General features: G+C 47.2%; 1 protein-coding gene across 1 annotated transcript; it reads right to left on the bottom strand.

Annotated features, from left to right (window-relative positions):
- Positions 1-10,924: 10,924 nt before the first annotated feature.
- Positions 10,925-31,991, bottom strand: LOC108640714 (rho GTPase-activating protein 32-like). The gene is made up of 5 exons (XM_029962041.1): positions 31,884-31,991; positions 13,936-14,027; positions 12,874-12,915; positions 12,422-12,506; positions 10,925-11,059 (listed from the first exon to the last, which is right to left on the bottom strand). The coding sequence occupies exons 1-5, from the start codon at positions 31,989-31,991 to the stop codon at positions 10,925-10,927; spliced, it is 462 nt and encodes a 153-aa protein (XP_029817901.1).
- Between the last annotated feature and the right edge of the window lie 28,923 nt (positions 31,992-60,914).

Genomic DNA, 60,914 nt, shown 5'->3' with positions numbered 1-60,914 from the left:
TAATTTTGACTAGAATTGAAGCTCTTAGTTCACTAAATAGGCTTAGAGCACATCAGGGGGGTACAACACACAGTCCTCTGGAGTAAGGAGAGCAGTGCCAGGACAACAACAGAGTCTCCTGCAGCAGCAGCACGGGCCATCCAACCTCCCCCACTCTGACAGTGCAGACACTTCACTAACACTGGGGTTTCTCCAGTGATTACATGTAAATGTACAGCAAACTCACACACAGAAGGGCCACGTGGAAAACATGACACTGTATTTTCCAGGACACAAGTACACACAGGAATTCCCTTGTTACTTGCCTACCACGGGTTATTTATTTCCCCTCCAAAAGAACTATATCATGTGTAGTCCCAAAATCCCTGGGAAGAAAGAAAAATGCCTTCACAGATACAAAAATGCAGCTTCTGTGTGGTGACCCTGTGAAGGGCAGCAGGAACAGCAAAGCAAAATGCCTTAAATTCAGTGTATTAAAGAAATTACCTTGTAAAAGCTTCATAAATAGGATGATTTTTACTTTCGTGGAGTAGTTTGTAAACCATGTGCTGGTTTTTTTGAGCCATGTGTCAGAATCTTAATTGATTGTGTTCACAGGATGGACTTCAAGAGTTAAAAACCTCCAGAGGATGGACTTCAAGAATTAAAGAGTTACCTGCACAAAGGGTCACAGGCACGCCTGAAATTCCGCTTTCATTTTTAATTTAGAAAATTCTGTCAAAATGCCAGAGGCAGGAGATAAAACAGTAAAGATTATTAAAGAAAAAGATTATCAAAGAAAAGAATATTTTAGCCTTTGAATTTCCCAGGTAACAGTTCAGGGAAGGTGGGTTATGAAAAACTCGGGTTACACTGGAAACGGGTTCACACCCTGGGAACTACCTGAGAGCTTCCCATGGGAATTGCAGAGCTGGGTTTTTAGTTTTAAACATTTAACTGCACCTTCCAAACTAAAAAAGGGTTTGGTGCAATCCTGCCATAAGCCTGCCCTGTGCAATGTTTGGGAGCTCCTAAAACACTTGTTCCTCTCACATCCTTGTTCTCCTCGGAGAGGCATCGACCTGCAGCCCCCCTTGTCCAAACTGGTGCAGATTTCAGGGAAATGGGTCTCCAGTTACTGCCAGTGTTGCCCCCCAACCTGGCCCAGCCCCCCCAGAGTCCCCAGGCCGGCCCAGCAGTGACTCAGTTCCTCCTGGGCACGTGAGGGATGCTCAGGAACCCCAACGAATGGCCAAGCCCTCGAGTCACTGGGCAGGTGACCAGTGGTCACAGTGACAAACTGGGGGTCAAGGACAAACTGGGAGAGCAGGTCTAGGAGCTGGACCTTGGTCCTTGTGGGTCCCTTCCAAGTTGGGCTATTCTGGGATTCTATAAAACACCAGAACACTTCCAGAACAGGCTACCAAACAGCTCCATACTGGGGGCAAATGAGACACTCAAATTCTTATTTTGCTTTCTAATATTGGTATTAAAATTAAGTTTTGTACTAATGACTTGGTAGTTTCCGAAAGAATAATGAATTACCAACAATTCTGTGTAAAATAAACATTCCTCTAGAGCAAGCACTGATGCAATAACTTGTCTAAATGAGCACACAAACAATATAAGATGTTTCTTATATTTTCCATAGCTCAGACCACCTTCAGCCACGGAACCAAGCACATTTAAATGGGAATAAACTCCTGCCTGTGGAGCACCAGAGCACACACACAAGCCTCTGAACCTCACAGCACAGGGTCTGTGTCAAACATGCTGTAATCCACATTCTTTATTCATTCCGGTATCAATTAAACTTATTATTATTGCTACTCTTGCAGATATAGTTTGATTTACAGCGGTTCTTTCATCCTTAATCTGATCATCACAACTTGCAAGGCACATACACACATAATCCTGACAGAAAACACGACACATCATCCACATCTTCATTGGTTTTATAACAGGAAAATAAATCATTCAGCCATATGATGCACATCTAAGAATTAGAAAAACATATTCTGTTGTTAAAAATCTCAGTATTCCCTCTCTCCTGGGTTATGTTAAAAGCATAAAAGACAAATTTGGAACATTCTTTTCCAGACTGTCTCTGAGAGAGTTGATGAACGGCCCAAACTCAGTGTCTTTGTGACATCAGAGAGGCCTGAAAAGGTGAAGGAGAGGAAAGCAGCCCCCAGGACCAACCTGTGACATCAGAGAGGTCTGAAAAGGTGAAGGAGAGGAAAGCAGCCCCAGGACCAACCTGTGACATTAGAGGGGCCTGAAAAGGTGAAGGAGAGGAAAGCAGCCCCAGGACCAACCCTCCCTGTGCCCCTGATCCAGCACAACACCAACAGCTCTGCAAAGATCCTCTGCTGACTTTAACTCCACTCAGCTGAACTCGGTCAAAACTCGAGGGACACAGGGAGGCTGAAAGGAGTCCAAAGGAATGAAGGGAACAGGGGAAATAAAGCCCAGTCCAGCCCAGCTGGCCCGGGGTGTGCTCAGGGTGCCCCTCAGAGCTCCATGTTCCTGCTAAAACACATCCATAATTCACAGGGCTCCAGACTGAGAGCTCCCTGCTCCTCACAGAGCTCCCAAACTCCAGCCAGCTTTGACTTCATTTCCAAGCAAATGGCAAAGCAGAGCCCAAACCAAACCCTGAGCCAGGGGACCCTGATGCCCCTCCAGTCTCACACCTTTCATTAAAGCCTCAATAACCCTGAATTTCCCTCAGCTCAGCAAAGCAGCACCTTTGTCCTGATATGACATTCCCTCCCTTCCCTGCAAATTCTTCCTGCCCCAAGGCTCCAGCTCCCAGTGGGTTCCCTGCCCATTCCAGCCTTGCTGCACCTGTAATTATTGCAGCACTGAGCAGATAAAACATGATTAAATAATTTAAAGTGAATTCCTGGGCTCATACTGTAAAAATAACAGAAGTTGTTTGGATTTTTGAACTATTTCAAGCTGGTAAATGGGAACTTGGTCCAAACTCAGGGCTTTTAAAGCCTGAGTGTTTTGACACGTCGTTCTCGCAATAAATAAGGTTCGCACTCGAGCATCAAACAGAGCAATGAATTCCACAGTGCAAGGCAGATCAGAAGAATGTCTGTGGGTATCTGAAGATAAACTGGCAAAACCAGGCAATGCCACCTACCCAAAAAATGCATTTTCCCAGTCAATTTGTTTTATAACCATATTTATAAGTTTCATCAGTGTTCCAATAGAACAGAACAAATTCTAGGGCAGGTTCATGGATTCTGGACATATATAAAGTATTTGGCACTAGGTATTTTTATTTCCAACTGATAAAATACTGGATTTGTGGGTGTCTATTGAGTACCATCTTCCCTCTGAATTATTTCTGATAATTCTGAGTGTGATGGTGCCAAAAGCCCTCTCTGCACTAAGAGGTGTCAGCTCTGACTGCAACTCCCAAACCAACCCCTGAGCCTCAAAAAAAAAAACGTTTGGGGGGGCTTTAAACAGCTCTGTACAGACCTAAACAAGCTTCTTATGAAAGCTCCTTCTGGGAAACGAAATATCTGAAAGGAAGACATTCACAGTGGTGGTAAGGGACATCATGCACCTTAAAAATATGTCCCAGATCAAGTAAATGAGTTTTTATTGATGTTTCTCTTACTCATCTGGTAGAGGGATGGAAAGACTAGAATAGAATCAAAGTTTGCTCAGTTAAGAGGTAGAAGTTACACTTCAGGAGAGGGGGTCTGAAAAAGGCAGTGAGAGCATCACATGCTCCTTCATGTAAGTATTTGACTTTAAAACCCTCAACCACACATCCAGTGGCACATAATGGAACCAGTCCATCACCATTTGCTGCTGCTTTACCAGGAAAACAGCAACTGGAATGTGCAGGTTCTGCTGCCAGAATGGCCAGGAATGAGGAGGCAGAGGCAGCAACTGCTGTGTTTGGAATCCTCAGTGGAGAAACAAGAGCTCTCTGCCCTGGGTGCCCAGGAGAGCTGAGGGTCACTGTCCTGCCTGCAGCACATGGAAGCAGAAGCTCCACCTTCTGCTCACACACCAGAGGCAAGGGATAAAATAACAAACGTCTTCCAATGCCTTCTAGACACACACCAGGAGCTAGGGGAGGGGGAGGATGTGCCTCTGTGGGTGTTTGTCCTTTGAAAACGAAAAGTCTGCCTGAATCCAGACCCTTGGGAATGTTTCTGTTCACAGGAGACCTGCACAGACCCCTCTGCTGCAGGGATAACAAACAGCCAAGGTGGGGGCTCAGCTCAGCAGATCTAAAACCCCCTCTGTGATCCCTGGGCAGCTGCACAAACTGCATCAAGAACCCATCGGAGCAAACACTTTCCCATGGAGTATCCAAACACCTCAGGGCTCCTCCCTGTGCTCCCTTCCCTGCAGGACAGCTGCTCACAGCACAGGGCAGGGCCAGGCCTTTCCTGAGCAGTCCAACACAACTCTTCCCTGATTTTATAACGAGAGAACAATGTTGAGCCAACACACCCCATCCCTGGTATTACTGGAGACAACAGTGCTGATTTTCCAAGATTGGAAACTACCAGGACACCAGCTCATGGAACCATCCCGAGTCCATGGAGAGTGCAGGGTTCCCAGCACACCCAGAGACACAGAGGGAGACGTCTGGAGTGCTCAGAGCAGCACAGCTGGAGCAGCAAGGGATGGCAGAGCCAGGACAGGCAGGAAAACAGATTTTGCAGGATCGGGATATATCCTAGAAACATGAAATCACAGAATCCCAGCATGGTTGGGAGGGACATTAAAGCCCATCCAACCCCACTCCCTGCCATGGGCAGGGACACCTTCCATTGTCCCAGGTTGCTCCAAGCCCTGTCCAGCCTGGCCTTGGACACTCCCAGGGATGGGGCAGCCACAGCTTCTCTGGGCAACCTGTGCCAGGGCCTCCCCACCCTCACAGCCAACAATTCCTTCCCAGTATCCCATCTCTCCCTGCCCTATGAGTTATCCCAGCCATGCTGCTGCCCCAGGGAATGAAGGAGCACATTCCCAGTGGCAGGACAGGGACAGCCCTGAGCTGAGCTGAACTTGGGAATGAACATTCACCAGCCCCAGACAGAGCTGCCCCTCCCGAGCTCCAGCTCTGCCCTCTAAGCCCCAGAGTCTGGCCCAGGAGCACAAACAAACTGCCCCTTCTGGGAGCAGCTCCAGCAAACACAAATGGAAATGTTCCCAGGGAAGTTGGGTTTAACAGCTTGTTCATCCCCGGCCTGACAAACCCCCTCAGGAGCACAAGCACAGCCCTGCCCCTACAGCCCCGGGATCACACAACATGCCAGCCATCAAATCACCCTGGCACAGAGTCCAACATCATCCTGAATTCCAACACCACTCCTGCCAACAGCATGGCTGACTACACACAGAACCAGAAGGGATTTAATCTTCCTTCAAACTCTGAAACACCAGTGAAACAGGGATTACTTTTTTGGATTCTCTCCAGACTTTTAATATATTTTAATTATACCTATAATATATCTTTCTGGTTTTTTCAGGTCATTAAACCTCAAGGAAGAAAAATTTTCCTAAACAACTCTGTTCCAGCTACTAATTAAACCAATTTTAATACTTTTCTGTGCCACATTGGTAAAGATGATTTATGAGGGTGGTAAACAGCAGGAGGTCAATGCCAAAGTTAAAGCTGGGCTTATTACACCACTTTAAGATTTACTCTTGCCATCAAACAGCACCAAAGACTGAAACTCCACAGTTTGCTGTATTTTCAGTGTTAAAGGTAGGGGAAGGGAAAATAAGGTGGATTCCTGCAGGAGCTCACTGTTTTCAAACTGTTGAAGAAATAATTGTACTGAATCAACAGGTAAAATCTCATTTGCTTCTTTATTTCTGGGTTCCAGCCCACCCTTCCACGTATCCAGCTCAGCATAAAATATAAACATTATATCAGATTAAAATAAAGAACGCTGATGGAACCAGACAAGGCTAATCCAGATAAATAAATCAAGATAAATCCTGACAGAAACTGTGAGAGGCCACTCCATAACCAGGCAGCAGAGCAATGCCACCAGAATTACCTTTACTTCATAAAAAAGGACAAAGTATTGATTTCAGAATTGTCAGTCACAGGGAGCAAAGTGTATAATTCACTTTAAAAATAACTTAGCAGTAACTCCACATGGGAACACACAGAGCTGGATACTCCTCTATGGATCAGGGTCACACCACTACACTCAAAGTTATCCTTCCACTAAAACCCCAGGGATTTCTTTCCATTTCACTGGGAAAAAACTCAAGCAAGCTGGAATTTCACAGGTGTGATCTTGTTCCAGGGAAGCATTTTTCTGAGGAGTTATTGGTGAGCTGGAAGCAGGACCAGGAAACAGCAGCATCCAAAAACTGAGGTGAACTGACTCGAATATTTTCCTGACATTTTTGGCACCAAAAAGCCCGGCCTAGAGACTCCACATTTTTCACGTTTGTTGGTCTTGGCAGGAGGCTGTGGCAGTTCTCACGGAGCTGTGGCTGGAATTACTAAGTTCGTAGAAGCACTTCCCACCTACACTTCTGAACAGTTGTTTTTATACACCCATGTCCTCAAAGCAGCCCTTGCAACATCCCCACCACCACTTCGGAAGTCAAGAGGGAAAAAACCACATGGAAAAGATGGGGAATGGGAGGGGAAGGTCTTGGTTTAAAGGGGAACATCTCAGAACACGGCCTGGTCATTGTGGGAGAAGATGAACAGCAGCCAAAATGAAGGACTAAAAGGAGCCTCTCTTCACATGCAATTCATAAAGACAAATAAACCTCAGCAAAACTGCCTTTTACTGCACCACCAAAACACCAAAATTCAGGTAGATTTTCGTGATTTTTACTAAGCACTTCCATGCTTTAGAGGGATTTGGGCAGGGAACTGCTGTTTCATGTTTTGCCTTTAAAAGTCAATATTTTTTCCTTTTTAAACACTTTGCAAATGAGTGGAATAAATGAAGACATCACAGTTTGTGGCTGCTCAGCAGTGCCAAGGCACTGACAGCATCGTGCCCACAGCAGGATGAAGGAGCCTTCCTGCACTGCAGGCTTGGGACCAAACCCTGCCGGGAGAACATTTGAGCCAAGCTGTCCAACCTCAGGCAGGGAGCATTCCCCATCCCTGTTTCTTCCAGCTGATCTAAACAACTGCTTTTAGCTGTGGCACAAACTTCATAAACCACCCCACTGAACTCCACTCAAGGGTATCTGCTCAGACTGCACCATTTCTGTTTCCTTTGCAATCCATCCCAGGCAAAAAAAACCTCCTGTCTAATGAACAGAGACACCTTCCCAAGCACAGTCACCCCTGCCCTGGAACATTAATATAGAAAAGGAAAAAGGCAAACCAAAGGATGACCCCGAAAAACATCTTCTGATCAGGCTTTGCTGACAACAGGCACAGAAGGGCTCAGCTGCTCTTTGGGATGTTTCTGACTGTTGAGGCACGACAGGAAAATCCAATTCCAGGGGCTGAGGGTTGGCTGGGAGGCTGTGCCAAAGGCATTCCCACAGCACACAATGCTCCTGGTCCTGACAGGAATTCCTGGCAGCTGATGCCTCCGAGGGAGGAAGTGATTGTGCTTCAAATACTTCCTCTAGCACTGATAACCTGCTCCTGCCACTGGGCCACAGCTGGGAGATAAGGAGAGGATCTTCCAGCGAGGAGCCAGCCCTGCCCCAACAGGGGGTTATTTTTAGAAAGCTGCAAACACAGAGAGACAGAGACTGTGCTGTTTGAAGGGACAAATCTGTGTCAAATGCAAGATGTTGGAGTGAAATAAATGTGCATTACAGCACTTCCTTCAGCAATGGGCTTTTCAGGGAGCAAAGGATATTATCTGGGAAGCACAGAGCTGATCAGCTCTCTGTATTCTATCACCAAAACCTCCCCAGCTAAACAGAACTTCCTAATTCTTTCAAGTGAAGAACAGAGTCTTTATTTCTGGCAGGAAGTAAAGATATTTATGGAATACCTGAGCACTGTTTATATTATTGGCACAGAGCACTAATAAAGTAAAACCACGTTTCAGGGAATCATGGAATGTCCTGAGTTGGAAGGGACCCACAAGGAGCATTGAGTCCAACTCCTGGCCCTGCACAGGACAGCCCAAAATCCCACCCTGTGCCTGAGTGTTGTCCAAACACTCCTTGAGCCCTGGCAGGTGCTGTGACCACCAATTTGCACCATGTTAAGGAGGGCAAATCATTCTACTTTGTCCAAGTTAATAATGACGTGGGGGGTTGCTGAAATAATTCAATTCCCGTGCATTAACAGGCCCTAACGCTCACGAAGGGCACTCAGACACTGGGACACAGCTGTCCTGAGACACTCAGTGACATGGGAAGGGGTTCACCTGAACAGCTCCCCAGCCCTGGGACACACCACCCCAGCCCCTGGGCTGAACCCCCTCCTGCACTGCCCCTCAGCCCCAGCAGGCTCGGGAGGAGCTGCCCTGGCTGGTGCAGGACCTGTGTGGGTCAGCAGCTCCCTGGGAACAGCTCACACCCCTCAGGAAGCTCTTCAACCAGCAGACACTGAAACCCTGCTTACATTTCATAAGCTGCCTTAGGTACAGCCTGGGAACTCATCTGGAGTTCCACTGGGATGATTCAGGCACTTCTGAACTTCAGTGCATGGGGAGCCCTCCTGGAGGAGACTGAGGACTCCCAGCAGAATCAGGGCAGGCTCAGGTTGGATCTCAGCAAAAGGTTCTTCCCCCAGAGGTTGGTTGGGCACTGCCCAGGCTCCCCAGGGCAGTGGGCACAGCCCCAAGGCTGCCAGAGCTCCAGGAGGGTTTGGCTGATCCTCTGGGGCACAGGGGGTGACTCTGGGGCAGGGCTGAGGTTGGACTGGATGATCCTTGTGGGTCCCTTCCAGCTCAGCGTGTTCTGGGATTCAGTGACCTCCACCCTTCAGTGTCACCTGCACACTCAGGTGCCCTGAACACCAATGTGAGTGCAACCAGGATTAGTTTGTACTTTAATAAACTGAGTTTGGATGTTCTGGAGAGGCATCACAGACAGGCACTGGCCAAGACTCACGGAAAGGCAGCAGAGATAAAGAGAGAAGGAGTCCAGCAGAACCAACCCAACCTAAGTTGGTAACACACAGTCTGGGTAACCACTGAGACTTTTTTTTAGCATACACTTGTTGAATTATATTAATGTCTCTTTAAATTATAAGGGAAATTTAACTCTGTCTCAGTCTAGAGTTGGTTCTTAATGCAAACAAAATGCTATGGGGCCCTATCTCACATTTTTTAAACTTGGTGAATTTGAAGCTGCCTCAATAGGTCCCACACCTGATCAGTTATTTTCAGTTATTTTTTCACAAATCTGAGAGAAGACCAAGAGATAAGAAACAAAGTTTGCACTACCTACATGCAAAGTGCTGATGGTGACCAGTGTGTACTTTTATCATTTTACAGGTCTAATCACAGAGAGTCTTCTGCACAAATGCAGTTTAACCACTTGGAAATGACCTTCTGTTTGTACAGAGATTTTCATGTGGACTTACCAGTGATGTATCCAATGAGTGACAATCAGAGCCAAAGAGTTAAAGAGGAGATGCTTTGTGTTTTAGCTAAATTGAGGAGAACCATGGTCTCATGGCATCCCCTTGGGCCACACAGAACACGGCAAGGCTGAGCCTCAGCTCTAAACATTTATCCCACATCAGACTAAAATACATCTATTGGACACAACCTGGGTTTACATTACAAATTAAAAATCAATCATGCAGCCTTACAAAATAATTGCAGTAATAAACATAAGGTATTTCAGCAACACCCCAGTGAGGTTTGGGCACTGATGCAACCTGTGGAGCCCAACCTGTAACTCCAGCTCTGACATCAGCTGGTGAACCAGCAACTTCCTGCCCGTGCAACACGTGCCTTGCTGACAACCACGGAGCAGGGGAAAACCTTGCTGCTAAAGTAGCCTGGCAGAACATTCCTGAAGAGCAAAAGCACCCCAAAATGCACTTTGTTCCATTAGTACAGTGCTGGGATAAGAGGAGAACAAATCCTTTCTTCTACATCTCAGCAAGTTATTTTAAAACATCCCATGAGGTGAAATGCCAGGATATTAATACCTCTTGCACCATATTATAAGTGACATAAACGTTACAAAACAACCTGAAATTTGGCCAGGCTGTTAATAGACAGCATTACACAATTCCTGACACAGTCACATAATACTGTACTTCTCCCATGCAAATTTTTAACAGTGAATAGATTTTGAAAGGAGTTTCCACCCACCAGCCCTCAGATGCAGCTCAGTAATTTGCTATTAGGTGCCAAGCTGTCACTTCCCATCACTCCAGCCCACTGCCATTCTCTGCTCCACCTTGGGAGCACAAAGGAGCCTCCAACCTGATTAAAATGTATGAGCCCTGTGTGAAGCTATTTTTATATCTGTAAACTAATACTGCTGTTGTATGAACAGCTTTCATTTCTTTCACCATTAATACTGGTCTTCCAAGGAAAATCTGCAATGCCTTACTCTTCTGGACTTCAGGAGCAAAGCTCTTGTTCTTGAAAGATTTTTAACCATTTAAAAAAGTCATTGTAGTGAGGGGGTCTACCAGGAATCTTGCTCAGGAAAACGAAGGAGTGAGAGGCACAGAGGGCCTGAGTCACCTATTTAAGCAGAAATTTTGCTTTAGGAGCACAAATAGTTAAACATGTAGGGTTTTGCAGAGGATGATGTGGTGGGAACACAGAACTGACCTCTCAACACACAGTCTCAGTTTTATGACAGTGCTTCCCATGCTGCCATCAGCCACTGTCCTCCTGGAATTACAGCACAGACACAGAGAGGAGACAGCTCAGGGGCTGAGATAACCAATAATCCAGCTCAATAATCAATGCCATTTTTCCTTCCTGGGCTATATCCTTCCCCAATTGCTGTTTTTCAGGCAGATCTCCTCTGCTTACAGCTGCTGGTCTGGCTGTGCCAGAGGATCACTGAGCAGGAGGATCAGCAGGGAAGCTGCAGGAGCAGCAATGACACCACAAAAACCAGGGTCAGACTCCTCCTGTTTGGGGGAACTTGCCACGAGAACATCCTGCAGGAAAGTAGGGAAAGGAAGTATTATCTGATTTTGCTTCTCCCTCTCACAAGCATAAAAATCTCAGCATATCAACCCAACAGGTATTCCCTGACATGCTGAAAACATCCCAGGAAATGCTTAAACCCATGAAAGAATTAAATTGTTTGTCAAAAATGCCAGTGCCATGCACAGGTTGTGCTCCCTCTCCAGCTCACACACTGTGCTGAACATCCCTGAGTGATGGAAAGGAGAACTCAGAGGAACACAGGGTGCAAAACACCCCTGGGGTGTTCATTCCTGCTCCCCGAAATGACTGAACAATTAGTGGTGTCAAATCAGCAAATTACCAGGAGACAAAAATCAGGGACATAAGTAGATCACACTGTTCCTACACACAGAAATGAAAATAAACAGAGTTTGCAGGGACTGCTCCTGTTTGCCCAGCAGCCCCTGTCCCACAGACCCATCAGAGCTGTGTCCTCTGTGTCCAGCGTTTGGTGGGACTGCTCTGCCCAATGTCTGCAGGGCCCACCCAGACTGGCCTGCTCAGGGCCACGAGGTGTGAGGAGCAGCACATCCCAGCCCTGAGCAGGACCAAGCTCCTCCTCAGTGGGAATTTTACAGAGTTAAAAAAAACAGCTGCAAATTCTGCCTGCAAAGCTGTCAAGTACTACAGCAGGAAAAGCTGTAAATAATTCACTCTGGATTACAGGAAATGTTTTACAAATGAAAAGGTTGTAACCTCTCTTTGCCTACAAGGCTGGCAGATGCTGGAGGCATTTCTGCTTCTCTAAGTGCAGAACAAAATGTGCCCTGTTTGTGAGAACCAGCAGTGGCTGCTGGGTCTGAGCCCTCCCTGGTGCTGCTCCTGGAAAATGCTCCTGCCTGTGTTCCTGAGGGGTGGATCACGCAGGAGTAGAGCTGCACACTTCCAGAATTGCACCACTGCCTTGGATTTTGATGACACAGCTGCTGCAATGCACAATGCAGAGCTCTGGGAGCAGAGAAATGTGATTTATTTGTATTTACATCAATCCATTCACACAACAGTTTAATGACACACGCACAAACTGAAAATGCACATGCAGTGATTGCAGATGACACCATAAGGAATGTCTAATGCAGCCTTAAAACAGTGACATCAGTCAAATCCAGTGGGAATAAAACCATCTCCAAGCTCAAAGGAGAGCTCCACGTGGCCGAGAGCAGATTCTGGCCCAGCACATGGAAGCAATTCCAAAGAAAGACTCTACTGCTCTGACTTCTTACTAGACATTTGGCACCAAACTCAGGGAAGGCACCTCTATTCCTCCACACCAGGTCAGCTGGCAGCCAAGCACAAGGATGTTTTGGGTATAAAGGAAATGTGGGACTCACCTGTATGTTGCCAAAATCCACGTTTTCGTAGTGGAAATGTGCACACTCAGCCATCTTCGGGAAGTGCCCCTTGGTGAAGGATAACCTGGAGCACACCAAGAGCACACCATGAGAGGGATGCAGAGCACTGCCACAAAACACAGTCACTGGGATAACACAACAGCTTCCTCATCCCAAAGCCAAGGGAACAGAGGGATGGGTTGATGTGATGCACCAGAACAGTGGGGAAAGGAACCGAGGGAGAGAGAAGTGCAGTGCCAAGTGGCTTTTCCATTGCATCCCTGGGGAACTGTGTGACATTCCAGCACCACCAGAGCCCACTGCATCCCTACAGAACCCTGTGGCATTCCAGCAACACCAGCAGCCTGGGGACACGGAGCAGGGACAAGCAGCTGCAGCTCCACAAATGCACATCCACAGCCTTACACGAGACACAAGGAAAGCAGAATTACCTGTGAAAGGCATCACAGCCCATCAGTCCCGGGGGGATGTATCTGAGGGTGCAGAACAAACTCTATTTATCCTTTGCCTCTTTCAAATCCAAAAGTCAGGCATCGTTATTCCCGAGTGTCTCCAGCTACCCTGGAGGCTGCCAGGGAGCTCCTGTGGCTCTGCACATGCTCCTGCTTCTGCTGAAGCTATTCTAGACTCCAATAGATATTTCGGGGGGGAGCCAATGAGATTGTCATTATCTTGCTCTCTCTTCCCACGGGAATACAAGTGGGAAGGGAGATGAGCATCTGGCTGCTCAGCACCAGAACAAAGAGCCACTTCCCTCACAGCAGAGCACTGGGAGAGGGGAGCTGAAGGCACAGATGGATCAATATTGGGGAGTTCTGGGCCTCGAGTCAGCACTTTTAGCAAAGTAATATTAATTATTTTTGATCCCCGTTGCAGGTTTAAAACCTTAGCTGAAGAATAACTTGGGTTACAGTCTCTGGGAGACAATCAGAGAGAGAAATATTGTATAAATCCACAGGGAAAAAACGTGGGGGATCAGAGAAGAAAAAATATCCCTTAAAAGGAAAAACTGGGTAAAATCCATACAAATGAAGATACAAAGAATGCAAAAAGAAAGGAAAAGAGGAAAAATATCAAACGAAAAATATATCTAGGCCACCCACTTGTCCTGGTTTAGCCTTCTAGAGCATAGGGAGACAGGGAAAATGATCTCATTTACACATTGCCTGGGCTTCTCTTCAAATTTCTTCTCTATGTTTTTTTTTCCAGTTTCAGGAATAAATCACAGAAAAATTAACAACACTGTAACAGTGAGGTTCACAACTCTACCAAGCTTTGCTTCTATGGCCAGAAACAGGTGAGAGAAGAGCAGAGCCTCTCCCATCCCCACTTTTGGGTTACATCAGTCAGAATTTCGTTTCACATGGATTTTGGTTGCCCTGATGAAGACACTGTGTAAAATCGCTGTTGAATTCCCTGTATTGCAGCACAAGAGCTGAACCCCAGGATAGTGAACCCGGAAGGGCAGGAAAATCAGAGAAATGTGCTCTTACTTTTTGACGTTCTTCACCTTCATGCTGGCGGTGCTGCCGCAGGAGCGCAGCGGCAGCTCCCCCGGGATCTCGGGGATGTCAGCTCCTCTGGCCTGCAGGAGACAGGGAAAAAGGGGGTTAAAGTGTGGTTGCAAGCTCTGGACATCTCCCTGCTGAGCAGGAGCCTGTCTGCTCTGAAGGACAAACCCCGCATGTGCTGAAAGTTGTGCTTCTGCCTTTTTAACACGGAAAACTGACCCTCGGGATTGGGATCTCGGATGGGATGATCCTGACTGTGAAGATCTCTCTCCCATGCTGCAGAGATTTGCTAATTCTTAGCAATAACTGTGAAATCCACTGTTTAATTCATTACTGCTTCTGGTTCTTAAAGGGCAGATTTTCAGAGGTGGGAGTCAAACAGACATTCCCTAACTCTACACTCTGACTCCTCATTAAGGACCTGGTTTTCCAGGCATCTGTGCAGAGGCACTGAAGCAGCTGGATAGCTCACACAGTGGAAAACCAAGTTAATGCCAGAGCTGCTTTCATGTGGGAGGTGACCTTTTAAAATAGAGGTTTGAAGCTATTGGTTTAAGTGTATGATGATATTATAACTCCTTAATCACTGGAATTGAATTACTTCAGTGAGGCCAGAACTCCAAACTCCCTCCTTTATGTTCTGTCACACTTTCCCATCCTCTCCTTCCTCCAGCTGCTCTTTCCTCAGCCATGAGCTCAGTTGGGCTTGGATTCTCCATCCCAGGGACTCTGAAACACTGCAGGGGCTCCTCCTGCTGTGCCAACCCTGAGTTCCAGAGGAATGAGGGGGTTCAAGAGAGGCTTTGATGGAGAGAGCAGTGACCAAACAGCAAGACCAGCACAGACTTCGCAGAGCAGGAGGAGAAAAACATGGTCCCTGACGCTGGGGGAGATGGATCATCAGTGATGTGGGTGAGACCAGTTGAATGAGCTTTTTTCTGCTTTACACAATGCACTACAAACCAGGAATCACATCCCAAAGAGCGAGTGCTCATGAAGAGGAAGAAAGACACGTCAGCATTCCTCCTCTTACAGGCCTGGAACAAAAAGGTATTCCATCCCATCCATTCTACTGGCAGGAGTAAAGGGATGACTGCTGTGATGGCAGACCCACACTGCTCCACCCAAAGGTCTCTGAGCAGTGATGATCAGCCCCAAGGCTGTCACATGTAACAATAAAGCTGGATGCCGCAGTGGGAAATGTGGTACAATTGGTCCTCACCCCCAAAACTTTCCAGCTGGCCCATCCCAATCCCAGCTGGCAGCCCTCTCATGGGATGAACAGCAGGGGAAGCTCCGATTTTCCCTTGCCATGGGTCCAATGTCCCTGTGCTTCCCCTCCTCACCAAGAGCTGCAGTGGGTCAGTCAGAACCATCCCCTGCCTGTAAATCCCACCCAACAGCAGCAGAGGGAGAGACTGATCCCCGAGCTCCAGGCAGGCTCAGGGCACAGCTACAGCCCCTCATCTCCTGAGGGTCCTGTCACAGTCCCCAGGCACACGAGGGCTTTGGGTCCAGTTCACCTGCTCTACACAACTGGAGTAGAATCATGGAATCCCAGGATGGTTTGGGTTGGAAGGGACCTTAAACCCATCCAGTGCCACCCCCTGCCATGGGCAGGGACACCTCCCACCAGTCCAGGTTGCTCCAAGCCCCGTCCAACCTGGCCTTGGACACTTCCAGGGATCCAGGGGCAGCCACAGCTTCTCTGGGCAACCTGTGCCAGGGCCTCCCCACCCTCCCAGCCAACAATTCCTTCCCAATATCCCATCTAATCCATTCCCCCTTGCCCTGGTACTCCAGACCCCTGTCAATGGTCTCTCTCCACCTTTCCTGTCCTTCAGGCACTGGGAGGCCACAATGAGGTCACCCCAGGGCCTTCTCTTCTCCAGTCTGAACAATCCCAATTTTCTCAGCCTTTCCTCACAGCAGAGCTGCTCCATCCTTTTAAATCATCCTGGTGGCCTCCTTTGCACAAAATCAACCAGGCTGCAGGAGCAACCATTTCTCCCTTGACACGGGGACTCCAGGACGACCCTCACCAAACAAAAACAGGGACAATATTTATTCCCTTAAATAAACCTGTCCTGGGCTGCCTGACTCCTACTGAGCACACATTTACTTCAGGATGTAATAGGACACTTGAGAGTCTCATTGTGAATTTTAGCATTAAGAGGATCACCAATTTAATAAACCTTAGAGGTCTTTTACATCAGAAAATAACTAATTACAGGAATAAATGTGCCATTCCCATAAGCTGCTTTAAGGCAAAGCTGGATGTGCTTGCTTAATTTTTCTAAAGGAACAGAATTTCTGTAGGAAGAAAAATAGTTTTTCTCCTCTATCAGCAGTAGGAGCTGGTGGGATATAAAAATAGATAAACAATCTGACAGAAAACGTGGGCTTTGAGCCAGTGTGCAGCAGTGGGCACAGACTACCCTGGATGTGACTCAAACAGCGTGGGCACAGCTCACACCCCCAGAGCCCCAAATGCCAGCAGCTCTCTTGGAAAAACTTGTATTATCCTCTTCTTCCCAGCTGAGCTCTGTCCAAAGCGTGCTGGAAGGAGATCTCTGCCTGTCCCCTTTCCAGCAGTCTGTGTCCATTTAACTGGACAATGAGATACAGTAATTAATACACTAATTAACTTTCCCAATTAGACCGGAACTCTCTGGACTCTGCTGCAGAACAAGGCTCTCTAAGGCTCACAGTTGAGGGGAAAGGGCAGAACTGATCCTGTGCAAGTTGAAATCTTTACAAGGAGGTACCACCAACACCAGAAAAAAACCTGGTGAGGAGACAGATACCAAAATAGAAACTTACTGCAATTTTATTAACCCCATTACTCCTAAATAACCACAGCTCCCTTCCATTCAAAGATACACAGCTACATAAAATGCATTTTATTTACCCCGAATTTGCACCTATTTTGATCCCAAACTTGGCATGCAACATGTCACCCTAAGTCACTCTCTTCTCCGAACACAAACAAAACCCTCCAAATGAGATTTGTCATCTTTTGTGCTTTGTGCCACAGTAATTGCATTTTAAAAATCATTTTGAAACAGCTGGATTATTTGCATCTGAAAATAAGCTACCTGGCATCATCAGTGGCTTCTCCCTTGCCTGCTCTCCATGCCTGGCTGTGCTGAGGAAACCTGGTAATTGCAGAGCAAATCTGTTCATGCAAATTGTTCAGTCCCATTGTCCCAGCTCAGTGTCACTGCTGCACCAACCTGGAACCTGGTAAACAAACCAGGACTGGCTCCAGAATGCAGGGAATTCATTTATCAGCACCCTCAGGCCTCTCCCCTCTCCAGGGAAGGGTTTTGAGTGACACCACTTTACCAGCCCCCCCCAAACTAAGACATTCTCCCACCAAAAGCCCCCCAAAGACTCTTCTTGCAGGACAATATTGGAGAACTTCAGTGTTTTGTCACAGATCCCTGCAGGGCCTGGGGGGCAGGTGGATCCCACTAAACCTTCTGCTCTAAAGCCATCCTGGGAGAGCAGTTCTCTCTCTCTGTCCCTGATGGACCCCAGAATCACAGAACTGCTCAGGTTGGGAAACACCTTTAGGATCAAGTCCAACCATCAACCAGCACCACCACCATGGTCATCACTAAACCATGGCCTCGAGTGCCATATCCAGATATTTTTTCAACACTTCCAGGGATGGCGACTCCACCACTGCCCTGGGTAGCCTGTTCCAATGCTTACCCACCCTTTCAGTGAGGAGATGTTCCCAATATCCAAACTAAACCTCCCCTGTTGCAACTTGAGGCCGTTCCCTCTCCTCCTATCCCTTGTTCCCTGGGAGCAGAGCCCGCCTTCCCCCTCAGCTCCCTCCTCCTGTCAGGGGGTTGCAGAGCCAGACGGTCCCCCCTGAGCCTCCTTTTCTCCAGGCTGAGCCCCCCCAGCTCCCTCAGCTGCTCCTGCTGCTCCAGCCCCTCCCCAGCTCTGTTCCCTTCCCTGGGGATGTCCAAGTGTCACTGCCAAACTCCCAGGGAACCCAGAAGTAGAATCAGGAGCTCTCCCAGATCAGCATGTTCAGCTTTAAGCACTTGAAATTTCTGGTCCTTTTATTCATAACCACGATTTGGGAAACTTCAGCTTTGTGCTCTCCAGCACACAAAACCCGAGTCATAAATAATTTATATCCACCAATTCCGCTGCATAATATGAAAGGATTTTCTCCTAAAAAGTCTCCTTGCATTTATCAGAAAACATGTCAACCCGTCTCCCTCACATCCAGAGACGTAACACAACCTGAAAATACGTGGAACACCGAAGACAACAGCCCAGTGAACACGAGGGGATGGAATTTCCACCTTGGGATCCTCGACAGGGGAGAATATCAAAGCAATGCAGAGTCCACAGCCAAGAGCTTACACTGGGATGCACAAGAAACCTGGAATCCTACATGTAATGCCATGGAATCCGTGGAATCCCACCAGTAATCCCATAACTGGCTTTCCCCAACACTATAGAAAGAGCCCTGAGGAGGTACCACGGGTAGGACACAAGACTCAGCAGGTCAGGATGGACCCAGGACACTGAATTCAGGTGGGATTTCTGCAGGTGGGAATTTAATCCAAGAGTAGCTATTAGACAGGCACTAACTCTTCCTACTGTCAGTCTCTCACCAGCACCAGTTTGGAGGGACCAGATTGCTCTGGGTTCTTTCAGCACATGGCCTTGTTTCTAAAAACAGAGAGCTGCTTCCAAATGCTGCTCCGTTTCCATGACAGTCTTTCCTTTACATCATCTTTATTTCCCCTTCATTTTCTTGGAGGGAAAAAATAAAAAGAGAGGAAAAAACCAAACCACCCATAACTCCTCAGGAGTTCACCTGGAGCACAATGAAGGAAGAACTTTGGTCCAGGTCCATCTCAGGTTCATGCTCCCCAGTCTCCAAAACACTCCAGGCAGAGAAAGCTCTCTCTGCTCTTTAGATGTTGCTACAACTATCCTGGTCCTTCACAATAAATAAGTCAAGGAAGGAAAGGAAAAATGCTTTACTAAACCAAAAGTCACCATGTCCAGGCTGCTCCAAATAACTCCAGAGGAAATGTCCCAGTTCTGCAGCATTTATCCCTAAAAGGATTAAGATGTGCCAAGCACAGCAAGGCTCCACCTGGGTCAGTGTCCTGAACAGCAGAAATGCATGGGAATGGATGTACAGGGGCAGCATGATGGAAATGCAAGTATTTCCAAGTTCTTCATGCTACCACTTTCCATGGATTCATTTAATGGAAGTCAATGAATTCCCTAAGTATTTTCAAGCACCATGTCTGTGTGACATTAACACATTGCAGCTGCATTTTTCAGAGATATTTGGACACATTTAAAATGAAGAATTGCACCTGGTTTAGGTACCCAGGTCTGAGAATGTCATTTAAACAAAAATATGTGCTCATTAGACCACAGCAGCTTTACCAAAGACATAAAAAAATCAAATTAAATATCCCCCTCCAATTCTGAATTTCTTAATTGCCCAGAGAAACTGTGGCTGTCCTACCCCTGGAAGGGTTCAAGGCCAGGTTGGAGCAACCTGGTCTGGTGGAAGGGTGGAGTTAGATGAGCTTTAAGGTCCCTTCCAACCCAAATCCTTCTGGGACTGTGTGATGTTCAGAACCCTCTCAGTGCTGTTCATGTTCTCATCAGCAGAGAGCAGCACGGGCACATTCCATAACCACCCAGAGAAGGAACAGCTCTGAGATCCAACAGAAAGGCTCAAACACGTTTTTCAGGATGAGAAACCTTTCAAATTGTACATTTTTTTCAAACTGAAGTCCCCGCTTGGTGCCAATGTCTCGATCCCTGATGTGAGGACACAATTCCCATCCCCTCTGGCGCAGGGGCGGCTCCAGAGCAGAGCTCCAGAGCAGAGCTCCAGGGCTCCAGGAATCACAGCCAGGACTGACTGCTTAATGCAGCTCTCAGTCTGGGGACTGTGCAATGTGGGGAAACAGCCAGGGATGCCTCTAAAACCTCATGGCAGCTGAGAAATGGGACAGAGGAAAGCCACTGCAAACACGACAAGTGCTCCCAGGAAGGAAATCTGAGCACTGGCAATGCCCAGCCAAAACCCCACGGCTCAGAAACCTGCACTCAACAAAGAACACACTTAAATGTGCATCATTTGTTGAGTTTAGAAGTTTTAATTGCATTTTCCACATTCTCTGTCAATGCTGAGTTGTTCTAGGCAGTACTTATTGATGGTTAACAGGGAATTCTTCCCTATCAAAGGACCACACAGGATGTTCATCTTCTACTCCTGCTTCTCCCCTCCAAAAGGGAGGGGAAATAAGAAAAACAAAAAACCCCACTTTTAATCAATGCCATGAGCTGGCAAATTAAGGCAACCTCTCATTCCTGAGACTTAAAGGAGCTGGTCCAGGGCATCCATTTACCACAGTTTAAAGGATCAGTCTGGAATGAATAAATTCTTAACTATTCATCTACTGTGTTTTCAAATAAAGTTCTCCAGCTCATGGATATGTGGATAAAACCACCTCCAGCTCCCGTGTAAAACAACTGAAGTGGAATCCCAGACATGGAATAAGCAGCTTGGCAGCTCTGAGGACCCACTTTGGCACTGTTACTGTCCCTGTGACCAAGATTCACCTCTGCACAGCAGGTTCACTTTACGTCAGGACAAGATTTCCCACATGAGGCTGTAAGAGACACACGGCCTTTCACTGATTCTCTGCACATAAATCCAATGGGCCCCAAATTATTTCCAACAAAACACTCCCACATTTGGATTTTCTTTCACAGAATCAATAGTTTTAGAGATGCACCAAGCCCAGCTGAATGGTTGGTTCTGAGGTCAGCATAAGCAGGGTAACTCCTGACAGCTTTAAGTTGGGATCTGCCATTCCTACAGTGAAGCCTGATTACCATTCCCAAAGCTCTGAGCCCAGGAGCTGCAGGGTACAGTACAAGCCTCACACAAAGGCACACTGGCTCAGGAATGTACTTTATTTAAGAACAAAAATCCCACATACAATATGCGTGGGAAAGGCAGCCAGGGTTAAAGCCCTTCTGCACAGCCTACAAAATAAATTGGAGAGAAAAGTCCCAGAAAATACAACAGCCAATGAGCACAATACTTTGATTCCAGTTTCTTGTTAGTAAAAAAAAAAAAAAAGCCCCCCAAAATCCCAGCCCCTGTTTCATTCTACAGTCTGCTGCTGCCCAGAGGGAGGAGGGATGCTAAAAAAGCTTGGGTATAAAAGGACAAGTGGAGCTTTAGGTTGTTATGGTAGAAAGCAATTTCTCATCACATAAAAACTGACAGGGATGGATTCAGCCTCAAAGGAGCAAATCCCACTCCTGTAAGTCCCTGGCCACAGCAGTGATTATGCAAATAACAATGTGGGGTTATGTTATAGGGGTAAATCCTCTTAGCAACTCCAGAGTTCTCCCAGTGCAGCAGAAGAAAGATGGGGAATGTGGAAAAACCAGCAGCCTGGCATTTAACCCCAGAGTCTGAGTCAGGACAACTAACAGGAATTTATATTTCTGTGGGCTCAGGTTTGGTTTCTAGAAAAGAGCTGTTTCCAATGGCATGAGCAAAAATCTGGGATCTGACAAACTCACTGAAAAACCCTTAAACAACACAGTCACAGGAGGAATGTGCCAGAAACTTCTGAGCAACACAAGAGTACTTCAGTAACTCTGTCCAAGGGTTCTGGGGAAAGCCTGGCCTGGGATCTTACACCTGGCTGGGCAGGATTCCCACAGCCACCTTCCCATGGGAAAGGTGCCATGTGCTGGCACATGTGAGGGGACAGCACTCCCCAGAAATGACCTGGTGTCACTCAGGTGGGTCAGAGCAGGACACTGAGGAATGATGATCACAGAGATGCTCCCAGGGCTGGAGCCCCTCTGCTCTGGAGCCAGGCTGGGAGAGCTGGGGGGGTTCACCTGGAGAAGAGAAGGCTCCAGGGAGACCTGAGAGCCCCCTGCAGGGCTAAAGGGCATCCCAGGAGAGCTGGAGAGGGACTGGGAAATAAGGGATCGGAGGGAGCAGGACACAGGGAATGGCTTCCCAGCTGCAGAAAAAGGGCAAGATAGATGGGATATTGGGAAGGACCTTCTCTCCCCTGGGAGGGTGGGGAGGCCCTTCGGAACAGGTTGCCCAGAGAAGTTGTGGCTGGCCCTGGATCCCTGGAAGTTGTCCAATGGCCAGGCTGGACCGGGCTTGGAGCAACCTGGGCTGGTGGGAGGTGTCCCTGTACATGGCAGGGGTGGCACTGGATGGGTTTAAGGTCCTTTCAACCCAAACCATCCTGGGATTCCATGATGACCTGTTCTCCAGATCCCCAGGAACATGAACTCTGTAGAAACTGAGGGTGAGAACCTCCATTCTCCAAGGATGTTTTCTTACATTTATAAAATTAGTAGCTAAAAATTAGGGATCATTTTTTCCCCTAAAGGTCAATATTTATGGAAAAACACAGAGACTGGGATATAAACACAAAAACACATGCACAGGGGAAAAACCCCTCAAATTAAGAAGCCTCTCCTACACAGGGATGCACCTGGAACAGCCCGGACTGTCTGTCCATACCAGCCCCAGGCAGCCAGGGAGGCACAAACCAACACAGGGCAAATGTTGTGCCACACAGCAAGAGGCAACAGTTACAACCTTCATTTCTGCATCCACACCAAAGAGCAGCTTTGGGTGTTTTCAGGCAGAGAATATTTGTTTGCAGTACAAGTCACAGAGCAAATCAAGAACATACAGACACTAAAACTTCTTTTACACCCTCTGAAGCAGAGGCTCTTCAGGAGCACTGTTGGCCTGAGGGCACAGTTTGGTGATAGCCTGGTTTGCAGAGGTAAAGCCAATGTTTTAAACTCCCACCCCATTCCTTCAGCCCCAGGGTACTGTCCCCTGCATCCTCTCATTGCAGCTGCAGCTGTGGGTACAGCACAAGTCCCTGAAACAATCCAGACTCACAAAAAAGAGGGAAGCTGAGCTTCCTTTGGGACAGTTTAGAGTAGCCCTAAATGAGATTAGTTCAGTGATTCCCTTCCCAACTCCTCATCCCAGAAACTCCCCCGCCTGTCCTGAGGTCTCTGAGCGTGGGCAGTGGGGGGGAAGGACCAGGCACAGCCTGGCAGCAGATTTCTGCCCCAGGGAAGCCTGGAGTGCCCCGAGCACAGAGGAGCCCACACCCAGCCCCCGGGGGGGACAGGGGGGGTGAAGGTGCTGATGTTACAGCAAACTGGGATTTTCAGCTCTAACTGAGCACAGCAAGTCTGGTGTCTCCTCAGAAGGTCCCCCAACCCCACACCAGCAGGTTGCAGACAGAATCCTATGGATCCTGAGCTGGCTGAGGCCAATTACCCACATGGGCACACACCTTCCAGGGAGAGAAACCAGTTACAGCCCCACTCCACGGGAAAAGCCCCCAGCATCCCACAAATCTGCATGGACCAACCCTAAAGCAAAGATGAAGTGCTGAGAATATCAGTGCAAGAACACTGGGATTTGCTGTTGGAATTGGTGAGGCTGGGGAGGCCCTGGCACAGGTTGCCCAGAGAAGCTGTGGCTGCCCCAGAGCATCGTGGGCTGGTGGAAGGTGTCCCTGCCCGTGGCAGGGGTGGGACTGGATGAGCTTTAAGGTCCCTTCCAACTCAAACTATTTTGGGATTCTGTGATTCATCTGTGCCCTGGCAACCAGGAGATTTGATCAAACGCTGGAGACCATCACGCAGACCCACCTGGCACAGCAGTGACCAATTCTGGGGCAGCAAAGCAGAACTGTAAGGAATGATTTAAATAAAAAAGTCAGGCTAAAGATTACCAATGTCTTCAGGGAATAATTCATCACCTTATAATTAAGAAGGCTGAATCATGGCAAAAAAATTAATGCCTACAACCTTCAGCAAGACAAAGTCTGACATGTTTTGTTTGTCTCTTGGGATTAACTTGGGGGTGAGGAATGGAAGGGGATAGATGAGCAAACTATTGATGAGCAAACTATTGATAACCTTTCAAAACCTGCTCCATCTTTTTCCTGCATTAGGGTAACTAAGAAGCCATGAACACTGATTTTAAAACAAACAACCCAAATAAAAACAACCACTTATAAACCACATTCCTTTCCTGGATGTTCCACCTTACTTTTAAGGAGCTGGGACCAGAGAAAAGTGATTGACAAAGAAATTACAAGTTTTATTTCCCAAATAAGTACATTTGGAACAAATGTAGCACTTCTTGTATTATGATAACAAAACACACATAGAAAGAGATCAGCTTTGGAATGGGGTGGGAGGAGAGAGGAGGAGGGTCGTGACAGTGGAATCCTGATCCAGGGTTCAGGAGAGTCAATAACCTGGAGGGTGCATTAAAATTGGTGATGATGGGGAGGAACAAACCTTACTGCTCCAGCCTTAGCAAATTCTAAATCATCCCCTCTTTCCTAAATGTTGCATGTAAACAGATTTTCAAACAAATATTTAGCAAATATAATGTTTGCCTCCTGTCTCAACACTGCAAGAGTTCACCCACTTCGAGGCCAGTAAATGTACCCAGAAACTACTGCTGCCATAGCACTGCCTATGGAAATGAAATGATTGCTATGAATTAACACTTCCTGCCAAAAATACGGTATCCATTCTGCTTTAATTGAACTTATTTAATTGGCAGACCCAAATGGAAGCCAACGTGCCAATTAAGTGATTGTCCCAGTTTCCAAAGATTCTCGGGGACAAGCTCTGTGCTGGGAGCGAGGCTGGGGAATAAAAAGGGCTCTCTAACCAAGAGGGAGAGACAGAGCCACACACAGCAACACAAACCTTTGCCAAAAGCTTAACAAGGGGAAAAAATACTGGACTCATGCAGCAAGAGCAAGGAAAACAAGTTCTGTGGCTTGCAAAGGAAATATAGGTTACTGGTGCAGTGCCAGACACAACTGCTCTGACCAAAATATTATTGCAGCCCCATGCCTGGTGCCCTGCACTGTCCCATAACGTTTGTGTCACTTCAACACACCACCTGCAATCCCATTTCTGTTCCATCCTTATCTCTGGTACCTTCCTGCCACGCAGCCAAAGCTGAAAAAACCCACATTAAAATGCTGCCAAGTGCTGGTCAGAGAAAACACACTGCAGGTTCTGCAACATTAACACAACCCTGACCCACCAATCCAGGCAAGTGAAAACCCTGAGAACCTTCATCAGCACAAAACCCACCTCCAAACTGCCAGGGAACATTTTCCACAGCATTTAACAAAGGCAGTGACCCCCAGCACTCAGAGCCAGAGGCCAAATGCTGGAGTATTTAAGGGGAATATCTAAAGGCAGTATCCAACCCTGACAGAGCTCCAGGAGCGTTTGGACAACGCTCTCCAGGGCAGGGTGGCATTGCTGGGGTGTCTGGGCAGGGTCAGGAGTTGGACTTTGATGATCTCTGTGGGTCTCTTCTAACTCAGGATATTCCACGATTCTGAAGTCCATTCCTACTGAATTGTCCAAGTCCTTCAAAAACCAGAATTCCAGCTTTCTATCTCCTAAAACTTTCCCTCGTACTTGAGAGCTTAAAACTTGGGACTCTTAAAAAGAACTTGCCAGGTGGGCATTCAGAGCTCAAAAGCATCTTTTTCCCAAAGGAGTCTGGGGTGTAGAACCCACCCAAATTTAGGATCAGTCTGACAAAACTATCACAGTGGCTTAAGAGCTCCCAAGCACAAAGGCAGCTGTAAAATTCCAGCTGTGGTTCCTACACGTACAAAGCACGAAGAGTTGTAAAGCCATGGGAATAAAAAAATCAAAATATCAATTTTAACATATTTAAGGGTATTAGAACTACATCTCTCACCTGCTGAAATCAGAAATTAGATCATTTCATTAAACCACTACAGCTGACAGGGCCAAGCAAGTGGGTTCACCACGCTCCCTTTTTGTTCAGATTCCGCCACAGCTCCTGGAAGCATTCATATCAGTCTGCATCAGAAACATGCCTGTTGTTCTGTGAACTAAAACCCAACCAATCAACCAACAGTAATTATAACATAAACCCCACATACTCTACTTTTTGCATCAGGACCTGGGGCAGCATTGGCTGAGTGCTGCACAAAGAATGAGAAACAAGCCCTGCACTAGGGACACAAAATCTTCCTTTAAACTCTTACAAGGCACTAATCTCTGCACACTTTCATAAATTGCATTTAAAAATAGTTTTCTTCTCACTCACGTCCCAGATTTAACAGAGTGATTTATTGAGGTCTCATTAAAAGCCTTTATTACCTCCACCAGATGTGGTACCTTACCCTACCAAATGCTGAAAATACTGCAGAGCTCAGAACCCCCCTGACCTGATATAAGAACTCAGATTATTCCAGGGACTTCAGAGGACAGGCTTTAACCCTTCTGCCTGCCTAAAATATTTACAGGCTTCTATTTTTCCTATGAAAATTCCACCAGCATAAGCCCCAAAGGATGTTGTGTACAAACTGCCTCCTTGAACGCTTAGGCATTTGTCAAATTCAAGGATTCAGGAGGATTTTCCGTCTGTAATTTGGAGGTTCACCTTTCCTAGGCAACCTGGTTATAAACTGGTAACACCTGAGGATACTACAGCCTTCATCTGATAACCCTGTTATGGACAATGGAACTTCCAGACCCCATAAAATACCATCCAGGGGGGCACCAGGGTGGGAAATAACCCTGCCGTGGTTTCAGGGACTCAGATTTTGAAAGTTTCCAAAGCTGAAAGAAGTGACAGACACTTCAGGAAAAGGGACTTTTTCAGAAGCACACAGAGAATCACTGAATCCCAGAGTGGTTTGGGTTGAAAGGACCTTAAAGCCCACTCAGTTCCACCCCCTGCCATGGGCAGGGACACCTCCCACTAGCCCAGGTTGCTCCAAGCCCCGTCCAACCTGGCCTTGGACACTCCCAGGGATCCAGGGGCAGCCACAGCTTCTCTGGGCAACCTGGGCCAGGGCCTGCCCACCCTCATAGGGAACAATTCCTTCCCAATATCCCATCTAACCCTGCCCTCTGGCAGTGGGAAGCCATTCCCTGTGTCCTGTCCCTCCATCCCTTGTCCCAAGTCCCTCTCCAGCTCTCCTGGAGCCCCTTTAGGCCCTGCAAGGGGCTCTCAGGTCTCCCTGGGAGCCTTCTCTTCTCCAGGTGAACTCCCCCAGCTCTCCCAGCCTGGCTCCAGAGCAGAGGGGCTCCAGCCCTGGGAGCATCTCCGGGGCCTCCTCCAGACTCGCTCCAGCAGCTCCACGTCCTTCTTATGCTGGGACCCCCGAGCTGGACAGACCACTGCAGGTGGGGCCTCAGAAGAGCAGATACACATATAGATATAGATATAGATATAGATATGTACAGGAAAAAACCTCTATTTCTGTCTTGGAGTGAGTATTTTCTCCTCATCTGCAGTGCCAGGTTAACCCAGCTGCAGGGGCACCTTTCTGTGACAGCACAATTTCAATGGGGGGCATAAATCAAGATTTTTGTACTTGTCTCACTGTTTCAATCCACTTCCCCATAAAATGTAGACAAGTGGAAGACAAAGGCAGTGGGGACAGAGGTGTGTCCCCGAGCACAGCAGCTGCTGGGGCAGAGCTGTTGGCTCACTGCTTTTGAACACCCCAACTTACTGACCTCATGAAGAGGTGATGGGAGTAACTCAGGAGGTCACATGCTAAAGGGAATACTGAGTACAAATACCAATTGCTGCTAATTAATGCAGGCTGAGGACAGCTGTTTGTAGGCTCCTGAGAGAAATATCACAGAAAGGCACTTTCACCACCTCATTTCTTGTAAGGTGGAAACAGAGCTCTCGGCAGGGCCTGACAAGGAAAAGAGATCCCTTTCCTTTAAAATAACATTACTGTCTCAGAGAAATGTTAGAAAATCCATATCCTGCAGTTTGACTCGGCTCACACATGGCTTTTAAGCCCCAGAACCCACAAGTGTTCTACAGAGAAAGTCCCTATCACCAACTGCACGTTCTGAAGTGGAGCAGAGCAGGAAAACCTGGGCTGTGGGAAGGTCACCCAGCAGGACACGGCAGCACACAGGGAATTGGGGGCTGAGACAGCCACAAAAAACGTGTCTAATATGTGTCTAAACTCTAAAAATACAGCCATGCGTTGAGGGGGAATACAAACCACAGCAGTCCCTGAGGAGCAGCCGCCTCATCCCCCAGTCCTGGGAGCTCTGTCCAGCCAGAGCTGCTGCTCCTCCAGCCTGGACCTCAACTCCTACAGCGCTGGATCCACCACTCTAGGGAGTTAAGAACCACCAGAAATACCAAAGAAGGGATGTCCCATCCCTGGAAGTGTCCAAGGCCAGGTTGGACGGGGCTTGGAGCAACCTGGGACAGTGGAAGGTGTCCCTGCCCATGGCAGGGGGTGGGACTGGATGGGCTTTAAGGTCCCTTCTGACCCAAACCATTTTGGGATTCAGTGATTCTCCCTAAATAAACCAGCTCTCCAACACAAAATCCCTTGTCTTCCTGCTAAACCACAAACACCAAACAAGCAGTTTAAGAAGCGGGTGAAAATACAAATAATGAGCATAAAGAACATGATAAAAGTAGCATCCAACAAAGGACCAAAGCTCAGGTGCCCAGAATGAACTGGCAATGACAGAAATAATAAAAATAGTTTCTGTCACTTTTATTTACAGTACAGGGGTCATTCAACCTCCATGCATTTAGAAAGACCTTCAATTTATTTCTTGTTAAGAAAAAGCTCTCAAAACAAAGCACTCACATCAATTAATAATAAGCACTTTGAAAAATATTGTGGATAAGAGGGGAAGGAAGAGTAGGGATGACTTGGGTATGTTCATGTAACTGTGAGTAAAAAATGGCCTTTTCCCAAAGTACAAAAGCAGGTACAAAGGCAAAGGTCAGGAGACAGGGGAAGAAGAATCACCTGTGCCAGGACCTGCCAAGCTCTCCCAGTGTCACTTGTCCAGTGCTTGCTCACCTAGCAGAGGTGACATTCATGTGAGGTGCCAAAGCCCACCAGGGCTCCAGCTCTGCCAGGGGAAGCAATGGAGGGGAGAAAACAACTTCTCCAACCCTCCATTCCCCAGGGGCTGGAACTTCAGGCACCACCAAAACCTGAAATCTGCAACTTCAACAACCACTAACCAAGAATTCCACGTATTGTGGTGCTGTAAGATGGTCACAACCCATGGAAGGAGCATCCTCTGGGACAAGGCTAAACTAGAAGCTGCTAAAAATACGAAGTGAAGGAATGGAGGGAGGGGGAAAATCTCAGGCTTAAAATGATCAGGAAAGAGGCAGAATATTGAAGATGTGCTGGTTAAACAGAGAACAGTGGCAGTGTTGAATAAGGTCCTGCAAATATTTACAGCTAAATATTACCTCTGGCTGGACACAGGGCAGAGGTTGAAAGTGCAAATGTGATTCACTCAGCACAGTAAACATGAGCAAGTGAGGATTTTCTCCATATCTACACTGCATTCACAGGACCCTGAGGTCAAAACAACCCTGTGAGCACAAATCCAAGGCATTATAAATACAGGTTCAGTAGCTTCACATTGTCTTTCATCACACCAAACCACTGTGCTGCAAGAGGGGAGTTTTCCTGTTTATCACCCTCGAAATCTCTTTTCCATAGTGGACTGTTCAGTTTTACTATTACTGTCACTGAGCTGTGTGAGAGAACATGTTCTAAATTGTGAATTAATAGGACAATTGGTGAATTAGGACTATTAGTGAATAGTGAATGAAGTGTGGGAGGAACACTGTGCAGGGTGACGTGTAAAACCAACACTGAACAGTGTCCATGAGCACAACAACCTCCAACAGGGGAAGGTTCCCTTCACTGTAAATCAACAATGAGACACAAAACAACAGCAGATGAGATGTGCCAGGTAACTTGTGTCACAGGTGGGGACACTGAATTACAGCCTGTCGGCTCTGAGACACCCTGGGGGTTGCAGACAGCACAGAGATGGCACAGGGTGACTCCCAGCACACTCCTGGCTCCAGGGGGTCGGAGCAGCTGCTGCCTGAGCTGCACTGATCAGCACAGACAGGGCTCCCACACTGCAGGCACAGAGCACTGCTGGCCAAGGTGGGGGAAGGAAACACATCCACACAGGAGGGGAACAAAATAGGAAGTGAAAACTGCAGAAATTCAAAACTGACAGGTTGGGAGAGCTGGGGGGGTTCACCTGGAGGAGAGAAGGATCCAGGGAGACCTGAGAGCCCCTTCTAGGGCCTAAAGGGGCTCCAGGAGAGCTGGAGAGGGACTTGGGACAAGGGATGGAGGGACAGGACAAGGGGTAATGGCTTCCCACTGCCAGAGGGCAGGGAGAGATGGGATATTGGGAAGGAATTCCTGGCTTGGGAGGGTGGTGAGGCCCTGGCACAGGTTGCCCACAGAAGCTGTGGCTGCCCCATCCCTGGAAGTGTCCAAGGCCAGGCTGGAGCCACCTGGGCTAGTGGAAGGTGTCCCTGCCCATGGCAGGGGGTGGAATGAGATGATCTTCAAGGTCCCTCTCAACAGAAACCAGTCTGGAATTCAATGAACATTAACAGTGGATAACCAAGGAGTCAAGCAGAGCCACAAGCACAGAGACACCAGAGACAAAACCACTGGTGAAGTCTATGCTTTGGGTTGCTCTTTATGGCTTGAAAATAAATTTTGGAGCAAAATATTACCATTGTATTATATATGGTTTGATGACGTTTTTAAAAGAGTAAACCACAGGACTTATCTTTGTGCCCCTGTTCAAAGAATCCCTGGCTCTCGGGGAGTTCATTATCCCTCCCTTTTCTGAATGTTGCACAAAGAACAGCTCATCCAAAACCCACTCCACACAACCCAGCCAGGTATTGACAGTGCTTTAAACTCCTAATAACCCACTGGGATGAACCCCAGACATCAGGTGGATCTGACTGTCCTGCAGCACAGACACATCCAGCCCCTCTCTCCTGCTGTTGGTATTCCAGGAGCAGGGAGCAGATGGCTTTTCCAGGCTGAAGCCAGGATCTAACACAGGGGGAAATTGTCACTGGGGGCTCTTCCCAGTAAGTGATCTTAGCCAAGACTGACCCTGAGAGGCACCACTGCTGTCCTGGAATAGTCACACCTTCCCCCATACGAGGTCTGTCCCAGATGCCAATTCCCTCTCCAGCTTAGTTTGCCAATGAGGCAATTTGGAAATTCTGAAAATAACAAGCAAGACACAACTTCCAGACACTCCTGTGCTGACAGAAGGCAAGTCAAGCTTCTGTGAGGTGAAAGAACCTCCCAAAACACCTGATCTGATTGCCCTGTTTGGCTGCCAGTGAAGTTTGGCTGCCAACCTTCCCAACTCAGTGAATGCTGGAGGGAGTTGGGGAGGTGGAACTGCAGCTGCTTTACTCACTCATTTAAGAAGAAAACATATATATTAAGGTAATCCAGCTGTCTGGGCCCAGTGCCTGTAAGCAGAACAGCACCTTTGTGTCTGCTCTGCTGCAGCTCTGCTCCCTCTGATGGCAGGTTTGCTCTCAGGCTGAGTGAGCTTTTATTCCCGTGGACTGAGCCAGCATTCTGCTAAAATCATATTCTCTCACAATGCTGCATGCTTCAAAGAGCATGTTTTTACAAGAAACTGCCTTCATGCTCAGAAGTCTTGCTGAAAAAGAGGTTAATGCAGACTGAAAATCGTTGTGACATTCTGGACCTTTTAATTGGCTCCCAGCCCTGCTCTGGGGCTCGTATTAACAGGGCAGAGGAGCTGAGTGTGCTGCTTCCCTCTCCCTGACACACTGCCAGAGGAAGGGAAGCATTTGGGGCTTGTTCAAAGTACTGTGCAATCCATTTAAAAGGCTGAAACTCGGGGAATGTAAATGGGTAAGTGGGATAGAAGAGTAGAGTGCTCAGAAGTGGCAATAATGAGTATAAAGCACAGCCCAGGTGTTTTACCATCGCGCTGAGCGTCTCTTCCCAGTCCGGCCTCTCCCGGGGGTGGATGCTCCTCTGCAGCTCTGGCACAAAGTCATCTTCTTCTGGATGGACAGAGGACTTCATCATTCTGCAAAGGAGGACAGAAGGTTGGACGCTCAGTGGCAATTCCTCAGGAATCTCACATCCAGCCTGTTGAGCTGCTCAGTTACATGACAATATAAAATGCTTTTGTACACCCAGAAATCTCAGTGTCTTCTGAGATCCTCTGACTTCCTCATCACACAAGCAGGACAAGAGTGTAAATCTGGTGGAGAGAAATCTGCACTTCCCAGCCAATCAATGGATAATTTTGTTTAATCACTGCACAATTTGCAAGTCTCACAACACAGAAAATGCAGAGGATTTTCAGTCCAACTCGGGGAAATGGCTCCTATTGCCCAGCAAACACCAGGAGCCTTGGAAGAACAAACACACACATCTGATTCCCTCCTTGTCACTGAAGGCTCTGCCTGAAATGGGGCAGCAGCTTCCAAATCTTAACCTAAATTCACACCCCATGGCCTGAGCCATAACCCCTCACAGTCCTTCCCCAACTATCTGAAGGGTGAGCACCTCCCATCAGCCTCATGTGAGCACGGGAAACTTCTTCAGGTAAGGGGCCAATTTTCAAATACCCTGTGAAGGATATTTCAAGCCTGCTCAGAGATCAGAGGCTCAAAAATCAAAATTGAGAAAGAATTCATGAAAGCTCCTCAGCCCCTCCACATGACAGCACACACACTGTCTCTCTGCCTGCCTCTCTCTCCCTATATACAGATATTGCACTTTCTGCTTATAAAAATGTGCCTTTGCAGAGATTATGGCTCAGACCTGAGGCACCAAAGCCCTGCTCAAAGCCTGGTGTTGCCCATCCTGGTTTCATTAAACCTGATATTCAGGCAGACTTTTATTGCATTAATAGATCCCCACTTATTTACTTCGGATATAACCATGCTGATAATCAGCTGTGCAAACCCATGGGCAGAAGAGCAGGGCTGGGTTCTAACTGCTGATTTACAGAGCACTTGACTGCTGAAAGCCAGTTCATAAAACTCCTTTGCTTCAGATCCAAGACTTGAAGTTCTGAAACCCCAACGTGCAGCTTGACACCGGGCCAAAGCAGTTAACTCTCCTTTGTGCTCTACAGGAGGGTTAAGGATGGAGTAATTAACACTCCCAGTAACGGCAGGGCTGGGCTACAGAATTATATCCCACTGAATTTTACAGCTTTGTGATCACATTCCTGCTCCAATAAAAAACAGCCCAGGGAAGATGGGCCTCCAAGCCCAAACTCACAGCCCTGAGGGTGATGCTGCTCCCGGGGTTTGTGTGGCCTCCCCACCACAACCATCCCCTGCCCCTCCAGAGGCACAAAAAACTCCCCCATGGTGAGAGCAGGGCAGAGCTGAACAAAATCTGCATAGAAACACCATGACCTGGAACACAGGGGTGCAGTGACAGCTCAGACTGGAGATCTGCACCTTTGCAACGTGCCTTCAAATAATCTGGGGGTTGAAAACCTGAACATTTGTTGCTCAGAGTGGTGGCCCCTCCATTTCTCCTTCTTTGTGTATCAAGGAGGAGATCTGGCCTGGTTCTTACGCCCTCAGTAGTTTACCACTTATTTTAACTCAAAGTAGAAGGTGAAACCTGCTGGTTGCAGAGAAAACCAGGTTGTGCCACTCCAAAACAAGAGATAAACAAACAAACAAACAACATTAATTTATAATAATTTTAAATTTTATTTTAAAAATCCTTATTTTTTTAAATTAACCTCATGATTTTGAAAAGGCTCAGTAAGGCTTCCCTGAGGATTTCCAGATGTTTGGATTTGGCCATATTGCAGCTGTATTAAAGATTCTAAACAAGTTATCCCACAGCAATTCCACTGGGATGGAAGGTAAGGGAGGGTGATGTGATCAGGGCCCCCCTTCCACAGCACAGTTCAAACAATCAGCTTATCAGATGCTGTCTCAGTTTAAAGACTGGCAAATAATGAGATTGCATTTACATCTTTATCAGCACTTTCTAGAATACAAATGGATTCACTCCACAGTCTCTCAGGCTTCTGGCAATTCCCCCTGGATTTCTCCTCAGGAATGTGCTGTTGGCTGTGCTGGTGAGTGCAGAGGATAATATGTCCTATTTTCCAATAATCTTGGGAATCAGGCCCTCATTCCCGGCTGTCCCCTCATCCTGCAGAACATGGATGTCACAGCACCCAGTCCTTTTTACCAATTACAATCAGTTTACTCACATTATTTCTTTAACCTGTTTATGTCTTTAAAACTCCATGATAAACTCTTCCCAAACCCTTCCCACTGAGATCCTGGAATAGTCCCATTATTCTTCCTATGGAAGGTGTTCTGGACTTTTACTGGAAACAAACTGCACCTTTAAAACAGTCAATTCTTTGAGCATTTGCCAAAATATTCAACTACTGCTGGACATTCAATACTTCATCACATCACAGAAATATTGGAAATGATCCTGCAGATTCTCTCCCTGCTGCAGTTCTAAGCACTTGACACCCATCTGTGCCCCCTGATTAATGTTTAATGGTAACTATTTCATGCCAGGCCATCTGAGACAGAGCCCAAGCACGGCTGCAGATGCTGCAGGTAATATCAGTCCTTTATGGATTAAGTCTGGTGGCTTTTCCCTCCCCAGCAGTGACCTGAAGGAAGGAAAATAACCTGTGTGCACTTGCAGCAATGAAACAGGGGCAGGAAAAGGGCCAGAAAGGGAGAAGAGGAGGAGAAAAAGCAGCTTCTCAACACACTCTGCTTTTCACACTGTTTCCCCTGGGCATGTAAAGCTCAGAACAAGAGCTGGGGAAGTTTTCCTACCACTGGGAAAATCTTGCCCTCATCCCAGGCCAAGCTTGGAATATTGTACAGAGGCATAACCATATTCACACATCTTTATGCATTACATATGTTTGGCATTATTTTAATTTTCAAAGCAAATAAACAGCACAACATCCACGTGTCTGATTCACCACACATGTCAAGTGTAACAAGACTAATTCTCTTGTTTCTGCCATGGATTCTCTTCCACGGAAGGGGAAAACATGAAGGAGCACTTCCACAAAACACTGACACAAGGACCTTGTCAGCACTAAAGGCCAACCAGGCTGAAGAAGCTGCTCTGTAACAGCCACCTTTGGGTATTCCAGGGGAGTTGGAGATGAGTGAGAAGTCAGGATGAAATGTAACCCTGGCCATCAGAACACAAACACCAGTTCAGTTAAAATGCCACTTCTTTCAGCACTCAGCAGCTCTGCCCTTCCCATGAAATGTGAGATTAATAAAGGTTCTGGCTGCTTGGAGGCCATTAAGCAATGTCTCTGCAGATGAATGAACCTTCCTCATTGTAAATTGAGAACCAAATGTACCAGAACAAATGTTTGCAGCACATTTCACACCAGGCCCAGCCCCTCTCACACTCCCCTTTGAAGTTCTCTGGGAGGTCAAGTTGATTAATTTAGTCAGAACTCCCACATTTGTACGTGACACAACTGTATCAAGCAAACATCTGATGTCCCTTTCCACCATCTCAAATCCAATTTGCTGGTCCCATCATTTATTTCCATGTTTATTTATGAGGAATTGAAACCCTTGGGTGCCTTATGGAGCCCTGCCTGCACACCCTGAGTGTGTATCACAAGGCAGGAAACGCCTACCAGTGATCAGCACAGGAGCTTTAGATTAAACAAACTTTATCTTAAATAAATGAAAACTTTATATCACGTAAATGAATATTCACCTAGATGTCCATAAGCTCCACAGTTGTCCATAACTGTTGTACAGATGTTCACAGACACTACAATTACTGTTTGTTTATAATACTGTAAACATTAAATACTACTTCCAGTAGACAAGGACTTTCCCTGTGGTTTTGAAGGAGTCCCACATCCACAATCTGATGTATTTCCACACTTCTGTCTGAACAAGAGAGAAAGAATCACAAAAAGTGGGTTTGTGGAAAGAGCTCCTCAATTTTAACAGGGAGGAGGAAAGATGAACTTTTTAAAACATTGTGGGATTCCTCCAGGAGCTTTTGTTCCCCTTAGTTGGGTTCCCTGGCCCACAGCAGCAGGAATAACACAATTGTCATGGATTTGGTGTCATGACACACCAATTAAAGATCCCCTCTGGGAGGGTGGTGACAAATCACTCCCTGAGGTGCCCCATGGTTTGAGAGCCTCCTATCAGAGTTAATTGTGTACCTGACACATCTCCCTTCTGCACTGGCTCTGTACTCCCTAAATTAAATGCCAAATGTGATTTTAAGTCATGCTCCTCGTGGGACATCAGGGATTGCAGTTTCCTCACTGCTTCTGCCACCAATGGTGTTTCTTTCTGGCCCCAATTTAAGGGGTGAGAGCTGAGGAAAACTGATTTATTAGTTTATTTATTATTTCTATCACACTCTTGTTGTGCCTGGAGATTGCTCTGGCGATGTGAAAGCACAGCTCTGCCCCACAGAACCAACAACTCAGGAGGATTTAGAGCCCCACAGAAAGTGATGTGTTCCCAGATATATAAATTTTACCCAAAAAGCCACGATTTAATTAAGGCCTGTGCTGATAGCACTCTAGACTGAAAACCAAACACTATCTGATAAAAACCAGTGTTTATGTTGCTCAAATAATTTGCACAAAAGGCCAAAACAACCCAGCCCAGCCTGACTGGAGAATCCCATCCTTCCCAATGTAATAAATATTCAACCCCTATCAATCACAGCTCAGAATTGCAATCCAACAGTGAAACAACAGAAAAATACCTTGAAAAATCTGGTTTAGAGGGTTGAAAATGTACTGATCCAGCTGTAAAGCATCATACAACGTATGACAACAGAATTAAGATAACTCTTCATGTGTCACGAGCTGCCCCTTTTCATCCCAAGGAAATAAGAACTGAGATTTGACCCAAAGCTCAGGCAAGAAGTTGGAATCACACGAGAATCACTGATACATCTTCATTTCTGACCTCAAACTCACACCACAGACACACACACACAACCAGGGAATGCCAGGAGGGAGATGGGAAAAAACTACAATGCACATGCCCCCCCCCCCAACCCAATTTTCCAAGTAAACTCTGTGTCCATGAAATTCAAACTAACACATTGGAAAGGGGGGAAATAATCACACAGTGTGGAAAGCTGAGAAAGCCCGAGAGCCCTTGGAAAAATGGAACAGGAGTCGGGAAGTGCAGGCTGGCAGTGCTGACCCGGGAGAGGATTTCATTTCCCATGTTTCCAATCAGCTTTGTCAACACCTTCGTGATTACATTATGGCCACGTGCATTATATAAAACAAGATTTCTGCAGTCAGTCTGAAGCTGTAAAAGGTCAGTTCTGAGCCCACCTCGTAAATAAACAAATGCTAAATGGATTGTGTTTAATCCTTGACCACAGAGTGAGAGCCTGGCACAACCAAAGGCTTTGCTGCCACTGACTGAACCAAGTTAAAAGTTGTAATTGCTGTTTTTGATGGAAGTTTGTCCTCAGGGAGCCAAAATTCAATTGTTTGGGAAGGCACTGCACAAGGAAAACAAAGGCAGTGACAGTATATTACAATAAGAGAATATTTAAAAAGCCCTGGACTGAAATGTCATTCCAACAGCAGCAAGCACAGCCCAGCTGCATTTCTCGGCCCTGCTCTGGGTGTCCCTGCATTTCTCAGCCCTGCTCTGGGTGTCCCTGCATTTCTGGCCCTGCTCTGGGTGTCCCTGCATTTCTGGGCCCTGCTCTGGGTGTCCCTGCATTTCTCAGCCCTGCTCTGGGTGTCCCTGCATTTCTAGGCCCTGCTCTGGGTGTCCCTGCATTTCTGGCCCTGCTCTGGGTGTCCCTGCATTTCTGGCCCTGCTCTGGGTGTCCCGGGGCCACTGAACTCGTGTTGATCCCCGGGTTCTGGGAGTTCACACCAGCCTGGGGGCTGTGGGTCCCTGAGGGCTGAGAGCTGCTGGGCTGGGGGAGCAGAGGTTGAAAAATAAACCCAAGTTTCCCGTGCTGTGCAGCTCCCTGGTCCATATTCACCTCTCCGGGAATGTCAGGAATCACAGGTACATTTATCCATGTGCCCAGATACAGCAGGAAATCTTTGGGTTTGAAATCTCCCAGCCATGGGAACAGAGACCTGAACAGGATCAGCACTGCTACAAAGACAGATTAATTCCATTTTACTGGTTGTGACTGCTTTCAAAAATGAACCATGTAAGTTACAGCTACAAAGACAGTTCTAAAATACCTCAGAGTGTCAAAAGTTCTGGTTTTTCCAATTTTCAAATTCCAAATTCAGCCTGGTGCTCACCTGCCCCCAGGAGTGCTGAGCTGGATGTGATCAGTGCACTGGAGTCAAAGGGAATGTGGGATCCCCAAATCCAGTTACTGCCATTCTGCTGTAGAAGCCAATTCACATGGTCACCAAACCCACTTCACACATATTTTTAGTTCTGGGGTTTCTATTCCTACAAAATATTTTCTTAAAGAACAAAACAAATGCCTTCCCTCTTGATTTGTATCACCACCTGCTCAGTGAGACTCTGAGCTGGCTGAAATCTCTTTCTCTGAGGAAGAAAAAAACCTCTTTTTTGTTTTGCATTAACCTTTCTTCTTAAATGAAGAACATACGACATTTAAAAAACTTTAAAAAAAAATGAAATATAGGAAATTTTAAAGAAAGATCTTTTTGCAATCAGCACCATCACTTGACTAATTTTTTAAATGCCAGAGTGGACATGGCAACCCTTCCACTGTGAATGTTCCTGTGCAGAGGGAGGCAGAGAAGGCCAACAGCACTGCAGAGATTGATTAATTAACATCTTGGTTCCCTGCCCTGGTCCAGCTCTCAGGACATGCTTTAATACAAGCTCCAATACAGTCAGACAATTATTTTGCCTGAGGGTTTTACTGAGTTTTCAGACTTCCAAATATATACCTTGTTTACTAATTTGCAACAATATTTAAACCACATTTTCTGAGCTGTCAAAGAAAAGTTGCACCAACAAAATCAGACTACCTGGAATTTAAAACCTGTGGGCAAATGGGCAAGTCTGGGCAGGACAGTTCCCATTTCTAGCAAGGAGGTGTTTTCAGGTCCCACAGGTCCCTTCTCTCCTTGGTCACTGTCTTTTCAGTCCCTAGTTGTGTTCCCAGGGTCCCAGACCCAGCACACAGCCCCTCAAACCCTCAGCTGCACCAGAGTCCCCACAGCCTGCAGCAACGTGGCTCCAAACTGAAAAGGATCCTTTAATTTGATATTAGGAAGGAATTCTTTCCTGTGAGGTTTACCCTGGCACAGGTTGCCCAGAGAAGCTGTGGCTGCCCCATCCCTGGAAGTGTCCAGGGCCAGGCTGGACAGGGCTTGGAGCAACCTGGGCTGGTGGGAGGTGTCCCTGCCCATGGAAAGGACATGAAACCAGATTACCTTGAAGGTCCCATCCAACCCATAGCACCCTGGGATTCTGTGATTCCAGGGCTGGAGGGCACTGCAAACGTTCTCACCCAGCAGGCCCTGGACACCCCTGACCAGTTCCAAGGACCTTCAGGGTATGGAATAACCCAACACTGAGGAGATACTTCTCACACCCAGCGAGGGGGAGGGAGGGAGGAGGGGAGAGGAGAACCCCAGTCTGTACCACAAACCCTTGGGGTCCCTTCCAACTCAGAATGCTCTGTAACTCGTCTAACTCTGTAAATTCTTATGCCAAAACAGGCACTGAGTTACAGACACTCCAATGGAAATTCAAATACACCAAAGTTAACCAGAATGTTACAAAACTCAGAAGTTTCACCTGTGTCTTGAGCTAAACCTTCAGAAATGTAGAACCATACCCTAAATCAGAAAAGTTGGCTCATCTCTATTTTAATATTGAGTAAAAGATTTTATCTTGCCTGCTTAGAAGTAATTTCCCGTTCCTTCTCCTCAAAACCCGGTTCTGTAGGTATATGGGAAGATCAACCCCCAAACACCTTTGGTAAACCTTCTCCACATCTGAGAGCAACTGAGGGTCAACAGACCCACCTTCTTTTGGTTCTGCTCTTCCATGGTTTTGGCAGCTTCATTTACTGCCCCCATCTCACTGGTTGTGTTTTATGTCTCAGCTCAGCAACATCCAGCTCTGAATCCATCAGTGAGTACAGAGAAATGCACTCCCTGCTCTGCAAGGGATTGGAACATGGAAAACCAAAGAGCTTTGTTGAACTGGGCTGTAAGAATTTGCATTCAGGCTTTGCATAACTGGCATTTCTTTAAGTACTTTATGAAAAGAATAAGTTCTTGGAATATTCAGCTTTTACAAGCTCTGAGACATGTTCTTAGTTATTAAAAAGCTTTATAAAAATAATCACAGAATTCTCATGCTTTTGCATACATATTACTGAACAAACCTGCTCTATTATTTGGCAACACATAAAAGACATTGTTTTAGTAGGTGCTTGGCATTTTTTTTCAGAACACAGTGTCAGTCAATAAAAACAATTCCTCTAGAATAGGTTTCTCTCATCACTTTGCCCAGTATGAGAAAAAGAATTAAGAAATCACTGCACAATCAGAATCACTGAGCCCTAGCTTGGATTTCTTTTGTTTTGATTCAGGAACAAATATAAAAGTATTAAAAAAACTGCCCCCAGGGAAAAGGGCACTGAGCTCTTATTTACCAGTAAAAAACAGCTACAAGCAGCTCTGAGGTTTCAACACAGAACAGAGGAAGGAAAAGATGCTGCTCCTGCCTTGGTGAGGTGCCTGAACTTGGGCTCATCAGCAGGAACTTCTTGTGGGGCAGTGGCAGTGGGACCTCTCCTTCCCACTGGGAACGGTTGGAATCATCTCCACTCCACAACAGGGCTCAGCCTCACTCCCCTCCCTCACCCCAATGACACCAACAGGGACCATCTCACCAGCTCCCAGTCAGAACCTGCTCCCAGCAGTTCCTTTGCAATCTCCTCTTTTTGTTTGCCTTGTTAAAATTCAGCTTTTTTCTGCCCAGCCCTTCCCCTCACATCTCCCCTTTGCCCAGCAAACGCTGCTCTGATCTTTGCTGGAGTTTTCAAACATCACCATGACACAAAGCAGGACTGAACCCCATCTGCTCCCACTAATCCAAGGGCAGCACAGATCAAAGGAGCCCCCAAAATGGCAAAGAATGGCCTGACCCAGATCCAAGGACATCCATCTGATCTCGTGTTTGTTTGGAGTTCAGTGCCAATGCAAAGACTGGTAAATTCAGTCTTTCCTCACAGAAGCACATAGTGGAAAAATGATGCTTTCAGCACATGGAATGATCAAGTGCAATCAGCTAATCAGCTACAATTAGCCTTGCATGCTGCTGTGACAACTGTTCATAACATGAGACAACATTTAGAACTTGTCCAGTCAGCCAGAGAAAGCCTTTCTCCAACTAAAACATTTCAGTGGAGGCTGTCACCCACCTAGAGCATCACCTTCCATCCATCCCACTGGGAATGTGGTCATGGGGCACTCCGTGAATGAAACCAGGGGAAAAACCCATCCAAAGTAGACCAGCAAGTGAATTCACTCTTGGAAAAGAATGGAAATGAACTCTGGGACACCAGAACCTGATTAGCTGAACAAATAATAAAAGATAAGCATATGCAAACAAATAACTGGAGCTACTCTGACTTAAATAACAGTGATGAATGACTGGTGGCCCTTGCATCACATTTACAACAGCCTTCCTCCTACCTCCCACTATCACTCCATTTCAGTGTCAAAAGCAAATAGGAGGTTTCTCGGTCCTTTCTACATCTAGAAATCACCACTTACATATTTCACCATTATTATTCCTACTGGATACCTCCTGAGCAGCTCAGTGGAATTAAATGGAGGCTCCAACTGCAGTAACTCATCCCTGGGGATGGATTTCAGCAGGTGGGGTCACAGGGGCAGGGGATGTGTAAAACCACACTGCCATTATCAGAGCACAGACATGTGTCACACACGAATGGGGTGTCCTGGCTCTCACAGCACTGGGACAAGCCTGCCCAGGCACTCCCATTCCTGAGGAGGGAAGGAGCAGATGGACATGGAGGGGTGCAGGAAGATGCAGGGGTGACAAGGAGAAGTGGTACCTGAGAGCTGAAGATAAAAGTGTCACAGGGGTCACATCTCACCATGGCTCAGAACCACTTCCATTCAGTACAGCACCACCAACAGCCCAGCACTGGTGCTCTTTAACAACCAAAAACCATGTCACAGAATCACAGAATGGGTTGTGTTGGGAGGGACCCACAGGGATCATCAGGCCAACTCCTGGCCCTGCCCAGACACCCCAACAATCCCACCCTGTGCTCACAGCATTGGCCAAACACTCCTGCAGCTCTGGCACTTCACAGCACAGGGGGATGGCACCAAAGGAAAACAAAAGCACTTGGCACTTGGGGAGTTTTCCAGAAAACCTGACATAGAACAACCTCAATCCTCCAGTGAGTCCCTTTGCTGAGGCAGTTTCCCCAAATCATCCAAAGGTGGACAGCTCTCAGTTTAACTTGCAGCCTGAACTCTGCTGGGACTTGAGATCAGATCAAACCCCTCCCCACTGCCGGCCCTGGGTGGGCAGGGCTGGGGAACACTCACAACGTCCTCATGGGGATGGACCCGGCAGGAATTCAGCCCTCTGCAGTCAGGAGCCTCCTGGACCAGCTCAGACCCATGTTGAAGTCTGGCTGCTGGGGCAGGGGGGGCTTGAGGTTCCTCTACATTTACTTTGGCCTCTGAAATAATTTGCAGTTGTTAATTACCTTTTTCAGTGAATAATAAGAAACCCCAATATACAGGAAAGAGCTCCTCGCTCTCCCTGCCTCGAGCTCTCAAGGGTACAGCTGCAGGCACTGCTGCCCATTTTTACCTTCACCACCCCCATGGATTTTGGTACAAAGGCAGAGGAGCTGGCAGAGTCTGCTGTGAATGGAAACCCTGCTGCTTGCTTTCCTGCTGCCTCAGAGATGAATAGAGAAAGAACAATTAGCCAAGGCTTCAGTCTAATTTAGATTATTTTGCTTTTTTGGAGGAGAGATGGAGAGATGGTACATCATAAAAAAACCCTGTAACTCTAAAGGCTGCTCAGAGCAGCACAACACTGAGATGCCAGGCCTAACCTGGATTATATGGACTCCAGGTAATAAACAGTGACCCCAACTATGCTGAAAGTTGAGCTTGGGTAGGCCAGGAGACCATAAAACATCAAGGCAAGGACTGTCTCCATCAAAGCAGACAAAAGCTGAGCAAAGAGAACATGTCCATCCATTTTCCAAGCCCCAAAGTAACAGACAGCTCAGTTTGTCCAGGATTTCAGAGGGGGCCTGACCCTCAGGAAGGAAAGAACTTCAGTTTCCCAATCTCTCACCACACACAAGGCACGGAAAAACCAAACACCTTTGCAGGGTCTGGAGGAAAAGAAATGAAGGTTTAGGGAGAACAATCCCTTCCTGTGCAGAGCAGAGGATCACACTGCTCTCCCCCAACCCTTGCCACAAAATGTTGTAGCCTGATGGATCAGAGACAAGGCCCAGCCCAGCCTACAACAGGTCATTGGGACACTCCTGGAGGGTAAGAGAATAAGAGTGTTGATCTCTGCTCTTTCCCAGCCTGTGGCTCCGAGCACAGAGGTTTTACACAACAGCTCCTTCTCTCCCACTGCCTTCTGAACTCCTGGCAAAGAGGGAAGGGGAGAGAAAGCAATGAGGTCCATACACAAAGACTGGCAGGACCAGTGCACAGAGAGATCCCAGGCTGCAGAGAGCAGTGTCATCAAAGAGCTTCCGGACAGCACCTCTGCCCAGCCAGGAGGCTCCTGGAACACCCTGCCAGGGCTCTGCTGTCCTGAAAGGGGCAGCTCCCACCCCTCCCCAGCCATCTGAGGGCCAGCAGAGGTGTTTGCCCACCTCTCAGACACTGCCCTGCAGCAGCAGTAAATCCATCTGCAGAAGGACTGGCTTCCTGCTGGGCCAGAGCCCCAGGAGCTGCCCTGGGCCTGATCCCAGTGCCAGGCTGGGAACCCCTGGAGCAGCCCCAGCATCGCTCTGGTTCCACTGCAGGGGGATGTGGCTCCACAAAGAGGGGATGGGCAGCATCTGAACACGCTCCTCAGAGACCTTCTGTGGACTCTGGCCACCTCCTGCCCTGGGAACATCATGGGGGCTTTTGCAGGTCATGGAATCCCAGAATCCCAGACTGGTTTGGGTTGGCCACCCAATTCCAACCCCTGCCATGGGCAGCAATGCCACTCACAAGACCAGGGTGCTAAACTAGACCAAGATCCTGTGCTAACATCACTCTGTGTCTCTTCACACCGAGTGAAGAGAATGTGGACATTTATCTCTGCTTTGCCAGTGCTGGAGCTGCGGGCCTGGGCATGGAAGGGTGATGCAATGCTGCATCATGCACCATCACCCTAATCCCTTGGGAATGCCAGAGCTCAGGAAAAAAAGAACAGTTTTGGTGGTTGTTGTTATTTCTAATTAATTGGAGGGGAAGCATCTGAAACACAAACACTTTGGAAGAAAAAAAAAAGGTCAGGTTTTGTGTTTTAATTTTAAAAGCAAACTCTGAGCAAGAAAATGTAAGAATTACAGAATCAACCTGTGACTGAGAACAAGGTAATTTCAAAATTGGGGGAAAAAAATCACCCTTTTAAAATGAAGTGTATTAATTGCATTGCTTCATTTTGTGGGTTTAAGAAACTTCTAATTTTACATCAGGTGAGAAAATAAAGTCCCTGAAACATCAATTTTGAAGGCAGAAGGAAGCAGGGACAAAGAAAGGAAAAAAGTGAATTATGTATTTGTAGGCAAGTCAAGATTGAAAAGATACTCAAAGAACAAACAGAGGACCCCTCTAATGCATGAGAGAGGGTAAAAAACCTGGAAGGTGTGTAAGTGCCTCAGCAGATGCCAGCAGTGCAGGGCATGGGAAATCAAAAGCAAACACAGCTTCCTGTCCCTCAGTTCCAGGATAATGTGCCTGCCTCACCAGCTGCCTCTGCACAAGGAAAACGAACAATCTCAGAATGTGAACAGCACAGGAACAGCAGCTCACTGAGCACAGGACAGGTCTGCATCAGCACGTGGCTCACTCCTCCTGCTCCCAGGGACACCATGGCAGCAGCTCTGCAGGATCCTGGATCAGGGCAGGGGAGTGACATGGGACAGCAAAGCACAGAGGGACGTGACAACCCCAGCCAGGACTCCAGGAAGGAGGCACACAAATCACTGGGGAGCTGGGCAATGACTCAGCAGGAAAAAAAAAGGAAAGGAAAAATAAAGCAGCAGGTGGGAAAGTCTTTGGCATAAGAAAGGACAGGAACAATATAATAACAAGTAAAGTAAATAAAGAGAAACAAGAAGAGTTCCCAGGCTGGAATTTTGCCCAGTCCCATAAAATACGTGCACAAAGTTCTGCTGATCAGCCATTCCTGTTACCTGTCAGCTCACCTGAGCAGGCAGAGGAGCAGGAACCTGAGCTGGGTTTAACCTGAGCTGGGTTTAACCTGAGCTGGGTTTGACCCGTGCTGCCCCACCAAGGACAATGACATGGTGCTGTTTGTGAGAGCAGAAAGGCAGGAAGCTAAAGCTGGGACAGAAGTCACACAGCAGAAGGAATGTCAGCCTGGGGAACCCAGGGAAAAGGAACAGGAGTGAGGCAAAGCAAGAGTCAGCCCTGGCCTGCCCAGCCAAGGACCATGGTGGGCACAGGACGGTGACAGGAGATTCCTGCACCTCCTCTCTTGTTCTCCAGAGCACGAAACTCCAGCTCTTCTGCAGAACTTTCCAGGAGGGCCCTGCCATGCCTGGGGAGGCTCCCCAGCTCCTCCAGGAGTGGGAAAATGAACTGCCATGTGTTAAACAGAGAGAACTGTCCCAGCAGATGGATGGGGCCAGCCAAGCTGTGCAGATTCACTGCTCACTTTGAACACACTCTCATCACTCTCTCCTTTGCAAACCTTTATGCAAATGGCTTTTCAAGAGCAGTTAATCCTCCTCCCTCCTAAATTACCAGGGAAGCATCACTGTCCCTTTAGAAGCCAGAGGCACCCCAGGGCACTGAGGCAGCCGCCTGGCCTGACCCAGGTGAGGCTCAGTGACATTTAAGCAGATGTGGGGGAGAAAAGAGATATATCAGGTAACTGTAATTGCCTTCCATCATTCCTCACTGGCAAAACCAATCCTTGAAAACCACTTATTGCTGCCTCCTCTGCCTTTGAAATCCCTCCTGGCCTGGTTCCACCCCTGTAAATGCCACAGTTCCTCTGCCCCCACTGTGCCTCTGCAGCAGGGTAATAAAGGACGAGAGGATGCCAAGAGCTCCTCTGTGCCACACAGGAACTCTGGGGAACTCTGCTGGCTGAGCAGGGAACTGGAAAGTCAGGAAAAAGGCAGAAAATCTGATTAGGGCCGGTAACAGCACTTGGAATGATGCTCTAAACCCTTCCCTTTGCCATCACACCACCTTTCATGGCCAACACAACACACTGTGCATTCCCACCACTGAGAAATTAAACCCTGCAAGGCCAAGAAAGCCAGGCTTTACTGCTGGCACATGGAATTACATGTTTGGATGGCTGGCACTGAGGGATCAAGGTGGGCCCTGTTGTGTCCCTGTTACAGTTAAAAACAGGAAACCACAGTGAGGAGAATCACAACATCTGCAACATCCTCCTGACATCTGTGTCAACATCCAGCCCCCCCAGAGCCTTGGGCACTCAGGGAGTAGGGATAAACAAGGGCAATCCTGCTCCAAATAAACCCACCTTCCAATCCTGGGTTGGAAGATCAACAGGAAAATGATAAAATTTTGCCCCAAAGTAATTTTTATACTTGAGCCACCAGCTCTTCACAATTCAGTCAAAATGTTCCTGTAAAGCAGCTATTTCTGTTAGCCCTGCTTTAAAAGTGGTGTAAATAATGCACAAGAAGACTCAGCATTGGCTGAGTCAGTGAAGGCTGGAACAAGACCCAAGAGTGCCGGCTGCTGTCTCTGCTCTATAAAAGCTTTCTCTCCATAAAATATGACCAGGGACACTTTTTTAACCCATTTTGACAACCTGCTTGCACACAAAACACATTTCCCCCTACCAGGAGTTCCTTAAATGATGTGCTTTGGGGGAAGAAGTAGCTGGGAAGAGCATTAATTGTTTATTTTCAGTATGACTAAGGTAACATTTCATCCCAGTCCATATTGCATCACACGAGAGGCTGGAAGACTTCACTGCAACCTTTCATTGTCCTGACTCATGCTGTCAGGAATAAAATACCCTCTTGGGAAAAGAAATGAATAGATAAATAAAGCTCAATGACTTGGCAAAATACCTACCAGTGAAAGCTGTCCCAGTATTTTTAAGGCATTAAAAGGGGATCTGCTCACCTGGAGCAGGTGATGGAGGGATTCATAGCTTTGTCAGTTTGACAGAAAAAAAACTAAATAAAAAGCAAGCGTGGCCCAGCTTTGGAAAGCATTTGTCTCAAGCACCCAAAGGGCAGTCTGGAAAATGAAAGCATTTCCATTCCATCGGCACTTGTGCAGAGCAGCAGGATAATGAAGTGACTGGGCTATTTACCCTTCCCAGAGCAATGAGATCTTGTTGAAACCAGCACACATTAATTTCTGTGCCCAGGAAAACAGAAGAAAACAGTACTCTTCAAGCCTTTTTCTCAGTAATCAGGATGATTTTAGAACTGACACCTGCAACAGAGAGTGTTTAGTGCATAATGAATAACTCAGCCAAAGGAGAGGGCTGTGGGAGAATGGGTAAAAAATAAAATGGGTAAAAATACAGTGAACAAAGGAATAAAACTGTAAGATGTAATGCAGCTTCCAGGGAACAGAGAAGCCTCACAGGCAGCACTTCCACAGACTCCTCGTGAGGATGGGACTTAGAGAGCCACCAAACTGCCCCGGAACACAAGTCACCCAACTGCTCGATCCCACAACACCTCCCCACTGCTCACGTCCCCTCCTCGATCCCACAGCACCTCTTCACTCCTCACATCACCTCTGCACTGCCAGAATCCTTGGAAAACACACTTCATCTTGTGGTCAGGTCATGGAAAAGCCCAGTGCAACCAAAATGTGTAACCATCCCTGAATCTCCTCCCCAGAGGACTGCGATTGCCCATTGCCACATTTTGTGTACTGGAACTCTGTCTATTCCAGGAGCTGGATGGGGTCACCAGGAGGTTCATTCCCGTGCCAGGCTCCTCTCCCTGCTCTCTCACAGGAGGGGTTGGTGGCTCCCACAGGGATGTGACTCTGTGATCTGTGTCTCCCTCTCAGCTCTGGTCTCGTCCCTGGCCTGGCGCTCCCGGGCAGTTCATGGAGTGAGACACCATTGCATGTGACAGCTCAGCCACAGCTCCTTCCCTCCTCCAAGGGCTTTCCTTCCCAGAGAGAGACAGATGAGCTCACTGAAATGTTTGCTGCAAACTTGGTTCAGAAATTTGGGGGCTTTTTTCAAATTGGTTTTAAATAGTCCTTGTCTGGGGAAACATTTCACGAACATAAAAGAATTTCATAAAACGTGGAATCCCAGAGCGGTTTGGGCTGGAAGGGACTCTAAAGCCCACCCAGTCCCACCCCTGCCATGGGCAGGGACACCTTCCACTAGCCCAGGTTGCTCCAAGCCCTGTCCAACCTGGCCTTGGACACTTCCAGGGATGGGGCAGCCACAGTTTCTCTGGGCAGCCTGTGCCAGGGCCTCCCCACCCTCCCAGCCAACAATTCCTTCTCAATATCCCATCTAACTCTGCTCCCTTGTTTTGCCACTCCAGGCCATCATATTTAAATATATAAGTATTTTAAGCAAAACCTAAGTGATCTCTAAACTATATTAGTGACTTCTTCAAGTTTGCTGTGCTTTATTGTTCCTGTAGTAAAAGATCAGGAAATACCACCCACATCTGATGCCTCCCATTATGTTTTGGAGAACCCACAGCAGGGAGCACAGTAAGTGAAAAAAGACAAACCTTTCTGAGTTTGGCTGGAGATTGATATCCTTCTGTATTCCCATTATATAATTAAAGCTTTCAACACACTTGTTTTATTGGAAATGCAGCGGTAATTAAATATGTTCTCTAAAAATAACATAATTTCATTTTCCCAGTGCAAACAGACCTAATGCACTGCTAAACAGAAGATTTCCTATCACACAAGATGTGTCTGCACGTGAAGCTTCCTGCTAGGCCACACTCACACCACGTCAACACTTCCCACATTTGGGTTGTTGCAAACAGCTACAGAAACCCTTCACACACCAAGCCACACAGCCAGGAACGGTGACAGAAAACACTGAACCAACCCCCTGCTCGGGTCTGATGTCCTGTTTTCCCCTGACAAGCTGCCACACCCTCTGTGCACAGAGAGCAGGTCCAATCAGCTCCTTTAGCACACTCAAGGTACCTGCACAGGAAGTTCTGAGGTTTATGACAGTGGCAAAAGGAATCCCCTGATGTGCTCATTTTTCCTTCCTGTTCTGTTTGTCCATTGATTCACAAAGTGTGTCCAACAGCAAAGAGTGCAGTTTCTCTGATTTCCTGCCTTAGGGAGTGCTTTGGGACAGCTGGGAAAGGGGGAAAGGCCAGGTTTGGGAAAGGACATTGGAGAGACAAGGCATGACATCAGTAGCCTCATGAATACCTTGTTTCTGGAAGCAGCACAAGCAGAATATTTCCCCAGTCAGAGCACACATGTGGACACATTCCAATGCAATATGTATCAAACTCCCAGGTGTTGGCTTCCTTTGAACTCCTGGTTTCTCCAAGGATAGTTACATCACACTTTTTATGAAATACACGTGCAAAGATAATTATCAAGGGTGGGCACACCACAAGGAACAAGGAGGGCCTGCAGTTTCTGTCTCCATATTCCCCCTCTCCAAACAACCTGAGGAGGATGAAAGTCATTTCCCAAACTAGTATTTCCCGTTTGCTCCTGTGCTGCACACCTGACTGACTCCCTGCTGATCAGCACTCCCAGAGCCTGATGGATGATAACAAAACACCTTTCAAACCCCAAACAAGGAGTGCTGGGAGCCACTGCCAGGAAAGTCAAGGCTGTGGCCAGAGCTCCTTGTGCAAAGGGGCTGGAACATGGGAGAGCTCAGCAGGTGACACGAGGACATGGGGAACAGTCTCACACCCCCTTGCCCAGAAGTGTCCCTGCAGTGACCCTGTGGATCCCAATTTCCTCCCCCACAGCTGTCCTTCTCCTCTCTGGAGCCCGAGAGGCAGCACAGCCTTGCAGAGCTCCACGGGGTTAAGCTGGGCCCTGCCGCCAGCCCAGCTCTGAGTCAGGATTACTCAGGATTATTTAGGAACTCCCTGTTTCCCTGACTTCTGTTTCCTTTGAGAGAAAGGAGTGCTGGAACACCGTGAACTGCAGTGGCACCTGCCCCATGCAGATCCCAGGGCTCAGGCACAGACAGCACAGCCCTGGGCACAAAAGGGTTGTTTCTCTTTAGGCCAAACACTCAGGGTGGTTTTTTCCAGCAGGTAACACCAGGGTAAATCACCAGAGATTTACTGTCCTCAAAACTCCATCCAAAACCACGTCATGCATTATATCTATAACTGCACAACTCTTTTTTCCCAGGAAGTAGCAGTTTGAGGTTATTTCCTATGAGCCTTCCCATTTCTGTGCACCCAGACTTTGCTTCGTCCTTGGCAGGCACCAAAAAAATTCTGTGCATGCACAAGAGAGAGCAGGCCAAAAAGTTACCTTCTGTTCTTTCATGAGCCACTGGGGATTTGTCAAAACTTTTCTCTCTGCAGAGGCACATCTTGATGCAAAAAGGGGCCAGGTACTAATTAACCAGCCTGTGTGGGCACCAGCAGCGTTTTCCCAGCTCAGTGGGGATCTGTTTCCAATGCCAGATCCGATGTCAGTATGTTGGGAGCTGTAATCAGATCCAAAATCTCATTTACAGAGTCTGCTGCATCAGTCAGAGCAGCACCTTGTGCTGTTGGGGAGCTTGGAGCTCATGAAATGTGTCACATACCCCGAAGTCAAAGTGCTATTTCAGGGCACTCCAGCAAGACACACAACAATTATTTACAAGTACAGATCCATGTTGCTGTTATTTCTCTGCAGAAGACAGAGAACAACTGTACAAGGCAAGGAGCATCACCTGAGTGCCCCTTCAGCACCTGAAACTCCCCCCTGGCCAGGGAGAGGGGAAGGGGAGGTTCCCTTCCAGCCATCTGTGTGTATTTACACAGCCCTGCACGGAGCAGGAGATGCTGCCACAGAACCCCCCAGTTCTGGGGAAAGCTGAACTTAAGATCCCTTTCAGAGAGAACAAAAAGCTTGGGCATATTTATACACACACACACAGAAAAAATACCTGAGGAGAAATGGGGAAATGTTTTTATTGCCAGAACAACCAGCAGGACTTACAAGAGCTGCACAAATGTTGTTGGGACTGGCCGTGACCTTGAATCATATTATCAGAAAACAATCTCACCATTTCACTGCAAGTCTCTCAGCATTTTGCATTTTCAAAGCTCCAGTCATGGAGACAAACAGTGAAGAAATATTCTCAGCTTCCTCTAGAATTGTTAACTCATCTTGCAGAGGGAAGGGGAACAACATGAACATCGTGCACTTAAAAACTCGAACTGGAGGGCAAATAAAAAAATAATAATCAAAGTGCACCTTAAAAGGCATCATTTTTAAAGTCAGTCTTGGGATTTTTCAGTAACTTGGTTGCTGGTTTTTAAATGCTTGGGGGGGTCAGTCAGACCAATGATGAAAAGCCACTGAAATAGGTCAGCGTTTCTTAACAACGAGCCTTTGAGTGCACGCACAGCACAGTTTGGGGAGGGATTCCCACAGGAAAACCCAGCAGCACCAGTACAAACCAGCACAGCCAGCACTGGGACGGGGTGTTCTCCCAGAGGAGGGGAACAGCCGGAAGAACCAAAGGAGACTGGAATTAAAAAGGTGGAGAAATCCTTTGGGAGCTCTGGGAATTTTACTGTGCTCTGTTCAATGAAGTGTTTTGCTGAAACACAGGGTTAGTGCTGGACCACCTTCATCTCACTCCTGGGGTCACCCCTGAGGTCCCCAAGTGCCCTGGGCAGCCTCAGGCACAGGACACTCAACAGCAACAGGCAGAGGAAAAGTCAAAGCCCTCCATGTGAGACAACAGGGAGAGGTTTAAACAAACCTCAAACACAAGAGCAAATTCATAAAAGGTCAGTCCACTGCATTAGGACACCAAACAAGTGCATAAAAGAGAAATCCAGGCGACTCCACTAATGGACTTATTTTCCATTCTCCTGAGAGAGAGTAGAAAAGAAAAGGTGCATTTACCATTTTCACTCTACCATTGTGTATATACATAATTTTAATAATTTTTAGTGCCTCCAAGGGTACTGCAGGCTCCTAAAAATGCTCCATGCCAGCTTGGAGGCAGGCCCTCTCTTTCACGCAACTTCATCTCACTCCTTGATCCAACAGCTGCTCTAAAAGGCAAGTCAGATGTGCCAGTAAAGCAGTGCTGAAGGAAGAACAGAAAATATGCCATTACCTCATATTACTACAGATACTTTTTCCCTTCTGATGCCTGGCTGTGCTTTTTGCCAGGAGAATGAACCCCACTGTACACAGAACTGAAAAGAATCTGAATTCTCTGATGTTCATTTCTGCCATGTTCATTTAGAGGGTATGAAGAGGAGAGTTTATAATTATGAACAGTCAAATAAAACCCAGGAAAATAGTTTACCATGTCAGCTTTACCTTTGTTCCTTTTAGTAATGTTTTTTTCAGTTAAGTGCTGTTGGCAACCAAATACATCATTTTAACACCTTTACTACTGATCAAAGGAGCAGAAAGAGCTGCAAAGGACTCCAAGGAGGTTCCTGCCCCATGAACCAGCACAGTGTGTTCAAACCATCTTTCTCAATGACATTGAAATCTGCATTTAGAGAGCATCTCTCAATAATGGTACATGCCATTAAACCTGTCTCCACAGAATCCAGAGGAAAACTGTGTGGCAAAATCACTAAGTGGCACCACACTGCCTCCAAGGATTGTTCTCCAGGTGGTGGGAGCTGTTCTGGAGAGCTGCAGATGCTGATGGAGCACAGTGGAACCAAAGACATGAATCCTCTCCTTTTTGGATGTTTTGGCTGCAGATTAACCCCCCCGGCTTTTTGAACCCACACAAATTTCAGCTTCAAAGCAGCAAGTTTCAAAGACAGAGCAGCCCTTCCCTCCAGCCCTGCAAGTCAAGTCTTCACCAAGAGTTTTGTGTCTGCAAACGCCGATGATCCTCCAGCTTCATCCACAGTGACAGGACTCAGCACAGGAGCCAGATTTAAGGAGCAGCTGCATTCCAGCTGGCACTGCTGCTCCTGCTCTTCCTCACACAGGGAGCAGCCAGCAAGGTCCAACATTCCCAGCCCTGCTCCTCCCGGGGCTTCCCTGGCTGTTGCTGTGTCAGTGTGGTCCGAGCACACACTGCACTGCTCAACTGCACGGTGACTCATCTGGACATCACTTACAGGATTCCTAACTCTGACACGTCCCCACCAAAAAAGAAACCAGAAATAAGGAAAATCATCATCAAAAAGCTGAATTCAATATTCCTAGAAGGGAAATCTTTTATCTCCACAAAGTCTTATGGCCAAGAAGCTCAGAAGTTCCCTCGCCATGTCATGGCAACATCTCTTGCTAAAGGAGCAACGACAGAACAGCCAAGCACCTTTTATTTGCCAACTCCAAGTGGAGAACAACAAATTAAAGGAGTTTCAGCTTCTGTCTGTGAATTTTGGGATTTTAAAGTTTCTAAAATCTGTATTTTCAATGAGCAAAGAGGTAATCCTGAGCCTAAAAAGCAATAAAAGGCATTGGAAAAGGTCAGCACAAACAGGTTCAATACAGAACAGAACACTCTATTCAGGGTCTGCCGCATCTGGAATTATTTGGGAGCAGCTGTTCCTGAGAAGTTCCATGTGTGGCCAAGCCCTGAAGAGGGAGAATGAGAGAGACATTTGCTGGAGAAAAGGTTTTTCTGTGATTGGTGCATCTCTAATGTTTGTTAACACTGAATGCTGGAGAAAAGCCCTGTTATTTCCTCAAGTCACCAGTCCTACACAAGGCAAAAAGGAACATCTCCACCAAGGTTCCTGCTGCTCCAGAACTGGAAAGAAGCCATTTGTGGCAACTGGAGGGACACCACTGGGAAATCAGAATCACAGAATGCTCAGAGTTGGAAGGGACCCAAAAAGATTGGGGGCAATTAATTAAAAATCAGGCACAGCCCGTGCACAGAAGGGGCTGGAAGGTGTGGAGATGTCCAGGGAGATCTAACATGGAGACTGGGGGAGATTTCCATAAAGCATGGAATGAAACTGTTAACACCCCATCAATGCTAAAGGCTTTGGGTGAAGAAGCCCCAGGAACACAACAGTGCCTCAGAATTAAAACTGAGTTGGAGTTTTGGTTGGTTTTTGGGTTTTTTTAAATTATATACATAAAAACTATGAAGGGTTCTCCTTCCTCACTTTGGTTTTGTTTTAAAGAAAAAGCTTCTGATTTTGCACTCAGAACCAACCAATCCTGGCTGCTTTTATAAGCAGGGGAAAATGTCACTGAGATGTCCATCTGTACTCCCAAACTGGACTGTGGGGTACCTTGCTTGAAAACAACAAACTTCACTGGAAAACAACAAACTTTATCAGCCTCAAGCAGGCAGAGAAAGCCAAGGGGAGGAGGTGAGTGACTTCCAAGTACTCCAGGCCAGCCCTGTGCCTGCACACCACACACACTGGGAGGAAAGGGAAGGAACTGGTGTGTCTAACACAATTTTCCCCCACAAGAACTCCACTTGTGGTGCTGGGAGCTGTCACAGCAGTTTTTCCAGTGGCATAATCATCTCCCTATGAAACTTGTTTCCCTCTTCAGAGGCTGGCAGGGGGAAGGGGAGGTGTTTGTCTTTTCTCTCCAATAATGATCCCCTGGCTGGCAGCCTCAGCAGCTCCTCTGTGTTCCTTAAACTCCCGCTGGCTCCCAGGCTGCAGATTGAAGCTGAGCTCCTCCATCATCCCAGCAACCACATCCCAACATCTCACACACAGAACCACCCCTAGCTCTGCCAGCACAGCCCCCAAACAGGAGCAGCAGAGCTCTGACACTTTCACAGCTTCCCAGGGGGATTTAGGATCAGATATGGGAGCGATCAGAGGCCTGGTAATCTCATTATTGTGCTCCTGAAAAAAGCTACAGCAACCGTGGCAGCATTAAACAAATTAGTTTGGAGATGAAAAAAGTCAACACAGCTTTGGTGAACCTTTTGGGCAGGAATTTAATGGCTCTCTGCAACCACAAATACAAGGATTTAAGAACAACCCCCCTCTGAAACTGATATCTTGTGTTGGCCTTGTTTCCTCCCACCCCCCCCCTTAATAGGGAATGGAGGTTTCCAGCCCATGGAAATCTAAGTGTTTTCATGTGTGCCCCAGAGCAGCTCCCTGGGAAGCACAAGGAGCTGGGAAAGTCCTCTTAAAGTAAGCTGTCAACACTGTGCAGCGGATGAGACTCTGCAAAATTGAGACATCAGCACAGTTTCCTTTTTTCGTTCTATTTTTCCCAACCCAGGCCTTGTTTCTGGCTAGGGAAGTGCTCCAGCCAGGCTGCCCCTCTGTCGCTGCTCCATGGGACAGCAATTTAACTCCAGGAATCTTCTCCCAACACCACCAAGAGTTGGTTCCACAGCAGGGATTTTTCTGCAGAAGTCTGTTGTGTGTGCAGGGGCCGGGCTGGTTCACTGGCATCGCCCTCAAAGGAAGGCTCTGAGCACCAAACACGGAGAATGTGTTGGGACACAGGCCCAAGGTCAGAACTCACTCCTACTCTGCAGGCAGCCAGGGCTTTGCTGGTGTTTGATGCCATTCAAAGTTCTCCCCTTACTGTTGTATAACTAATAGAAAACATGAAAATATGCGTCATGGCCCCTCTTCCCATCGCTCCAAATTGTGAGATTTGCTCAAAAACCATGGAAAAAAAATGCATCAAGTAGTTTAGTGCTCTTTTTATTTACCTTTTGACTCTTGATTTCATGGATCTATTGATTTGGTTCTCCGAAGTCCCAGCACATCTTTATTTAAAACACAAATTTTCACACAATCACTGTGGGCACATGCACTTAAAACGGGCAGGTATTGTATGTAAATAAATTTTAAAAAACATAACGCGTTGGTCCAGCACATTTACACTCCCAAAACAGAATCCAGCACAGTGACACCAAAGACACTGCAAAGAGATACAACACACACTTACAAATGACATTTATCTTGTATAGCAAGCAAAGATATTCCACTGAAGTATCAATAAAAGAAAATACACTGAGAAGGCTTGGAAATATTGTATTTAATGTTTCTGAATAAGGCTTGTGCAGTATCTTGTTATGTTTCACTTTTAAAAGGACAAAACCTTCTGAAACACAAACGAAAAAATGTGGCCAAAGAATCAAGCCTGTTTGCCTGGTTTAAAACACTCCTTAAGGGCTGAAACCTCATCTGCACATTCCAGTCCTGAACAAGGTTTGGAGCACTAATTTATAAACCCTGGGGGGGAAAACATCGAGAAATCCTTGACTATTCACTAGTGCTGTGAACAGGAAATTCACTGTATAATGTGTAAGGAACGGGGGAAACCCCACCTGGGTGGTGTTCCTTAGGATAACCCCCCACCTGGCTGGTGTTCCTTAGGATAACCCCCCACCTGGCTGGTGTTCCTTAGGATAACCCCCCACCCTGGTGGTGCTCTTAGTTGAATAACCGCCACCTGAGCTGGTGCTCCTTAGCGATAACCCCCCACCTGTGCTGGTGCTCCTTAGGATAACCCCCCACCTGGCTGGTGTTCCTTAGGATAACCCCCCACCTGGCTGGTGTTCCTTAGGATAACCCCCCACCTGGCTGGTGCTCCTTAGGATAACCCCTCACCTGGCTGGTGTTCCTTAGGATAACCCCCCACCTGGTTGGTGCTCCTTGGGATGTCACAGTTTGGAACAGGGAGATGCACCCAGTGACTTGGTTCAAGTGGAGTCATAACGACAGAACTGCCCCTTCTAAGAGTGGTTAAATCCCACCAGGGCTACACCTGCACTGAATTCATCTGGCAAGAGAATGTAAACCATCACCACTGCCTGGGTGTCACCTCAGTGTCCAGCAAAGCCACCAGTCTATTCCAGAAAAGCCACAGGATGTGTGGAACCCCCTGTTAAAATTGCTCCCAGCTTGAACTGTCTGTAGCAAAACCAGAGAGCTGAGTTAAACTCTTGGCATGCTGATTGAACAAGGGCTTTCTGCTCTTCAACATTATGGGAAGTGTCAGGTTAAAAGTCCTTCCCCAGGTTTGATTAACAAGGTATTTCAGACTCCGAGGAGTCTCCCAGTGAACCCAAGGAGCAGCAGTGCCCTGTCAGCCTCTGGATGCTTCAGGAGTTCAGTCAGCTGTGGGACTCACTGAGAGGGAAGGCAGGGCCTTTCTGAATTCGAGTGGAGGCCATGAAGATAATTTACACAGATGATCTGACACATCCAGCCCGTCCCCGGGGTGGGAAGCGGAGCTGAGGTCACGCCCGGCTCTGCCGATCAGGGCCACCACCTCCTGTCACCAGGGATGGGCTTTGCCACCACAGAGCACCTCAGATCAGCTCTGAAGGGAAACTGGAACAATCTCTTGCAAGTACTGCACTTCTACTGCTGTTTTACCCAGAGGAGGAAGAAAACTAGATCAGCTATGGGACTGCGTGAGGAGAGGCGGTGGCCGGAGGAGCAAGTGTTCCATCACCTCCAGAGGGTCTCCAGAGGTGCTGCAACAACTCACTCCAACTCACACCTTCAGGAGGAGTGAACAAGGCACAAAGAGAAGCTGGAATACAAGTGGGGCTTCAAAGCAAGGCACCAAGTGCAGATCCCTGCCCTCCTCCACCATCCCCCCACACCTCACGCCCGGTCCCACCACAGGCCAAAGCAGCAGCAGAGCATGAGATGCACCCAAGTGCTCAGGGTCAGATTTGAACTTGCTCTCTGGACATGCAGTTCAAATGTTTGCAAGCTCCTCTGCAGAAACAGCACACAGAAACTCCTTCAACAAATAAATAAGAGTAAACAATGGAGTATCTGTACTTTGCCACCCAAGGAACAGGATGGAACTGAGGAGATCCCACTCCACCTCAGCCCCTGCATCCCAGTGCTATTCCAAATGTAAATTCACCCAAAAGAGCACACAAAAAGTGTGTATCTGCCTTTTTTTCCTTTTTACATGAATATACACTGAAGCTTCCCCTGCTCTGACTCAAAAGTTGCCTGCTTTGGTACTTATCCTCAGGACTGGGAAGCTCAGACCTCATCCCAGTTCTCCCGCTTTCTGTCCATCACAGCCACCATTCAAAGTCACCTCCCTTTCATCATTTCTCCTGTCTTTATTTTCCTTTTCTCCAGGCTGATAACTGAATGGAAGCTGGGAATAACACTCCATTTTTCAACACAGTGCCACTGGTGAGAATAAGGGATTTAATTCCCTTTAATGACCACTGTCAGCAGCAGAATATCAAAACATTAAACTGCTGTCCCTGACAGCAGGGCCTGAAGTTTTCAGCAAGTATCAAACAATGAGGAGAAACATCGTTCAACACAATGAAAGATTAAACCAAAAAGATCAACACAGAGGGATTAAATGATTATTTCTGTATTTTTTGATACAAATACTGAGGATATGTCACACTGTACTTTCGATATACTGGCTGTTGCAAAAAGACCAGGGGGAGCCAAGGCCATGCTCACTAATGCTCTGATAAACTGTCCCCTCCTTCCATAAGACAAGATGAAGGGATTTTTTTCCACACAAAGCATCCTGGGGGGCTGGAGCATGGGAAAGCTGCGTGAGGAGAGGAGGGCACACAGAGGTCAGGAGGAAAAGGCAGTTCGAGAGAGGAAACTGTGACATAGTGACATGCCACATCACCCAGAATGGGTTATGCAGGACAGAAATCCCCCCAGAGTGCCCTGGAGGATGAGATCCATCCCAAGGAACACACAAAGCCTGTCCCTTGCAATGACTGCTCCTGCACAAGCTCAGTATTGCTGTTTTTTCCACCCCTCTTCCCCTCCAGCCAAAAAGCTGCTACGGGCAGGGCAAGGACTCTGCAACCCTGCACTCGGAAAAGGGCTTTTTTCCTGAAGAAAAGATGCATCAGCACAGCACATTAACTTTGACATCAATAACCAGCAAACTCCCCGCATTCCCAGCATCAATCAGGGGCACTGGACTGAGAGCATGAAGTTAAAAATGCTTCTATAATCCTGTTAAATGCAAGTCTTGCTGCAAAAAACAATACCAATTTTGATCTCTGTGCTGAAAGGCAGGACACGGAGGGAATATGAGCAAAAGATCTGCCTTAAGACAGCCAACCATAATCAGCTCATCCCAAGTTCTGTCATGCTCTGGACTCTGTGCACAAGCAACAAAAAAGGGGACGTCACTACCAGAACTAAAACCTATTTATTCTGCAGGTTTCTGTGGATGACAAGATTCATTTGGAAGAAAACTGCATAGATTTTATCAAACTAAACTTATCTGCCTTCAGCCAGAGACCTGGTACTGCACACGCTAACACTGCCAGCTTCCCACAAATGTCAGAGCTCTGATTCCCAAGGGAATTCACACCAAACAAAATTCCCTCCAACATTTGTGTGGCTTTATACTTGGGTGACAAAATATTGCCAGTATATTGCATACTGTGCTTTTTCCATCACAAAGGGAGCTGAGCAGTGTAAAGCCTTCAGATTAGCACACTAGACACAGTTAATTTTTAAATACAGTGTTGTTTCCAAGTAAGGAGAACCAAAATTTCCCAAACACCTTTCTCACGGTGCCCAAGTCACTACCTAGTACAAAAAATGAGCAGATATCCAGCAGCAGCTTCCCTAAGGATAAATACTTCAAGGAAGAAAGAAAACACAGACAAATTCAGAGAAATTTTGCAGTGCTGGTAGGAGCTACTCTCCTTGGGTTTCTGGCAGTGTAAGTGAAGTAGGAGGAGTCAACATAAATTATCAAGACTGTTGATAATTATACAGTGAAATAACCTGTGCCTGCAGCTTCGGGCAGCTTGGTTCATAAATAACTCCTGTTTTGGTAAAGCTGCCTTGATCTGTAACCCAGGTAGGTGGGAACAGCAAGTTTTAAATGATACTGCTTCCCCAGCTCCCCCCTTTTTTCCTCACCGGTATATGTTTATTCACTCTCAGCCCTGAAGTAGAAAATCCCAATTGAAGTGCAACAGCATCAGGCTTATTGCCTCCCACCACAGCACAAATCCGAGCCCAGGGGGAAGGAGACCATTTGCCATGAGGATAATCAGCACTGTCTCATTCCACAATAACCTGGCCCTCCAAAACTATCGTTCCTAACCCCATATACTATCACCAGCACTTAGTTATCCATTAGAAATGAAAATAATCCAGCAAACAGCTCGGCACAGAGCCCCTGTGGCTACTGCAGCTCCACACTAAGTACAGCCCGAGTGCTCCTCTCTGCTACACAGAGGATACAGTGCATTTCTAATAAAAAATGCCATTTCTGTCACGGTAATAACCACATCCTACACACTTTCTCCAAAAATGCCTCAAGGACCGCTGTCACAAGAAGAACAGGATGCAAAATTAGTCTTTGCCTGCTCTCTCCATGCCGGGGTGAGCTACCCCCGGTGTAATCTGATCGAAGGAGGCAATTAACCTTTCTCCATTCAAATGCTCAACCACTTCAAAGACACACAGTCACACACACAGGCTTAAAAACACCGCAAATATTAAAATGAAGTTGCATTCGCTAAGCGAGGACGACGCGCTCGCCTCCTCAAACGCGGCTCTGCGTCTTTATCGGGCTCCGACCGAGTGCGAAACAATTACATCCCTCGGAGACACGGAGACACTCCTTTTGTAAGAAAGCAGGGGTAAAAAAAGGGAAAGCCCGTGGGAGGG

This window comes from Manacus vitellinus, unplaced genomic scaffold (assembly GCF_001715985.3).
Source record: "Manacus vitellinus isolate BGI_N305 unplaced genomic scaffold, ASM171598v3 scaffold_41_pilon, whole genome shotgun sequence".
Lineage (NCBI taxonomy): Eukaryota > Metazoa > Chordata > Aves > Passeriformes > Pipridae > Manacus > Manacus vitellinus.
Note: the sequence above shows the minus strand (reverse complement) of the source record. Positions and strands in the feature narration are given on the sequence as shown.

Coding starts and splice junctions, on each gene's coding strand:
- LOC108640714 (XM_029962041.1), bottom strand. CDS start 31,991: ATGATGAAGTCCTCTGTCCATCCAGAAGAAGATGACTTTGTGCCAGAG. Junction 14,028..31,883: donor AAGAGACGCTCAGCGCGATG/GTAAAACACCTG, acceptor TGTCTCCTGCAG/GCCAGAGGAGCTGACATCCC. Junction 11,060..12,421: donor TGGATTTTGGCAACATACAG/GTGAGTCCCACA, acceptor ACTTTCCTGCAG/GATGTTCTCGTGGCAAGTTC.